Source organism: Mustela lutreola, chromosome 1, assembly GCF_030435805.1.
Source record: "Mustela lutreola isolate mMusLut2 chromosome 1, mMusLut2.pri, whole genome shotgun sequence".
NCBI lineage: Eukaryota > Metazoa > Chordata > Mammalia > Carnivora > Mustelidae > Mustela > Mustela lutreola.
The window spans coordinates 274,018,849-274,090,937 of NC_081290.1; the positions used below are offsets into that span (position 1 = coordinate 274,018,849).

General features: G+C 37.2%; 4 protein-coding genes and 2 pseudogenes across 4 annotated transcripts; all 6 read left to right on the forward strand.

Annotated features, from left to right (window-relative positions):
- Positions 1-9,330: 9,330 nt before the first annotated feature.
- On the forward strand, positions 9,331-10,338 carry LOC131807570 (olfactory receptor 4A15-like). The gene has a single exon (XM_059133080.1). The coding sequence runs from the start codon at positions 9,340-9,342 to the stop codon at positions 10,336-10,338; it is 999 nt and encodes a 332-aa protein (XP_058989063.1). The 5' UTR covers positions 9,331-9,339.
- Positions 10,339-18,984: 8,646 nt separating this feature from the next.
- Positions 18,985-19,916, forward strand: LOC131822322 (olfactory receptor 4C46-like; annotated as a pseudogene).
- Positions 19,917-26,189: 6,273 nt separating this feature from the next.
- Positions 26,190-27,116, forward strand: LOC131822338 (olfactory receptor 4C3D-like). The gene has a single exon (XM_059158771.1). The coding sequence runs from the start codon at positions 26,190-26,192 to the stop codon at positions 27,114-27,116; it is 927 nt and encodes a 308-aa protein (XP_059014754.1).
- Positions 27,117-37,688: 10,572 nt separating this feature from the next.
- Positions 37,689-38,561, forward strand: LOC131822354 (olfactory receptor 4C6-like). Its single transcript, XM_059158772.1, has one exon. The coding sequence runs from the start codon at positions 37,689-37,691 to the stop codon at positions 38,559-38,561; it is 873 nt and encodes a 290-aa protein (XP_059014755.1).
- An 8,514-nt stretch (positions 38,562-47,075) lies between these two features.
- LOC131822370 (olfactory receptor 4C15-like) lies at positions 47,076-47,961 on the forward strand (annotated as a pseudogene).
- A 9,427-nt stretch (positions 47,962-57,388) lies between these two features.
- Positions 57,389-58,303, forward strand: LOC131822386 (olfactory receptor 4C11-like). Its single transcript, XM_059158774.1, has one exon. The coding sequence runs from the start codon at positions 57,389-57,391 to the stop codon at positions 58,301-58,303; it is 915 nt and encodes a 304-aa protein (XP_059014757.1).
- The last annotated feature ends 13,786 nt before the right edge of the window (positions 58,304-72,089 follow it).

Here is a 72,089-nt window from a genome sequence, read left to right on the forward strand (position 1 = left end):
TTTTACACATATTTGTAATTTCTATTCAATAAGCCAAATTATGTCTCACTGTAAGCCAACGATTTATGTTCATTTTGTTAGCAGTGCTGTAATTTGACCATTGGCATTTCTTTTATGAAGTGGCTCTTCACGTACTTTAACATTATGACATGTTCCCAGTGTTTTAATGACCTAAAAGAGATTTTTTTTTATAGTGCAAAACTTGAATGTTTTTTCTAGATAGTGTTTTTGCAGTGTGAAAGGTTGCAGTTTTTCTTTCAAAGTTGTCAATCACATTAATCAGAGTTGCTGCATTTTTACTTCCAGCTTATATAACAATCCATAAGTAATTCTATTTGTTTATATTTAAAGCTTTGAGTATAAATAAACATGTATGTATGTGGGAGTTTTTAGAGAAAAAGAGAAAGTGTGTGTGTGCATGTATGCTCATGTGTTAAGAATTTAAATCTACTGTTTTTTAAAGATTTTTATTTATTTGACACAGAGAGAGATCACAAATGGGCAGAGAGGCAGGCAGAGAGAGAGGGGGAACCAAGTTCCCCGCTGAGCAGAGAGCCCCCTGTGGCGCTCTATCCCAGGACCCTGAGATCATGACCTGAGCTGAAGGCAGAGGCTTAACCCACTGAGCCACCCAGGTGCCCCTAAATGTACTTTTCAAATGGATTTTTGTTGCTTTAAATCTAATATTGTCATCAAACTAAAAAAATCAACCTACTTCCCTAATTTGATATTATATATTTATTATATATCCAAATACCTGTGTATCTATTTCCTTTGATTGGTTGCTTTTTCCTAAACAATACCCCATTATTTTAGGTCACAAAAGTAGATTTTGATGTCTGAGAAGAAGCCTCCCACCCAATACTCTTATTAAAAACAACATTTTCCGTTTCAAATAATTACTACCCATATGAGTATTAGACAAGGTCAGAGGTCCTAGAAATGTATGAAAGTTTTGTCTGACAATATATTTAACATCTAATTAATTTGGAAAAGAGCAGATATCTCGATCACATTGAATCATCTATCTGGGAACATGAAAATCTCTGTTTTTATTTAGGTCTTCAGTAAATCTTCTATGTTTCACCTTTTTTAGTTGATTTCCATATTTTTTGTAATTTGGGTTATATTAATGAAAGATACATTTTCTACATTTTATTTTCTAAATATGGCTACTATTTAAGAAAGTTAACTAAGAATATTTATCTGTTAAATGTTAATTTCAGTCATTTTACTGACCTTTCTCATTTAAACTGAGATTTCAGTTAATTCTTCTGGTTTTGCTAGATAGATGATGCTAATATTTTGATGATTTTTCCAATATTTTCTTTCTAATATTTTGTATTACATTTTCCCTTATTATACTATTGTAATACTTAACGTAGGGAACATGGGATAATAAATGAATAAAGGACACCTTGACTTATTCTTAGCTTCAGTGGGAATGCCTGTGGTATTTCCTGGTTAAAAATACCTTTCTTAAAGAGAGGTGGTGATTCCCTGCCCCCTTCATTTCTCTCTCTCTCTCTGTTTTTAGGAGCCAGATTTTGAAGAAGAGGACATTCAAAAAGAACAACATATGCTAGAAAAGTTGGAGAATTCGGCATGCATGCCCAGGGGAGGCAACAGGTTTAGAAAAGACCTAAAAGCACATTGAGCTTATACCTTAGGCCAATCCTTAACAGAGAGATAACCTACAACAATAAAAAATAATAATAATAACAAAACAAAACAAAAAATACCCTGTCAGCAAACCCAAAAGAAAACCCAAATCTGCAAACCTGGGGAAGAGAAAAGAATCTAATTTACAGAGTTATCACATTATTAGATTCAAGTGTCTAGTTTTCAGCATAAAACCTGGAAACATACAAAAAACCAGGAAAGTGTGGTCCATTCAAAGGAAAAAAAAAAATAAGCCAGCAAAAATTGCCCCTAAAAAGCTCTGATGCCTGGACAAGGACTTGAACATGCTGACTTAGATATGCTCAAAGAAGTAAAGAAAAAAGTGGCAATGGTCAAGAAAAGGAAGATAAAGGAAAGGTCAAGGTCATGAATAAAATGGAAATATCAATAAAGAGACAGAAACTTCCATATCAACAAACCTCAATAAGGAAATAGTATGGGGGCACCTGGATGGCTCAGTTGGTTAGGCATCTGCCTTCGGCTCAAGTCATGATCCCAGAATCCTGGGATCCATCCTCTGGAATAAGGCTCCCTCCTCACAGGGGAGTCTGCTTCTCCCTCTCCCTCTACTGCTTCCCCTGTTTATGGTCTCTTGCTCTCTCTTTGTCAACAAAAAAACAAAACAAAACAAAACAAAACACACCAAAGCCAAAACCAAACAAACAAACAAAATAAAAACAAAAACCAAACCAAAGAAATCCTGAAGAGGGGAACTCAGAGGGGGAGACAAACCATGAGAAACTATGGACTCAGGGAAACAATCTGAGGCTTTCAGAGGGGAAGGGGGTGGAGGGATGGGTGAGTCTGTGGTGGGTATTAAGTAGGGCACATATTGTAGGGAGCACTGGATATAAAATGTAAACAATGAATCTTGGAACATTACATCAAAACCTTATAATGTATTGTATGGTTACCAACATAAAATAATAAAAATATAAATTAATAGTATGTTTTTTAGAGCATTTGTAGAGAGATTCAGGTTTAAGGACCTGACATTATTTTATAAAAGACATCTGAATAGCAAGTGTCAAATATTTCTGGATTTTTAGATTCTATTTTTTTTCTTATATTAATTTACAATAGTGACTTACAAATCACACATCCTAATCACCAGTTTTGTATTTCTTTGTGAGAAAAATTCTCTTATTTTGGGCAAAACTTCTGAGCTGGAATTTTGCGTGTGGGTGTTACACCATCAGAGTTAAATGGAAACTTTTAGTGTATTGATTACCAATAATATTGTGCCATTCTTATTAAGTATGTCTTTTATACACAAAGACTCAAGTTTTTACTTCACTCCAGTGGCCTCTTCAGCTTGAGAATTTCATATATGTGCTGAATAATTGAAAATAAAGAATTCTTATTTATGCAACCTTATATGTTTGCTATTAATAAGTGGCATGGTCCTTGCTGTTAGATTGATGTTTTTCTCCCCTTAATTCTCCTGAAGTGACTGGCCAGGAGAAGCCTCTGAAAATATGGATTATGTGGAAAGTCTCAGTTCTCAAGAGCATGAATCCCCGGTGCATTTAATTTTGAACAAACAGCCTTGGGGACAAACTGTTTTAACAATTCAGCCAAGTAAAGTTTTGTTAATTGTTGATTTAGTGCCCAATCATGTCTTTCCTTACCTGGGAGAAGGTTTCTCCTTGGAGATTGATGTTGCTGTCAAGAAGAGAAAAGAAACCATTAGTTTAGTGGTCATAGACCCTATTAAAACAGTCATAGGAATGCTTCAGAAATATCCCAAACAATCCAAAATATCCATTTCTTTGATTACCCAGATGTCTGCATTATGGACAAAAAAATACTATTAAAGGCTTATTCAATTAACGTGGTCAGTTACACATAACAATGAAGTTTTGAATTTTATTTTTGGTACATAATGTCAATGATGACTTTCAAATTCAATGATTCATCAGTCATCTCAACTGTATATTCTTGAAGTCAACTCTGGATAATTCCATAATCCAACTTAAATGTTTTTGTAAGTTGAAGATGGTCATGCTTTGTGCAGGCAGAGAGAGAGAAATCCTTACGTGACAAAGCATTTCTGGCTGCAGTGACAAAGCTTGTCCTGATATTTTTTTTCTGCAGCACACCAGGGTTGATGTGGTGGCAATCCTGATTTACCTTCATCTAAAGAAGCCGTTATTTCCTAGGATCAAAGATAGAATTGTAGAAGTGTGGATTTGGAACAAGTGACCAAAAAAGAAAGAGAAAATCCAGGTGACATACTCAGAAAAACTCTTCACTGCTATGGGAACAGGACAAAATAGACTTACTTGTCGTAAATTATGTGTCTTTCTTAAGCAACAGGTTTACCATTTGATCTAAAATATTTTCAGCCAGATGCTCCAAGAAAAAGATAGTAAGTACATGCATTTTCTCTGTTTTATAAAATATTATTGTAATAAGTACAGTGTCAGTAATTTTCTCCAACATTTTATATTAGAATTAAATATATATTAAGAGAAATAAATCACATCAAAACAGTACAGCTTGTCATATATATGGTCTTCAAAATAACTTTTTAAGATTGCTTTTATAATTTAAAGAATCCAAGGTTTATTTATTTTGTGTCTTAATATATTGGATAATAGTAAGGATTATTATAGTCCTTTATAAATTGTTACCTTGTGTCTAGTATCTTTAAGTGTTCTGGCCCATCTAGACATATTGGCATTTTTTATATTGAAGTTAAATACACGTAATAAATTGTTGTGTATTCCTCACCACCATCCATCTCCAGAACTTTTATCATCATCCCAAACTGAAACTCTGTACCCATTAAACAATAACACATCATTTTCTCCTTCCCCTGGCCCTTGGTATACATTGCTGTACTGTGAATATGACTGTTTATTTATGACTATATTGACCTTATTGCACCTAGCATAGTGTCTTCAAGCTTTATCCATGTTATAGCATGTATCAGACTTTCTTTCCTTTTCAAGGCTGAATAATACTCCACCATGTATATATACCACACTGCATGCATTCATTAGCTTTTGGACATTTGGATTGTTTCTACCTTTTGGCTATTGTGAATAATGCTGCTATGAACATTGGTGTACAAATGACAGTTTGAATCTCTGCTTTCTATTCTTGTGTGTATATGTAAGATTACAGTTTAATATTTAAGTTAGCAACCTTTATTACAAAGGGAAACTTAAAACTTACAATGTGGAAAGTTGAGGTCAGAGAAATTTAGTTACTTGTTAGACTCATTGACCTATAATACGTACACCTTATTAGAAAATGTATTTTAGTGTCTGTGAAAATGGAATTCATGAATTTTACTAAATATGAAATCTACAGAAAATGCCAGTATCAGTTTTTTGCCTATGGGTTAATTATATGGATATTTCCTTATTTTTAGGGTCTTAAAATATTCTGAGCAAAATGGACATACTGAATTTTGTACTCAGTTGACCTCTTATTTATAAAATGAAGACCCCCTTTGGCTGAATTTAGATTTAATGATTCAGTGCAAAGAGGTGAATGAGATGTGGAGAAAGAGGACATTTGCACACAGTGATGTGAATTGTGAAGAAAGAACATCTTCTGTAATTGTATATGATAATGACCCAGTCAATCCATTCATCCCTCAGGGAGTGCTCCTTTGTGTTATGAAATAAGATAGTGGACTTTGGGGAAACTCTTGTAAAGTGGCACTAAAGTTACATGGGGAATCAAATAAGGGTCAATAATATCTTGAATGTATTTAGTGACTATTACCTGTTAGGTAGTTTCTGGAGAGCTTTATTTGCATTATTTAAAAGTTTTTTTAAAGATTTGATTTTTATTTGACAGACAGATCACAAGTAGGCAGAGAGGCAGACAGAGAGAGGAAGCAAAGCAGGCTCCTGGCTGAGCAGAGAGCCAGATGCGGGGCTCGATCCCAGGACCCTGGGATCATGACCTGAGCCGAAGGCAGAGGCTTTAACCCACTGAGTCACCCAGGTGCCCCTTTTATTTGCATTATTATATTTAATCTTTAAAACCGTTCTATGTGTTAGATGCCATTATGTTTCATTATGCAGATGATGTGAGTAATTTACCCAAGGTCACACTGTTGGTAAGGTATGGATTCGGAGGCTTAGATTCCAGGACAGAATATAGAACCTGAGTTCTCATAAAGTACACTATTGGCATCCAGAGCCACTCCTGCAAAATTATAAAACAAAACAAAACAAAACAAAACTCACAAAGACTATGTTTGGGCTAGGCAATCTACGCTCTCTGATTGTTGTTATCTGTGCTTGTCCCCAGAATCTGTTCAATCCCATTCAGGTTTTAGAGGTAGCATTTTTCCTTCACTATAAAGTAACTCATTTGGAAAATGTGATAGCTTTTTAAGATGTATCTTTTTAAAATTTAAAAAATTTTTAAAAGATTTTATTTGTTTATTTGAGAGAGTACATAAGCCCACAAGCACCCATGGATGAACAAAAGAGGGCAAGCCTGAGGGTAGGGAAGGAGGGGTGAGGGACTTGGGGGAACGGTTGAGGGAAAGGAAGTAGGTTACCCACTGAGCAGGGAGGCCCTCCTGGGATGATCACCTGAGCTGAAGGCAGATGCTTAACTGATCCATCCAAGCACCCCATACAATATATCTTCATTTTTTATCTGGTTAGGTGTTTATTAGGACCTCAAAATTTTTGGTGCTTCATTTTTTTTTTTTTTTAAAGATTTTATTTATTTATTTGTCAGAGACAGAGGGAGAGAGAGCGAGCGAGCACAGGCAGACAGAGAGGCAGGCAGAGGAAAGCAGGCTCCCTACCGAGCAAGGAGCCCGATGTGGGACTCGATCCCAGGACCCTGGGATCATGATCTGAGCCGAAGGCAGCTGCTCAACCAACTGAGCCACCCAGGCGTCCCTGGTGCTTCATTTTTATGGTCACTGCTCAATCATTAAAAAAAAAGCACTTGTTTATGTGGGGAACGGATTTTACTATACAGACTATTAAATAGAGACATTCAGATAAGTATTGTGATCATCGTTTCAAAAAGTTCTGGACTGAAATTTACAATTTCAAAGGGCACAATTTCTATTATCCTGCTGATCTGAAAGTCTTTCCCCGTGTTTTACACCTTGCATACACACACCTGGGTTGTTTTTCTGTCTCATGTTGTTGAATTTGGTGTAGTATAGCTCTTAATTTATCTTATTTTAATTCTCTGCTATAGATTAAAGTTTTTGGAACATTCCTCAGTGATTTATTTGTTCTCACTGAATGTGTTAAAAGAAATTTGAAGTATCTCACGAATGTTGGAAGCAGATATATTTATTTTTAATAAAATACTATAATGGTTAAATATAGAATTTTGTATCATTCTGAAGCAAATCACTAGTTTTCAATAGTCTAGCGTAATCATTATGTTCATAAGCACATTTTTAATAGTCAACTTTTTATTGACTAAAATGCATTTTATATTATATCATATTATATGGCACACATATAGATTCTGGTGATACCATTGTTAAAAAGATGTGTTTACTCTTCTGGCAGATCTAACAGAGGATTGGGGAAAACACAGCTATAAACAATTGAGTGCTACAGGGCAAGGTGTTGGACCCTCATACTGGAAATTATCTCATGAATGCTCAGATGCATTGTGAGTATTTGCCATTATAAATGCAGACATAGCTTCATAACTGTGAGTGGGGATATTTAATTATGTATGTATGTGAATAACCTGCTGGAAGTCCCAAAGATGGAAGTCCTTTAAGCAGTTGGTCTCTTCTGATATATCTTAAGGTTCAGAATTTGGTTTTCTGGAAATGTAAAAAGTCTGAGCAGTGAGTCCTGGTACTGATGCTAGGTTACCCTCTGGTCTAACTCTGGATTGAAAGTTCTGGAAATTTGAAATTCTTCTACTTCCAATTCAGTTTTCCCAAACCAAACTCAATCAATTCAAAGCCTATTTCATTCAGTTTATGGTCTTTGCTAGTTCTTATCTGCCTTTTCTGTTTTCTTTTATTATCTCTTTGCTACATTTTTATTCTCACTCTGGATTGTCTAGAAGCAGAAAGAATAGAATAAGCTTTCCTTCACAAATGAAGGTTTAAAATGTAGATATTATAATGGAGCACATCTAAAATAATTTTGCTAAAACAAAGTTGCACATATTACATGTACAATTGGTCCTGGGTTGTATCTGGTAGGACTCATGAATAATTTTATTTTTCTCAAGTGAGAAGGAATGTCTTGTATTCCATACAGACTCGGAAAATCAAGAGCTAACAATATGAATGAAATATCTGGTGTAATCTATTCATCACTTTAATAATCAAGTAACCTTTAACACATGCCAATTCACCCTGGTTAGTATAAAAATGGTCCAGCAGTAAGTACTAGCATGTCATTTAAGATAAGGTTTTCCATGACTAGAGTTCAGAAACTCATATCTCTGGAAAGGCTATAACCTTTCCAATAAGAACATGAGTTGGGACATGATTTTCCCAGGATGACTGAACAAAATTAACTTTTTGAGATTTTTAGTGTGGGATTCTTGCTACTATACCATGATTCTGCCTAAAATCCTTATGTTGGCATTCTGAATTGAATTACAGTTAGCAATAACCAATTCTAAACCATTTTGGAAAGTAGGGAAAATGTCTAGGTAGTACCCATTTACTTAAAATTGTACTATCCATTTTTCTCCTCTATAACCTCTGTTGTAATAAATGCTTATTCCATTTGTGTGTGTATGTGTGTGTGTCTGTATTTTCAAACAAAGTATACTTTCATGAGTGGAAAGAATTTCTTTTTCTTTTTCTTTTTTTAAGATTCTATTTATTTTTTGGAAAGAGAGAGAGAGAGAGAGAGAGAGAGAGAGAAAAGAAGGGGGAGAGCACAAGCAGGAGGAGTGAGAGAGAGAGAAGCAGTTTCCCTGCTAAGCTAGGAGCTAGCTGTGGGGCTCAATCCTAGGACTCTGGGATCATGACCTGGGCTGAAGGCAGATCCTTAAACGGCTGAACCACCCAGGCATCTCAGGGAAGAATTTAATGTACTGGTCTCTTCTTAGATGGTTTCTTACATGTTCAAAATTCAACTGGATTAAATAAAGTTTAATAAATATTTTAGGGGTACTGATAGTATGTCTGGGTCTCTCACTGCAGCAGGTGACATATTTTTTGATATTTGGAGCTCATAGTGAAGTCACTCAGAAAGCAGTTATCTAAATGTCAGGTAATCACTTTATGCTCCATGGACTAGATATTATTATGTAAACAAGGTTATTAAAGATGAGCATGTTTTCACAGTCAATGTCAGAAACCCAGAAAGCATTCAACAAAAAAAGAAATGACATACAAAATAAAAAATGAAGTATTTGTAGGCAGGATTCTGGAGAAAGCTGCTTCCTTGTTTTTCGGTAGGTCATGTCTACCTGCCATGTACCTCCCAGGTAGAGAACTGGTCTCCTTGTAGTTGATGCAAGAAAATTTGTGTAAATGAAAACAGAAACTGTGGGTGGTGATTCTAAACTTTCATTCTCTAGAAAGTCACCCTGTGTGAGGCCCTGTGAGGCAAACGTGGTTGAGTGTGGCAACGGTTTTTGACACAAAGCACACGATCCTCTCAAATTCATTATGGCCTTTTCATTTACAGCCTCTGATGCCTGAGTTCAATGCCTTCCAAAGAATATATGGGAAATAGAAACAATGTGACAGAGTTTGTCCTTCTAGGGCTCACACAGGATCCTGAGGGGCAGAAAGTGCTCTTTGTCCCATTCTTACTCATCTACGTTGTGACAATAGTGGGCAACCTGCTTATCATAGTAACCATTATGGCCAGCCGGTCACTGCATTCTCCCATGTACTTTTTTCTTGCTTATTTATCATTTATGGATGCCATCTATTCTACTGTCATTGCTCCCAAGATGATTGTAGATTTGCTCTATGAGAAGAAAACTATTTCCTTCCAGGCTTGTATGACTCAAGTCTTTCTAGATCACTTATTGGCTGGTGCTGAAGTCATTCTTCTGGTGGTGATGGCCTATGACCGATATGTAGCCATCTGTAAACCACTTCATTATCTAATTATCATGAATCAGAGGACATGTGTTCTTATGCTGCTGGTGGCCTGGACTGGAGGCTTTCTGCACTCAATGGTTCAGTTTCTCTTTATTTATCAGCTCCCTTTCTGTGGCCCCAATGTCATTGACAACTTCGTATGTGATATGTATCCCTTACTGAAACTTGCTTGTACCAATACCTACCTCATTGGAGTTTCTATGATAGCTAATGGAGGAGCCATTTGCACTGGCATCTTCTTCATTCTCCTAGTTTCCTATGGGATCATATTACACTCCCTTAAGACTCATGGTTTGGATGGGAAACACAAAGCCTTCCACACCTGTGCATCCCATATAACTGTGGTCATTTTATTCTTTGTTCCCTGTATCTTCCTGTATGCAAGGCCTAATTCTACTTTTCCCATTGACAAATTCATGACTGTAGTTTTGACCTTCATAACGCCTATGCTGAACCCCGTAATCTACACCCTGAGAAATGCAGAAATAAAAAATGCCATGAGGAAACTTTGGAGTAAAAATGTGACCTCAGTTGACAGAGGGCTGTACTGCACATGCATAACAGGATATTCATTCTTTCACAGAATCGAGGACTGCTTCCATTATCAGTGATTACATCTTAAAAATGATATTCTTTGGGTTAGTTAGACTCTTTATTCTGAAATAGCTATATAAATTAATCTTTATCTAAATGGAGTATGTTAACAACCCTTAGAGAGCAAGAGCATTGTGTAAGTTTAATCTCTGATCTATATAATCATACTGTGCTAAGGTTCTTCAGTGAGCAACAAATTTGGGTTTTACTTCAAGTTTTTGTTGGTGGAGTATGATACCTCCATGGTACATAAAAATATGACCTAATAGAAATTATTCTCCTTAGTCCAAGAGAGTGTGATTTTAAAATTAAAAATTCACATTGTTAAAAAAAAAAAAACCTAATCTAACAGTAGAAATAAATTTCCTGTCAAATTAAATAATTAGAAATTTCACAGCACATATTCATAGCTGAGGATAGATCTATGAGAATTGAACTTTATTAGCTTTATACTGTGATGGTAGCATATGGCTGATTTTCTATATCCTAATGAAGTTTTGGGCAGAAAACTTAAATTGTTCAATTTTTGTGTGCATCTAGATCAAATGACTCTTCTGATAGTTGAAATACACATTTAGTCTTTCATATCACAGTAGACTGTCAGAGTCTACCTACATTTAATTAAATTCTCTGTGTATACTTTTTAAAAATTGTAATAAATGTTAAGCATTTTGGGAATATGTTTTGTTTTACATAAGAACGCCTTTCTCCTCTGTACACTTTATGATCTGGACTTAAGTAATAAGTCAAAAGTGACTTCTCTCTTTATAGTTTCTCTATAGAAATTTTGGAGGTTGATTACTGTATTACAAAGGTCATTTTTGAAGGCCCTGACATTACACATTACCTTGCTGAGAGGTCAACTCACAACACAGATTGGATATGAAATTGGTATTTTTTGCCCTCATCTTCCTTTGAATTTGTAATTGGATCCAGTGAGTGTATTTAGCAATATCAATGCTTCCATTTATTTAAAATGTATTGAATAAATGCCAGCCATGACGTTTTATTTATTCTTCAATGAAGGAAATAACAACTAACCTAGATATTTTAATCAGAAAGAAATCTAGTACAGTGGATTAAATACTTCAAAATGACCAGAATTGGAGGACCTACTACCTGGATACTGGTGTGAATGCAGTTGGAATCAAGAATTTACCACCAAAGTTATTATGCGGAAATGAGAAAGCTGAACTCAGAATGAAAAATGTGTGCATATACTTCTCAAAGTCCTTCCCTGTCCTGATTTTAAAAATAATATTAAAAATTTTTTTTTCAAGTTTTGCTTCTTACATTTACATCTTTAACCCATATAGAACATAAATGTTCAGGTATGGCGTGAGGTAGAAATATACATTCCTTTTAATCATAAGAATAAATTTCCCAGGACACTTATTGAAAACCACTGAATTTCCCATTACCCTGAAACACCTCTACTTTTATATATAAAATATCTGTATATCTATTCTTCTATTTCTTAGCTTTCTATGTAGTTCAATTAGTTGATCCATGAATAATAATATGGTATCTAAAGTTGCTGCAATGTTTCAGATACCATTGTGATATTAAAAAAAAAAATCCCCCCAATGTTTAGTAGCTGAAAATACCAGCAATCACTTCATTATTTCAGATGGTTTCAGTGGGCCAGGAATTTGGGAGCATTTCTGAGGGGGTAATTCTTGTTCAGGGTCTGTTGTGAGGTTACAGACAGAAACTGGGTGAGCCTGATTTTATCTGAAAAGTTTCGTTACTCATGTGACTTGTACCTAGACTTTCAAGTCTTGAACAGTGGGAAATAGAACAAGTGGTACTCCTTGAGATCATAAGGATGGGGTACTATAGAACTGATGTCCTTGTAAGGAGAGGAAGGGACGAGAGAGTTCTCTTTCTGAAATGTGTGCACAGAGGAGAGGCCATGTGAGGACAGTGTGAGAAGAGATGGACAGTCTACAAGCTGGGAAAAGAGGCCTCATCAGAAACTAGCCCTGTTGCTACCTTGATCTTGGACTTCCAGCCTCCAAGACTGTGGGAAAAATCAATGTCTGTTTAATCCTCCTTCTCTGTAGTATTTTGTTATGACAGCCCAAGCAGACTTTGATGATGATGATAAATAATTTAGATTTGGTGAATAAAGGCCTGAGTTGAATCACCACAATTCAGTTATAAAGGTCATGACTCCTCATCAAATCACCATATGTGAATAATACCTAAAGCTTGAATTTTTTGAATGAAGGAATCAATAGGTATCCTCGAATAGTCTGTGATAGCACCACAAATAGGGATGTATATCTTCCTCTTTACCTTTTTCTAAGGCATCTGAGATCATTTTGCCAGGGTAACTGTGCTCTGGAAAGAGAAATAGTCAAACATTTCTGGCGATGACTGGAAATATGTTGCAAACTAGTGCTCATTCCTGTGGTCCAGTAGTCTGAAAGCAGACCAAAGGTGAAAGAAGGAGCAAAAGTTATTATAATGGGGCAGTTCCACATACATTGTTAGACTTCCATGTGTTCTACAGGAATACATTTCTGTTTTGGGTCCCTGGTCACTGGAGTTTCATGGAATGAAGGAAGAACTCAATAGAAGTATTTAAAACTAATCTTTCATTCTGAAATATTAAGCAAAAAGTAGTACCGTATTTTTGGCTGCCAAAGAGATTTGATAGATGCAGAGAGTGAGTCTTATCACTTTCCCACTTAATTTACTTGCTTAGTTTGGGAACAAAATGGAGAGACAGGTTCAATCTGTATGGAAAATGGAAGCTTAAAATAAAATCTGATATCATTAATATTTACATTTTGTGATTTGCCTTTGTATGAGAAAATCCTGTAGAGTCAAAAGGATGTATTTGGTTATGATCTCTCAACATCCTCATTTCCTTAGACAGGTCTCCCTTGGAAAACAAGGAGGCTCACTGAAGTAATTATATAGACCAATTAGGCAAGCAAAACAATGTCTTTTGTTTGGATTACTCTGCAAAAAGTGAGAATATCAGCTATTCCATGCAAGAAAAATAAGTTAGGATTTAAGAAACCTAAATTTGTATCCTTAATTTGTCTCAGATTCCTCATATGAAAAAATTTTTAAAAGGTGAATTAGGTACTCTTCAATAACTCATTCAATTTCCATTGCCTTAAATTATTGATTGATTCATCAAGTTCTGGCTTCCATGTACTTGAATTTTCAGAAAACTCTCATAATATGATATGAAATCCAAGATTAGTATTTTTCTTCTTCTTCTTCTTCTTTTTTTAAAAGATTTTATTTATTCATTTGACAGACAGAGATCATAAGCAGGCAGAGAGGCAGGTTCCCCGCTGAGCAGAGAGCCTGATTTGGGGCTCGATTCCAGGACCCTGGGACCATGATCTGAGCCGAAGGCAGAGGCTTTAACCCACTAAGCCATCCAGGGCCCCTATTATTCTTTTTATAGTCAAATATGGTACAACATTTTTCAGGGATTTTTTATTTTGGAGATTTCTTAAATTAGGTAGATAACATTGTGGAACTGAAACAATAGAAATTGGCTTTTGGTTCTACCGCTTACTAGTTACACTATCCCGGAAAAGTGAAATAAATCATTCTAAGCCTCAGTTTTTCTAACTATGAATTGGAAATAACGTATTCATCTTCTAGGGTTATACTGAATTAACTATGAAAGGGCTGTAAAATAGTAACTGCTTGATATATGATACTACCTCTTGCTGGTGAATTTAGGGCAAATTAGAAGTGGACAGGGACAGTAATATGTTATTAACTGACTTGACAAAGTAAATAATTAATAGTGATTCTAAATTCTCCAGAGGGAAAAAAGTAAATTCTCCAGAGAGAAAATATGGGAAGTTCTGAGAGGAAGAAGTTGATGCATTTCAAATTCCCAAGTGTTTCTTGAGTTTAGTGGTTAATATCTCCACAACTTAGAATGAGAATCAGTCTTCTTAAAGCCTTTGTTGAAAGATGGATGTTAACTAAGGATCCTGCTATGTGCCTTGGTGAGTGTTCGTATAGGAAGTAATGTGGGGCCAAGGTCAAGATCAGGACTTGAGGCCAGACAGACTTGAATTATACCTTTAGGTCTGTTTCTCACTAACTATATGTCCTGGGATACAAGGCTTTCCTTCTTCATGTTTCAGTTTTCCTATCTGTATAATAGAAGGAGAAACCTTTCAACCACATATAACTCTTTCTAAACAATATTAAAGGAGATAATTTACATTTTGCATGATGTCTAGCATATATAAACAGTCAATACTAATTTTTGATTATTACTTATAATAAAATGGCTAACCTTCACACAGAACTTTATAATTACCAAATAATTCCCATCTCTTAAGTGGAGAGTAAACTTACTTTCCTTAGTCCTTAATCATCTCAGAACTTTAATATTCCTGACACCAAAAGAAATAAGAAGAGAGAGGAGAAAGAGCTATTGGGACATTTGAAATGGTAATAAAATTTCTTTAAAAGGTATATTCTCTAAAATTATAATATTATAGAAAAATATAAATTACAGATAGGTTAAAAAAGTAAAAATGTTATAGTTTCAGCATTACAATAAACCTATAAAAATAATACTGGTTTGCTCTATTTACTTTCTGCATTTTTTCACACATAATTTTAAATACTTGTACCTATACTTTCCCAAGAAATTCTAACATTTAACAATAAGGTAACAGCATATTTCTTTGAGTTGAAAGATTTGGAGATGAATTTCTTCCATTCCTGAAGGCAAAAAGGAGTGCTTTATTTAGATGCACTGAAATGATTTTTAGCTTTTATTCCTTGATGGTGTAGTAGACCTTTCCTTCCTCGACTCCTATGCCCTTTGATTCTTAATGAGGGAGAAAACTGCTGGGAGAGGTACTCTTGGTTGTTCCATATGTGTTACTCTATGAGAGAGGTTGGTGAAAACATCATGGCTATTGGTTGAAGATGTGGCTTCTGATAATTGAAAGCAATCGAAGCAAAGGATTTCTTTCCAAGAGTTAAGATGCTCCTCTTTGATAAAATATAGGAAATGACCGGACCATTGCTTCCAAATTTTTAATCTTTTTACACAACAAATAGTACTCCCTTGCTTCCTGAAGTGATAAGACACTGAAGCAGTTCTTTCAAGATTAGGGGTTTCGAATTCTATTTCCTACTTTAAGCATTCACTTAATCTTCAGTACAAAATGTTGAAATGTCTAACTCAGTGTTCTAGTCTCAAAGACATGATCCATGCTTCATCTTCCATTCATTCACATTTGGTATTTGGCCTCTGCATATTTTGAAGTGCATGCCTCTGACACACTTAACATTTTCTCTCTTTTTTATTAGAATGTTGATTGTACCTCTGGTAGAGGAGGAGCTTTTTCAAATCAGGCTCCTGTCTTTGCATTCCCCTCTGGAGACAGCCTTCCTGCCACTTACACATATTGAAGGTGTAATAAATGGTTACTGAATTAACATGTGAATCAGTGAAACTCTGGGCACTAGGCAATGAATCAAAGGATGAATGAATGAGTAATGGATTTTGAGAAATAAAGGAATGATTTTTATATGATTTTATCTTGTGACATTACCACAGCTATATCTTATTTGATAGCTTCTCTATTAATTCGCCATAATGTTTAGATTTTATAATTGCGGGGGTAAGCCAGAGACCCAAACAACCATGTTTGCAAGAGATAAAGCATTGGGTTTTTTAAGGATTGGATTCTCTCTGGCTTACACAGACTTACACAGAAAAAAAAAAATCCTTCTTTAACTTATCTCATCTATAGTGATAATACCTGTTAATAGATCTTTATGTTTCACCCTGGAGGCTAAAAAAGGGGGCTGGTTAGAGTCTCCCAGAATAGCCTTCCTAGCTTCCACATTATCACCTGCAGTGTTGATAGACACAGATTAGTTGTCTTCCCATTCTCCAGTCTTCTTGGTAGCTATTCTTCTGCTAGATTACTCTCACTAGTCCTTTTTCAGAAGGGACTGAAGCAGTACTCTCTTGGACTCTAAGGGGGGGAATATTATTTATTAACTGAATATTCATCATTATAGGTTAAAAGATGACTCTAGGGAAACAAAATCTGGAGACATGAAAACAGCATGGAGAGCAGTGAACAAGTAGAGATCATTTTTGTGGGGGAGGGAGGGTGCTGAGCAAAAAAAGGGAAAAAAATGACTTTGAAGGGGAGAGTATCAGAGAATGACAACACTTGAAGGAAATTTATTTCTTTGTGTTGGAATATTATATTTGGCACTCATTTTCAAACTTTAATCTTATAACAAAAACTGTCTTTGTCTATTTAATGTCAAGACTAATTAATAAATCCAATGTGTATGGAGTCAGTGTATCTATGTGTAAAGTCGTTTACAAGCAGCCACTTTGGTAAAGCAGAGGAGAAGATTCATGCTACATAGTTAAGAACCATGAAGATAAATGATAGATACATATTCTCATTTTTTTAAGAAATTCACTGCACAGTGAATTTCATAGAAAGAATACTGTATAATAGTCATGGTCAAATGTCAACCTTTGTACCTACTTTGTGCAATTACAGAACTAGTCACCCTTCTGTTCTGACAGATATCCTTTGAGCCAAGTATCTTCATTTTACAGTAAATCGTGAAGAGTTCCAGAAGTTAAATGCAAATTATAGAATTATCTTTGCTGTTTATTCCAGTGTAAGGCCAGGGTCACAACCTACTGAATTACACTGAACAGCTTCCTTTCCTTTTGTAAGTCTTCATTATTTCATCTGTTACATAAGGATGATAGCAGGGTTTGACTTCAGTGTTGATGTAAAGAGTAAATATGTCTGGCACTTGTAAACACTTAGGCAAATGTTGGCTGTGTTAGTGGTCACATCTAGACACGAAATGGTCTCCGTACATGACAGCACTGTCTTTAGATGAAGTTGTCCAAAAAACTTAAGAGTAATTTTGACTCTTTTCTCTCTTTATGTCTCTTCTCTAGAAGTCTTTTTATCTCTCCTAAATATAATGGTTGCTCTTCTCTTATCCAAAAGCAAGATAATTTTTAAAAACGTGAAACCATGACTCTCAAAGAAATATAAAATGAACACATACCAAAGGTTTTATTTAGTTCATTCATTAATGAGGAAACTGGTATGATTATACTCAGCCTAAAGAAAATTCCAAAATAGCACCCTTACATTATTCAGTCAGGGATGTGTAAATAATTTACAAATAAATGCAAAACTGGCTTGATCTGTTATGACCAGTGAAATCAATCAACGTTCCACCCAGTAGCCTTTGCATTTCTTTGGACCAAAGTTGTTAGCGTTATTATCAGTTTTATAAATTTAAGGAGTTGTTGAATAGCTCGAGATATCAAAAGGCATAAATCCGATAGAATCATATAATCCCAAAGAGAGTGTCATAGATAACACGTAGACTTCAACTGAAAATGTCCAGTAATCTTTAGGTTACATTTCTTTCTTACACAATATTTTTTTCTGACAAAAGTAAACCTTACTTAGTTTCTGTACATCAAAAGAAGTACAGATGTTTTATAAATAAAATAAATTTATATAAAAGGAAAACTCTTTCTTTCTTTACAAAGGAAACAACACAAATTTTCTGCATCCATTGGCGCCCTGAAACAGCATACTTAAAATGAGAGATTTAGAAGAGCTTAATTATGTTTACTTACCAGGGTGTAGGTGGGACTATGGGAAACCAGCAAGGGATGATAAAGCCATTATCAAAGTTAGACCTGAGAGAGCAAGGGGAGAGAGTGATTACAGGAAACCAGAAGTTCCATTCCAAGTGTTCTGTCTCATTTATCACTCACTGGTTGACAGTAAGTGATAAAGGAGGGAACCAGGACAGTAAATACCCCGAAATCCTTTTCTTCCCATCTGCCTTACATTCAGCTGGTACCACCTGTTGGTAAGAAGTAAGAGAAATCTGGTAAAAGGGGACCAGGAAAAGCAGCCTCCCAGGGTGTATACATTGAGAACAGATCTGAAGCGGTAGAAAGAATACATCTAGTACCTGTTCCAACTGTGTATTCCACTTTTTCTCCCATGTAAGAGAGTAAACACTTTGATTTGGGGAGTTAGGAGGAAAAAAGAAAACACAGGAAAAATAAATAAGGAGTCTTCCAACTGATTTATTTACATAACACTTGTTGAATACCACTATGGGTCAGACACTGACTGAACCAAGTGCTGGGGATAAAGAGGTGAACAAGACAGGTACAGATCTACTCTGCCACTTACTTGAAGGGTTTTTAAATGAGAGAAAAAAAAAGGTGAATTGCACTTAACCTGTATATTAAATCAACAATTGTACAAATAGTTTTTAAAAAAATATTTAATGAACAGTTCTTAACATTTCTTATTAGCTGAGAAACAATCAGGCTAATTATATGGTGAGTTAGTTCCCTGTATCTGGATGTCCTCTAGCACAGCCTCAGTGATGGTTCATCAGCTGATGAACCTTGTAAGAAGCTGAGTTAGTTCAAAAATTCACTCTTTTTATAAAATAGAAAAAGGATTTTCTTTTCTTGGTACACCATGAAAAAATAGCTTATACTACTAAAAATGTTTTGGTCTTGTCTAAAAATCCAAAATATAAAGTTCTCATCATTTGAAATTGGAGATCTTGTCTTTTCAGGTTAATTCTGCACTCCAGAATCTATCATCAGGATTGAAATGAAAGAAGACAGGATGAACGTGACCGAATTCATTCTAATGGGACTTACCCAGGATCGTCCAATGCAGAGAATTCTATTTCTGGTGTTACTTATCACCTACACTGTCACTGTAACAGGCAACCTACTCATTGTGGTTACTATCATTGGCAGTCAGGCTTTGGACTCCCCAATGTATTTCTTCCTGGCCTTCTTGTCTTAGATAGATGCATGCTATTCCTCTGCCATCATCCCTAAAATGCTAGCGATCTGCTCTTTGATTCAAAATCTGTTTCCTTCAGTGGCTGCATGACACAGCTCTTTATAGAGCATTTCTTAGGAACTTCAGAGATTGTCCTCCTTGTGGTCATGGCATATGACCACTATGTGGCCATCTGTAGACCTCTGCACTATGTGTCCATCATGAACCACCACACATGCTGCCTCCTCGTAGGTCTGTGTTAGGCAGTAGGTTTTCTCCACTCCATCGGACAGATTCTGATTACTTTCTGGCTCCCATTCTGTGGTCCCAATATCATGGATCACTTCATGTGTGACATTTTCCCCCTGATACAACTTGCCTGCACTGACACTTTCCTTGTTGGTCTCTTGGTTGCTGTCGATGGTGGGGTAATCTCTGTGATCACCTTTGTGATGTTACTGGTATCCTATGTGGTCATCCTGTGCTCCTTGAAGACTTACAGCTCTGCAGGGAGGAAAAAGGCCCTCTCCACCTGTGGCTCCCACATCACAGTAGTTATCCTGTTCTTCGTGCCCTGTATTTTTATGTATCTGCGACCAGTAGCTACTTTTCCCATGGATAAAGCCATAGCCGTATTCTATACTCTTGTTACTCCCATGTTAAACCCTGTCATCTACACAGTCAGGAATACAGAGGTAAAAAATGCCATTAGAATTTTATTAAACAAGAATGCAATTACAGATGATAAGTGACCCAATACAAAGATTTTATTTCTATCCTGATCTTTACATTTTTTATATTACTTTAAAACACTTTCCATACCTCCCATGTGAGACAACTCCTCTGCAAGGTAGGTATTATTATGATTATTGCTGTTTTACAGATGAAGGAAAAGGAAATTAAAAAACATTGAATAAGTAGCCCAATGTCAGAGCTAGTGTGTGGATCTGCTTTTTTCTAAATCCAAATCTGATGATCTTTCAACCATTTCAAAGACTATTAGGAAGAAGACAAGCAGTAATTCATCAGAACCGTTCTTGTCTTTTTATTTTTTTTATTTTTTTATTTTTATTTTTTTTTTATTTTTTATAAACATATATTTTTATCCCCAGGGGTACAGGTCTGTGAATCACCAGGTTTACACACTTCACAGCACTCACCAAATCACATACCCTCCCCAATGTCCATAATCCCACCCCCTTCTCCCAAACCCCCTCCCCCCGGCAACCCTCAGTTTGTTTCGTGAGATTAAGAACCGTTCTTGTTTTATAACAAACTTAAAACATGCCTTTCTAGCTACAGAGTTGTATAATAGCTTGTGTATATAAGCAGTTGGTACTCAGAAAGCTGTTCTGCCTACTGGCATATGGGACAGTGTGGAGTATAATTTAGAAAGAGGATACTTGCCAAGACACTTTTGGCCCACAGTTGATATACCTAATGTTTAAAGTTGTTTTGGGGTTTCCTGTTCTGTTGAGTAAAAGTTGTCAGGAATCATAAAAATTAATGGTATTTAAAATGACATGAAAATGTTTAAGTGTTTTCACATGGTCACCCCTTATAAAATTGAATTTCTATTTTTTTTACTTTACAAAAAAAAGTGGAAAATCAGAAGGTTTAAATAAGTAGATTCTAGAACATATCAGTCAGCCTTGAGCCCAAATATTCTTACTCCCCATCCTTTGATCTTTTCACTATATAGGGGGCTTGGACCAGTATTAGATTATGATTTGTACTATAAAAATAATTTTTATTATATGCTATAGGTTATGACACTTTATCAGAGTAATAATTATTAGTAAAATCAAATGCAAGTGTTTCTCAAAACATACAATAGAATATATTTTAAAAACTTTTACTACTAAAAAGCTGGCTTTACTTTTAGTTCCTTGAGACTGGAATCGTCTCTGGAAACTGCTTTAGGAGGTCATTTATAAGGGATACGGAAAAAAAAGGAAGGAAAAAACTATTTTTTAGCAAAACAACTTATATGACTTTGTTGGCTCTTTTTAAAAATAAAGTCTGTTAAAAAAAAAGTCTGTACCTAAATTCAAATGTATATGCATGTCATAAATGTGCTAATAGCTTCTTCTTTTCTTAAAGAAGATTTTATTTATTTATTTTAGAACTGAGATAGAAAGTGTGAGCACGGGGAGGGGCAGAGGCAGAAAGAGAATCTCAAGGACACTCCACACAGAGCATGGAGCCCAATGCTGGACTCAGTCTAATGATGCTAAGATCATGACCTGAGCACAAATCAAGAGTTGGAACTTCAAAAAACTGAGCCACCCTGGTGCCCCAGTAATTTTTTCATTTGACAGAAAGTTCCAGGCTCCTACCTCACATGGATACCACATGTTTTATTAAGAACATCAGTTGATTGCATGATGTGAAAATATTTAACAAGCGTATTATGGTTAAGAAAATGTAGAGCAAAAACCTTATCTTCAGGATGAGGAGACATGATCTTATTTCTCACTATGCCATCATCCCTTTCTGTGACACAAAACAGCTCTCCCTATTTCTACCAGTAGTTTACTTAGGTAATTCAGAAGCTATTTCCAAGTTCTGTGATTCTGCTTATGCCAATATTTTTATTATTATAAATGCTGTTAATTTGCTTCTACTTCAGTTAGAAGAAGTAAAATTGGAAAGGTTATGAGAACACATCTCATCTCATGTAATTTTTCCATTACTCATAAACAACTTAGATGTCCTTCTGGGCTGAAAGGGTCTGTGGATTGGTCTAAGACAGTATGAGTCCTGCTCTTTGAGAACATGTCCTTCTCCCTACTGAAATGTATGAAGCTGCCCACAAAAAGAACACTTTGGCAGGTATCTGATTTTTATGAAACTAGTCCCCGAACCCATCAAACATCACATCATACCTCATCTAGTTTCTGACCAGCTATGATGTGATCTATATTTAATTTATTTTTCATTCTGGTTTACCCTTCTAGGTTGAAGCTCTGTGATGCTATTTCTCAAGGGTTACCAACCAGTCTGTCTCTGGATTTATATTCTGGAAATAGACTTTCTTGGGATAGCTCCAAATAACTTATCTTTTGAATAATTATCTTCATTGCCAAGTCTCAGTGATTTAGATTGACCTTCATTTTATGCTACTTTCATCATTGAGGGGGGTAGACTAGACAGATGTAGAGGTTCTAATGCAATTAACGACCACTGTAGCTAAGTTGAGGCTGGATGACCACTTAATGGACAATATGAATGGATTGCAATCTTTCCTGATGTTGAGTATGATGTCTGCTTAAATACATGCTAATTCTCTGATCTGGCTCTGGCTTTCATTCAAGAGCTGAAAGACAAGTTCAAAACATTTTCACAGATGATACTTCAGTAAAATGTGTATTCTGTACAGCTTTCAATTTTCCATCCTCATTCAAGCTTTCTTTGGCGTCTGCCATCACAAATATTATTATAGCATTGTAATACTCAAGTGTCTAATGAACCTGGGTTTAGTTGGTCTCAGTTATCGTAAACTGTTCTCCTCATGACATGTGTTGCTCACAGTGACCACCTTCTCTTGAGCCAATCCAGATTTATGTACAATTTCTTTTTCTTTTAATAAAGGAAACATATTTGAACAAGGGTGAATGTGGTTCTATATAGGAATATTTCTGAATTGAATTGAATTAAATTTGTTTAAAAATCATTCTAAAAATTAATATTTATTTCTCTTAGTATATAATTGTATTCTAAATCACAGTTGATGACAGCATAAACGTGTAATGACACTTTAGTTGTAAAACAATAATTTGGGAATTAGGATCCTGAGCGAAGATTGAGAGGCCTGGCTTTTTCTTTTGCCTTGGTGAATAGCATTTTCAGTTCCTGTCTTATAATTCCTTGTTATGAACTGTGAATTCAGATGCATATTTCTCTTCCCTTTCATAGGTATATCAGAGATTAAGTTTAAGTGGCTGAAATAAATGCATTTTATCATCTGTGACTTGATTCATAGAATGGAATTATTTTCATTATTATGTTTATCTAATTTCAGAATTGGCCCAAGTAACAACTGCTTTGAAGAAGTAAGCTTTAGCTGGTTTGAAGTGTCAGTATTATAATGGGGTTCATAAATATCACTTAATTTATATCTTTAAATAATATTTAAAAATTATTACCAGGAATGATAGATCAGTCAAAAACACAAAATATTATAATGAAAATTTAAAAGGTCAGATTCTTATCCTCCTAAGTGTTTAATTTATACAATACCAAATATAAAGTCTCTTTATTAAACTCATCTTTATCAAGCATATAAATTCATAAGTGGTTGAGTTTGTTTTTTGCTCTTGTTATGGAGTATTGTTTTCATACAGACTAAAGGAAAAGAATTAAAAATTAAAGATGAATACTATAAAACTTCTCTCATGTTCAGTTAAGTTTCATGAAATAATTGGGTTGTTGGTAAGATCGAGTAGTAACGGTGACATATCCCTGAGGTCCAATTAGCCACAGCTAATAAACTTCGCAGAATGCACCTACAAACAGGGTATGTAGTCGTGCCTGTGAGGCTCAAGAGAAAAGTGCTGTTTATAAATCAACAAAGACACTTACCGAGCTGGGTGAGTTAGTAATTTCAATCTTACAACCTAACTTATTTCTTGGTGAACTAACAGCTGCCGGGGATCCTGGCCATGAAGCTGTGCTAAACAAGTCTGTAGGTGAGATAATTTTTTCCCCAGAAATTTATATAATTATAGAATCTCAGGTTTAAATGCATCTAACATATCATATAATCACGTCTCACATTCCATGGAACTGAGTGTTAAATCTCTTCAGGAGGTCAGGCATCACAATACAAACAACTACATCCCACCAATTTAGAAGTGAAAACATTTTTTGGGTCTTTTTTCTTACTAATATATACATTTTTATATATTTCAATTAATTAGAATCCGGTTATATTTTCAAATTTGTTCCAAACTTTTGCCCACCTATTTTTACACTTAATACTTTTCCTTAGGCATTGTACAATTTTTAAATACATCTTTCTTATAAACAACACATTATTCAAAGAGGTGCACTATATTTTAATTATCTGCTTCTCTAATGTTGGACATCATATGCAGTTTCTAGTTTTCCACAGCACATAATAATTTTGTTGAACAGATTTCTACATAATGATTTTTCTCTTTTAAAAGTATTTTTCTTTGGGTTTCATTCCTAGAAAGAATATGTTGAAACAAAAAGGACCATATAATTTCTATTTCTTCACAGCTATTTCTAAATCTCTCATTAACTGTATTTTTCTGAGTTTATGTCCACTATACTATTTTATGATCTGTTGAGGGAGTGCACCTCAGAATAAGGGAATGCAATGAAGCTTCTGCACTTGGTTTTCACACATGAGTAAAATTTTCATTTTGGATAATTAAAAAATAATCTTCTTTGTCCACTTATCTTTGCAAGGAAAGGAAATATTTTCTTAAAAAATACATTTCATTATATTTACATTTTCTCCTCTGTTTTCTTTGGGAACTATACATCTTTAAATTTCCTCATTGTATTAGTATTGCAATATCCTGCAACCAAGAATGATGGTTGATGGACGTTATGGGAGGATGGGAAAAGAAGCCATGAGAAGGCACATAGGAGATATGTGAAGGAGTGGAGGGATCTCATTAATGATAGCTCTGCTGCCGTTTGGTGATAACGTGTTGGGGAGGGATTACCAAAGGCATTTAAACTGGGACACTTTTTATGACCTTCTCTGGACAAACATACATTTATATACATGGAAGTGCCAATAAATGTTTGTTGAATGAGTGAACATTTAATGGGCACTTACAGTAAATAGTAGATATTACGTATTTGTGTGTGCGTTTGTATATATGTATGTATATAGATAGTATGTGATCTATCTTACCTAACAGAACATTTCTTTCTGTTCTCTGATTAAATTTCTATTTTCAAAACTTTTAAATAAGGGTTTCCTTTGCTTGATAGAGCATCATGTAATGAACACCCATCTAGGAGTTTTTATCCTGTTCTACTGAAGCTGCCCATTTACTGAATGTGGTTATGTTAAATTGTATGTGGAACAGCATATTGAAGAATAAAAAATATTAACTAACAAACACTGTAATAATCTTGAAAGTAAAATGACCTGGGAACATATTCTTTCCTAGAAGCCAGTTATATTTTCATACTCACTTTATAAATTTTGTCAGAAACTATTAAGCTAGAATACAACTTTTTTCTTCAGAAGTCTATTGATGTGTCATAAAGTAAAGAGTAAAAACAGAGTGGGAGGACAAGAGAGCTTGGGTATCTATGTTTATGGGATGGGGAAGTGAGTGCATTCTTACCCATGGAGATACAGGAATGTGGTAATTCACCAAGCATTTATTCATTACCTAACAGGGACCAGACACTGTAGACATTGTGCCTGACACTGTGGTAGGCACAGTGAAGAAACACAGGAACACTATATATGTTATGGTAGTTCCAGGGAAAACATGTCACCAATGGCTTGTGCATCTTCCATTTTAAATCACCTGCTTATGATTGGTACTTATGACCATGTCTTTCTTTCCACATGTGAGGTTCGAATGTAAATTCCCTTGAAGAGGGAATAGCTCATACTTTACAAAATACACGTGAGAGTTAACAATTTGTAAGCTCACAGACACAGAGGACGGCTCAGAAGCATGGGACACTGACATGACTTAGCAAAGTCATGGAGAGTGGGAACCAGGAAAATCCCAATGTCATGTTTATAGCCCAGTGTTTTTTCAGTAAATTTACTCATCCCAGGTTGTGCTATGGGTGTTTACAGGTCACAAGTATGAGGTATCTGAGGAGACGGAATGCATTGTAGAGAAAATAAGAAAGAATTGAAACAAATGTTGATGCAAAGAGTGCCCAGAGAATGCTCTACAGTTAGTCACTGTTTTTGTACTATGAAATCTGACTACAATACTTTCAGGGATAATAGGTGTCTCTCTTTATCCCTTTGTAGGGAATTCAGGCCCTAGGAAGGTGTTTCTTCCTTAATGGATCACCTCACACCTCCCAACAATGTGACTGGATTTATTCTCTTGGGACTCACGCAGAATCCATACTTTCAGAAAATACTCTTTGTGCTCTTTTTGTTCATTTTTCTATTTACTGTGCTGGCCAATCTGCTCATTGTTATTACCATCTCCCTCAGCCCCACACTTTCGGCTCCCATGTATTTCTTTCTCACATACTTATCCTTTATAGATGCATCCTACACCTCTGTGACTACCCCCAAAATGATCATCGACATGCTGTACCAGAGGAGAACCATCTCCTTGGGCGGCTGCCTGACTCAGCTCTTCGTGGAACACTTTCTGGGAGGATCAGAGATCATCCTCCTCATTGTCATGGCCTATGATCGCTATGTAGCTATCTGCAAGCCCCTGCACTACACGACCATCATGCGACCAGGGCTCTGCCACCTCCTGGTGGTGGTGGTGTGGATAGGGGGGATCCTGCATGCCACTGTGCAGATCCTTTTCATGGTCAAATTGCCCTTCTGTGGTCCCAATGTGATTGACCACTTCATGTGTGATCTCTTCCCTCTGCTGAAACTTGCCTGCAGTGACACCTACATGCTGGGAATGGTGGTGGCAGCCAATAGTGGGGCCATGTGCTTGCTCATTTTTTCCATGCTACTCCTCTCCTACATAGTCATCCTGAGCTCCTTGAAATCCCATGGCTCCGAAGGTCGGCACAAAGCCCTCTCAACGTGTGGCTCCCACTTTACTGTAGTTGTGCTCTTTTTTGTGCCTTGCATATTCACCTACATGCGTCCTGTAGTCACCTACCCTGTGGACAAGTTGGTGACTGTGTTCTTTGCAATCCTCACTCCCATGTTGAATCCTATCATTTACACAGTGAGAAACACAGAAGTGAAAAATGCCATGAGGAGTCTGTTGAAGAGGAGGATAACTTAGTCTGTTCCTAATGCCAAGGAAGGGATGGTTTATTTAATAGGGAGGATTCTATCTGTTGTACAGTGTGAAAAGAGAATGAAAGATTTTGCAGATCAATAGTGTAAAAAAAACTTCCCATATTCTAACACTGATGAAGCACTTAACAGTGGCTAGGCCTTTTGATAGGTGCTTTTGATAGCTTTTAATGTACTTTATCAAAGCCACAGTGTTCACAGATTCAAAAAAAGAATAGAAAGAACAACTATAAATCCCTAGTTTGTTTATTCTAGAGTATTTTTTTTCTCCAAGGTCTTATGTTACTTTACTAAATTTTTCACGTTTGTTACTTGACTGAAATTTTTTATTCCATGCGACTTCTTTTTTTCTTGACCTATGGTTAATCAACAAGAGAATAGAAATTCTTAGGTAGATATATCAGAGGGAGCAGTTGGGGAATAAAAGAATGACTCCTGATTTTTTTTTAGCCTGATGAATGTACCAAAGCAAAGAGGACACCAATGAAAGGAATAGACTAATTCACAACCTCTTTCTGTTTGTTTTGTTTTAATTTTTGGCACAAAAAATAAACTAGAAATCTTGAAATTATTCTCAATTTGGTCTTTTTATTTTTAAATGTTCTCATAAGTCACAGTTTTTATCGTTTTTGTTTTGTTTGTTTGTTTTTTTACTGTAAAGGAAACCTTTTCTTTTTCCTTACCAAGACTTGAACCATTTGAAGCAACAACAGTAAACATTGTTTTATTTAACCTCAACAAAAGGGCATATGGTTAAGTTTTAAAAGTTTTGCTCTGGAGGTTTGATACCTACATATATGTTACATGAACATGTTCTTATTTGTCAGGCATATACACCTCAGGTGATTTATTCATGTGGAAAGCTGATAATTCCAATATTACTGTCCTCATTTTACAGAGAAACAAATAGGTAACAAGAGAGGCTTACTAAGTCACTTGCCTCAGGTCAAAAGTATATACGATTTACAGGTATAAAATTCAAGTCCAGCATTGGGGAAGGTATGTGCTTTGGTGAGTGCTGTGAAGTGTGTAAACCTGGTGATTCACAGACCTGTACCCCTGTGGATAAAAATATATTATATGTTTATTAAAAATAAAAAATTAAAATAAAATAAATAAAATATCCTACTGGAAAAAAAAATCAAGTCCAGGTCTTCCAGATCTCAGTCCTACTTTCTTTCAAATAAAACACAGTTGCCTGGAATATTTACATATATATATATATATATGTATATACATATATAGGTCTATATTATATATTTATGTCTATAGATAATTAATTCTTCTTCAGTCTTTTATTTTTTTAAGATTTTATTTATTTATTTGAGAGAGAGAGAGAACATGAGCGGGGAGAAGGTCAGAGGGAGAAGCAGACTCCCCACAGAGCTGGGAGCCCCATGTGGTACTCGATCCCGTGACTCCAGGATCATGACCTGAGCTGAAGGCAATCGCTTAACCAGCTGAGCCACCCAGGTGCCCCTTCTTCTTCAGTCTTAATGATTCCCTCTGTTTTTTAAGAAATATGGTGTCAAATTTGCTAAAACCTTGTCTCACATGTAGAGACATATTTAAGCAGCAATGCTCCTCTCTGCACATGGGAACGATCAGGTCATTCTCCATGACTATACAACACTTTATGAGACTCTGACTATAACATTCCAGCCCGTGTTACTTCTCACAAATACCCCTTTCTCAAACTCACTTGTCATCTGGAGCTATTTCTTAACTGACCATACAGTAATGCCAGAGCATGGTATACCTGTTCTTGGGGGTAACTCTGTGTCCTAGCTTATGCATGGCTATCTCAAATCCTAAGACAGAGAAACTTGTCCCACAATGTCCAGGCCTGGAAGATGATTTAACAACACTTAGTTTACCAAAGATGATCAAGTTGGCATGTGCTGGTGAGAATTAAACATTTCGACAGAATCCAGACGAAATAATGTGTGGTTTATTTTGACAGTTGGATAGGAGCTAAGGCTAAGCCAGGGATAAGGATAGGAAAAGTATTGAGTAAATATTATTTCTAGTTTAAGACCAAAGAGGGGATTTGAAGAGGGAAGCTAGGGCCAACAATTGTGCCTTAGGGGTAACTGATGTGAGAAGATGAAAAGGACACAGATTATAAACTGTCAACAGCAAACTTGGAAGGCATAAGAACTGAAAGAAGAAATGTAAGGCAGTCTGATGTTCTCAGTAGATGGAGTCTTGCTGATTTGTGAATAATTTTAAGAAATGTTAAGATATTCTTTTGTAAAAGATCTCATCATCAAGATCCTCTCATGAAGGTTAAATGCCATCTGATTATTTCTCAGATTTAAAACAAAATGGAATTATACTTACCCTGGGAAATTAATGAGATAAATAATATTAGGATCTGTTGTACAAAGATACTTTACCTTATAAGGACTTTAATTTTTTTATTAATTTTTTTTTAGAGAGAGAGAGTACACATGTATGTGCATACATGATTTGGGGAAGGGGCAACGGACAGGGAGAGAATCTTAAGCAGGCTGCACAACAAGCATGGAATAGCTTATATGGGCTTCCAGTTCTGTGAAAATTTCAGGCATTAAGTGAAGGAATGGTCTAACCCTTATTGAAGGCTATGATGCATACATTTTGATAGGGCTTCATATGCTAAGTCTCTTAATGTAATAAGTTTTAATAGATAGATCTCTATGCCTTTGATACAAAAAAAATAAGACTGAATAAGGGTTAAGCAACAATAGCAAGTCTTTTAGACTCTGCCTTCTTTCCTCATCCCACTTCACAATAATCTTTGCTAGCATAATGTAGAAACACCCAAACATAGAACTGTTCATTGGCTGCAATGTGAAGATTGTCCTTGAGGCATTCTGTCCTTATTTTGGAGTTCACTTTCTTCTGTTCAGCTCTCCCCTGAGCTCTGCTTCCCAGGCTGCTTGTACCTTCCTGATTCTTCTTGGGTCAGAGGAAAGCCACTTGATGATCTGATGTCTACCGATGTAATTCCCTTCATGGATGTCATGTAAGGTGGGATGTAATGGGCTCAGGAAATGCAACTCAAAAGGTCACATTTGAAAGATAGTGACATATGGATGAGAGATATTTGCAGGAAAAATAAACAACTCAATTGTTGAGGAGACTGACAGTCTGGGTATGAGGGTAGCACTACGAAGAGCTAACTGTCATTTCTATAGGGCTTTTTCTATTGCTAGTCCATAGTCTTAATATTTATTACTTGAAAATGGTGGCTCCAAGGTCAATTAAGTGTAGGAAATTCATATTTCATTCATTCAAATAATTCTGTTGAGTGCCTGCAGTGTGCCAGAGAGCTTCTGGGGGCTTGGTATAAGGTGTTCAATAATACGAACAGAGGCTGTGTTTATATGGAACTTAAATTCCCATGAGGAACAGATGGTTAATAAGCAAGTTAGAGAAAGGAAGGGAGTTGGGGGAAATTGGAAGGGGAGGTGAACCATGAGAGACTATGGACTCTGAAAAACAATCTGAGGGGTTTGAAGTGGCAGGGGGTGGGAGGTTGGGGTACCAGGTGGTGGGTATTATAGAGGGCATGGATTGCATGGAGCAGTGGGTGTGGTGCAAAAATAATGAATACTGTTATGCTGAAAATAAAAAATAAATTAAAAAAAATAAGCAAGTTAACTCATGAGTGAAAAATGTAATTGTGTTAGTAGTAAGTATGATGAAAAACATTTTATTCAGGGGGCGTTGCAGAAGAGAAAAATTGGAAATGGATGTGTGTGGTTGTTTGAAGCCCAGGTACAATTTTGCTTAAGCTCAAGTTTAATCACATTATTTCCCCCAACCCTTTTCTTCTTATAAATAGGTTATCTAACACACGAATTTGCAGTGGGCACTGGGAACCATGCTGTAAATGTTGCATATCAATATTTTTCACTATTGAAGGTGAAAAAAGAATGAAGTCTATAACGCCAAATATTCTAAATGGAAAACATGTTATTTTGGAATAATAATTGTTATGGAGCAAGAAAGAATGGAGGCCTTATTTTTTCTAGCTGAGGTACATTATTTAATCCTTAATAACGGCAGGTCTCCTGCAGTACGATATGACACAATTTTAATAATACTCTTAAAAGATGAAGGCGACACTAGGCTAAGTGAGAACAATTTGGTCCCAGGACTTGCCTGGTATATTGACTTTTCTTTATTTGTGTCATTAGGCAGATGGATTGCTGTATGGCCATTCTGTTACTGAAGAAGAGAGTTTACTTGTGGAGCAGATAATTGAATGGTTAATGGTAATGCCAGGATCTGGTGGTGTGTTTGTGGAGCATCAGCCTGGCCTGGATCCAGTCAAGCTCTGCCCCTGGGAAAAACGTATCACTGCAGGGATGGGATAGGAATTCACTGGTATGGTGATTAGCTCCTGTCAGTAGAGACACAGCCTCCAGGGCATGCACTTGGAATGATGCAAGTCTGCACATTTTGAAATTCTGTGCCATTTGAAAATGTCAGTCTGCCCTCTTTTAGCTCAAATTTATTATGTGAAGGAAAATATCTTACTAAATAGTGTTTCTTCTAAGATGTGAGTTGGAAATGGTTTACAAATTCAGCTCAAAATACAGCCAAATGGTGGGCACAGTTCCATAAATTGTTTGTAAATAGATTATCTGCCCCCACCCACCCCACTACCTTTCCCATTTCGGTGAAATTTGAATTCTTCTGCCATCTACAAGGTTTGTTACCTATTTAAGCCCTTGGACACTTAGAGCAACTATTTTAAATCTTTCTTTAAAAATCATTAGACACTCTGAACCTATCAAAACAAATTCCCATTAAGTGCTTAGATGATTTGTTTTCAGAACAGGTCCTGATTTACTTGTATCTGCTAAGTTGAAACTCTAATAAGTAAAAACATATATCTCTTTTGTTGATGAAGGTTCATGTAAGCAGATCCTGGATGGGGCCAGAACTTTGGTTACCTTGACATTATCCTGGAATATTTATTGTATTCTGTCTGCCTTCTACTTCTTGAGACTGTCAGTTAACTGCCTTTTGGAGGTCGCAAGGATGACATCAGGTTGACTTCTGGAGGTAACCTGAACAAGTTACTTGAGTATTAAACCATCTTCTTATTAATTTGAATTACTATTTTTAAAATTATTAAAACAACCGAATCACTTTACATATATACACAATTACATATGTACATATATTAAGTATAATTATACTTAAAATGTATCAGTAGGTCATCTGTTTTGACTATACTCACAAACTGTGCCTTTGGATAGAAAGCCTTAAGCTATCAACACTTTTGGGCTGGATTTACTTTAATCACTCTTTGAAATTATCAAAATTTAAATGTCTGCCTAATGCAGGTCATGAGCTTAACAACTATAAGAGTGTGTTTGAAAGCAGTGATTCTATTGAACTAGGAGTCTAAGGTATGGCTCTGCCATATGGCTCTTGGGTTTGGTTAAAGCCTGTCTAGGAGTAGAAAAGAGAGAGCTGAAAGACAATAACTATGTGGATATGTGAGCCTGGATGTTGGAGGAATAGCAGTCAGGCTCTGGCAATGGCAATCTCTCATTTCTGGATGCAGGATTGGTACCACCATTGCCTGGGCCCAAGGATCAATACTGCTTTCTTTGTATGAATTCAATTTCATGGTTTAATTAAATTTAATTAAATGACCTGTGTGTGCACAGTGCAGCATTAGAAATTTGTGAAAATAGATAAATTAGCTATCTTTAAGCATCCACATAAGGAGATAGAACCAACCTGAAATTTTAAAAATGGCTAGGAAGCCAATTGAATTTTGCTGATATGCACCCTATGTTTATTGTTACAAATATCTAGGATAGTGATGGTGAAAGGGACACTGGAAAGGAAGTAAGGCTGGAGGAAGTAGAATGGATTTCTTGACAACAGATGGCATACACAGAGGCAGGAGGAAGTCAGGTGTTTAGAAGAATAGAAAATAATCATGAAAATGTTGTTAGTCTTCCCAAATATTCTCATGCTGGTACTCCTTTTGATGCTCATGAAAGTATTGTGAGGGAGGGTATATAACTCTTAGAGAGGCTGTAGAAGATGATGGTTAGTAGCTTGTGCTATGGATTTGCTCAAAGACTCACCCAAAGTCCCAAGCTCTCAAGCATTATCCACTGCATCAGATAATCAAGATAATACCATTCCACTTCTCATAGTTTTTTGTGGGACATAAAAGAGGAAATCATGAAGCTCTTAGCACAGTATCCTGAAAATAACTCCACAACACATACTAACTTTAACCATTATAACACTGTTTAATTTTTGCAGGATTAAAGATTATATTAAGTCCGTAAGTATCATAAGTGGGACAGAGAGTGAAGTTTATTTGCTCTGAACCCATGGCTTATCACTGTACTAGAGAGAACAAGGTGTGTGTTCTGGTAGTAAAAAAAGGACTTGATTTCTGTGAAGGAGACATACAAAAAAAAGTGAGGTGATTTCTTTTTTTTTTTTTTAATTTTTAATATTTCTTTTTAGAGTAACAGTATTCATTGTTTTTGCACCACACCCAGTGCTCCATGCAAACCGTGCCCTCTCTAATACCCTCCACATGCTTCCTCCAACATCCCACCCCCCCCTCCTTCAAAACTCTCAGATTGTTCTCTAGAGTCCATAGTCTCTCATGGTTCACCTCCTCTTCCAATTTCCCTCAACTCCCTTATCCTATCCATCTCCCCCTGTCCTCCATGCTATTTGTTATGCTTCACAAATAAGTGAAACCATATGATAATTGACTCTCTCTGCTTGACTTATTTCACTCAACATAATCTCTCCCAGTTCCGTCCATGTTGCCACAAAGTTGGGTATTCATCCTTTCTGATGGAGGCATAATACTCCATTGTGTATATGGACCACATCTTCCTTATCCATTTGTCTGTTGAGGGGCATCTTGGTCCCTTCCATAGTTTGGAGACCGTGGCCATTATTGCTATAAACATTGGGGTACAGATGGTCCTTCTTTTCACTACATCTGTATATTTGGGGTAAATAACCAGTAGTGCAATGGCAGGGTCATAGGGAAGCTCTATTTGTAATTTCTTTATTTTTAAATTTTTTTTATTTTCAGCATAACAGTATTCATTATTTTTCACCAAACCCAGTGCTCAATGCAATCCGTGCCATCTATAATACCAACCACCTGGTACCCCAACCTCCCAACCCCCCACCACATCAAACCCCTCAGATTGCTTTTAAGAGTCCATAGTCTCTCATGGTTCACCTCCCCTTCCAATTTCCCACAACTCCCTTCTCTTCTCCAACTCCCCAATTACTCCATGCTATTTGTTATGCTCCACAAATAAGTGAAACCAGATGATAATTGACTCTCTCTGCTTGACTGATTTCACTCAGCATAATCTCTTCCAGTCCCGTCCATGTTGCTACAAAAGTTGGGTATTCATCCTTTCTGATGGAGGCATAGTACTCCATAGTGTATATGGACCACATCTTCCTTATCCATTCATCCCTTGAAGGGCATCTTGGTTCTTTCCACAGTTTGGCGACCGTAGCCATTGGTGCTATAAACATTGTGGTACAGATTGCCCTTCTTTTCACTACATCTGTATCTTTGGGGTAAATACCCAGTAGTGCAATTGCAGGGTCATAGGGAAGCTCTATTTTTAGTTTCTTGAGGAATCTCCACACTGGTCTCCAAAGAGGCTGCACCAACTTGCATTCCCACCAACAGTGGAAGAAGGTTCCCCTTTCTCCACATGCCCTCCAACACATGTTGTTTCTTGTCTTGCTAATTTTGGCCATTCTAACTGGTGTAAGGTGATATCTCAATGTGGTTTTAATTTGAATTTCCCTGATGTCTAGTGATGATGAACATTTTTTCATGTGTCTGATAGCCATTTGTATGTCTTCATTGGAGAAGTGTCTGTTCATATCTTCTGCCCATTTTTTGATATGATTGTCTGTTTTGTGTGTGTTGAGTTTGAGGAGTTCATTATAGATCTTGGATATCAACCTTTTGTCTGTGCTGTCATTTGCAAATATCTTCTCCCATTCCATGGGTTGCCTCTTTGTTTTTTTGACTGTTTCTTTTGCTGTTCAGAAGCTTTTGATTTTGATGAAGTCTCAAAAGTTTATTTTCGTTTTTGTTTCCTTTGTCTTTGGAGACATATCTTGAAAGAAGTTGCTGTGGCTGATATCAAAGAGGTTACTGCCTATGTTCTCCTCTAGGATTTTGATTGATTCCTGTCTCACATTCAGGTCTATTATCCATTTTGTTTATCTTTGTGTACGGTGTAAGAGAATGGTCAAGTTTCGTTCTTCTACATATAACTGTCTAGTTTTCCCAGCACCACTTATTGAAGAGACTGTCTTTTTTCCACTGTATATTTTGTCCTGCTTTGTCGAAGATTATTTGCCCAGAGAGTTGAGGTCCATATCTGGGCTCTCTACTCTGTTCCACTGGTCTATGTGTCTGTTTTTATGCCAGTACCATGCTGTCTTGGTGATCACAGCTTTGTAATAAAGCTTGAAATCAGGGAACGTGATACCTCCAGTTGTATTTTTGTTTTTCAACATTTCCTTAGAGATTTGGGGTCTTTTCTGATTCCATACAAAGTTTAGTATTATTTGCTCCAGCTCTTTGTAAAATACTGGTGGAATTTTGATCGAAATGGCAATAAAAGTATAAATTGCTCTAGGCAGTATAGATATTTTGACAATGTTTATTCCTGCAATCCTAGAGCATGGAATGGTCTTCCATCTTTTTGTGTCTTCTTCAATGTCTTTCATGAGTGTTCTGTAGTTCTTCGAGTACAGATCCTTTACCTCTTTGGTTAGGTTTATTCCCAGGTATCTTATGGTTCTTGGTCCTATGGTAAATGGAATTGATTCTCTAATTTCCCTTTTTGTATTTTCATTGGTAGTGTATAAGAAAGCCACTGATTTCTGTGTATTGACCTTGTATCCTGCCACGTTGCTGAATTGCTGTATGAGTTCTAGTAGTTTGGGGGTGGAGTCTTTTGGGTTTTCCATATAAAGAATCATGTCATCTGTGAAGAGAGAGAGTTTGACTTCTTCATTGCCAATTCGGATACCATTTATTTCTCTTTGTTGTATGATTGCTGTTGCTAGGACTTCTAATACTATGTTAAACAAGAGTGGTGAGAGTGGGCATCCTTGTCATGTTCCTGATCTCAACAGGAAGGCTGCAAGCTTTTTCCCATTGCAGATGATATTTGCTGTGGGTCTTTCATAGATAAATTTTATGAAGTTCTGGAATGTTCTCTCTATCCCTATACTTTGAAGTGTTTTAATCAGGAATGGATACTGGATTTTGATCTTTTTCTGTATCAATTGAGCTTTTTCTGCATCAATTGAGAGGACCATGTGGTTCTTCTCTCTTCTCTTATAGATTTGTTCTATTACATTGATTGCTTTGTGAATATTGAACCATCCTTGTAGCCCAGGGATGAAACCCACCTGGTCATGGTGGATATTCTTTTTAATGTGCTGTTGGATCCTGTTTGCTAGGATCTAGTTGAGAATCTTAGTATCCATATTCATCAGGGATATTGGTCTGAAATTCTCCTTTTTGGTAGGGTCTTTGCCTGGTTTGGGGCTCAGGGTAATCCTGGCTTCTTAGAAAGAGTCTGGAAGTTTTCCTTCTGCCTCAATAAAAAGTGAGGTGATTTCTATGCGTAAAGTCTTGAATGTCTGATTGAGGTATGTATTAGTGGTCGATAAGAACTGTGATGAATTTATAGACTTTAGACAGAACAGGCATTATTATCTATAATAATGTATTATGCTTTTTAATACCTTAAGTCCTAAGATGGCTCACCAAACATCTGTTTGGAAGTGTGAAGATTTCATGCAGGTATTTCTGAACTGCTGTCTTTGAGAGGGACAGAGTCCCTTAGTTGGCTTCTTCGAACCCCCAACTTACCAGTCATCTACCATATATGCCTCTTCTCTAATAGAGGAAATGGAGCCCCAGAATGCTGAACAGTGTCACAACACACTCTAGGATTTAGAGGAATAATTTGAAATAAAAACCAGCTCTCCTGATTCTGAGACTATGCTCCTTCTACTTTATTAGAGATACTAAATTTGTATCAAAGTTCTTGGGCTATAGATTGGGGTTAGCCTATATTGTAGACTGCAAACAGTGTCCTGGAAGCTGTGTACCTAGTTTAGTAAAAGAGATAATATGAAGAACGTGTCTTTGGGTTTTAGAGGAGCCTAAGAGAGCCTTATTTTATATGCCTATTTAAAGTAGTGGTCTCTAATGTGTTCCCACCCAAGGGCAGACAGCCTCTGCTAAGGATCCAGAGCCAGGAGAACTTTACTACTGGAGCAGTAATTTCCCTGTATCATTTGGGATCAATTAAGATGGAGCTGTTATGAGATTATACTGTTAGCAGGTGGTGGCCATATTAGTGGCTGGAGAAAAAAGCAGGTCAAGAGGGTCTGAGACACAGTGTAAAACTTGTCCAACACACTTAGTGATTACTAATTAAAAACAATATTCTTTTGTAGATTTTCTATCTCAGAGTGGTGTGCTTATATCAGCCCATAGTAAATGAAGAATCCAAACAATGTGACTGAATTCATTCTTTTGGGCATTACAGAGAACCCGGAGCTGCAGAAAATACTCTCTGCTGTGTTTCTAACCATGTATATGTCCACAGTGTTGGAAAACCTACTCATTGTGGTAACTGTGATCACAAGTCAGAGTCTGAGATCACCTATGTATTTCTTCCTTACTTGCTTGTCCCTCATGGATGCCACCTACTCTTCTGTCATTGCCCCGAAGATGATTGTGGACTCTCTCTCCAAGACCACTACCATCTCATTAGAAAGCTGCCTGACTCAGCTCTTTGCAGAGCATTTCTCTGGTGGTGTGGGGATCATCCTTCTCATCGTGATGGCCTATGACCGCTATGTGGCCATCTGTAAGCCCCTGCACTACATGACCATCATGAGCTCTCGAGTGTGCTGTCTGCTGCTGGGAGGGACCGGGCTGGGGGGAGTTTTCCACGCAGCAATACAGCTTCTCTTCATGTATCAGATACCCTTCTGTGGCCCCAATGTTATTGATCACTTTATGTGTGATTTGTTTCCCTTGTTGAAACTGGCCCTCATGGACACGTACACCATGGGTCTCTTAGTCATCCTCAATAGTGGGGTGATGTGTGTGACCATCTTCCTTATCCTCATCACTTCCTATGTGGTCATCCTCTGCTCCCTGAGGTCTTGCAGCTCTGAAGGGCGGCGCAAAGCCCTCTCCACCTGTGGCTCCCACCTCACTGTGGTCATCTTGTTCTTTGTGCCATGCATTTTCCTATATGTACAGCCTGTGGCCACTTACCCCATAGACAAGGCAATAGCTGTATCCTTTACCACTGTTGTGCCCATATTAAATCCATTGATCTACACCCTGAGGAATGCTTAGGTAAAAAATGCCATGAGGAAACTGGTGAAATGAGTGACCCTGGATGTCATTGGCTTACATGCTAAGGAAAGATTTTTCCTACAAGGACAATGAGTTCCTTCAAGTCTCATTCATTCCAAATCATTGGGTACCCTAGAGCCAATGGCATCTTTTATGTGTGCCATTCAGATTAAGATACTATAATCAAGTTATTTCTTAATTCTCTAGTACATTTACTCCAACCTTGTTTTTAGAAGACTCTGGGAACCCTTTTTCCTCTTCCTTTTTTTTTTTTTTTAAATTAATTCAAGTCTGGTTTTCAATAATTCCAGTCCTGGTTCAGGGCTTTTGTTTGTTCTTGGTCTGCTTGCTGCTGAACTTCTCTCTCCCAGAGTTATTGCTTGCCTGCTTCATCTCATTTTTTTTTTTTTTTAACCTTCTTACGGTAAAGTTTCCACATCTCTTTAAACAAGTCTCTCCTGATGCTTTTCCCTGGGCATTCCCCTTTGTTATTCTCTGCCTCTTCATTCCTGGATTCATTTTACTTGTTTTCATTTTGCCTCATGTCAAAAGAGAAGAAAAAGCCCATGGCAGCATAAATAACTGGTTGTGAGTAAAAAATTTAGGAATATAATGTTTCTGTTTTAATTTTAGAATTACAGAACTGGAAGGATCTTAATGATATTCCTAGCCTCAAATGTTTGTACTCTGTTTGTGAATTTTTCTAGTGTCAAAAGTAGATCAAAAAGCTCCATCTTCTATTACATAGGTAAGAGCTGTTTTTAACATTTGTGTTGAAATTTTACCTGTCAGTTTGAATGCAAATTTCTTCTCTTAACTCTTACAAGTTCATTCACATTAAATAGCTTTCTTTTTTTTTTTTTTAATTTTTTTTATTTTTTATAAACATATATTTTTTATATACATATATTTTTATCCCCAGGTCTGTGAATCACCAGGTTTACACACTTCACAGCACTCACCAAATCACATACCCTCCCCAATGTCCATAATCCCACCCCCTTCTCCCCAACCCCCTCCCCCCGGCAACCCTCAGTTTGTTTTGTGAGATTAAGAGTCACTTATGGTTTGTCTCCCTCCCAATCCCATCTTGTTTCATTTATTCTTCTACCCACTTAAGCCTCCATGTTGCATCACCACTTCCTCATATCAGGGAGATCATATGATAGTTGTCTTTCTCTGCTTGACTTATTTCGCTAAGCATGATATAGCTTTCTTGTTAATCATATTACTTCAGAGTTCAGTGTCTGTATTCTTTTTTTTTATTTTTTTAACAATTTTTTAAAGATTTTTAATTATTTATTTGACAGAGAGATAGATAGATAGATAGATATCACAATTAGACAGAGAGGCAGGCAGAGACAGAGAGAGAGAGAGAGGAGGAATCAGGTTCCCTGGGGAGCAGAGAGCCCAATGTGGGGCTTAATCTCTGGACCCTGGAGTCATGACCTGAGCCGAAGGCGGAGGCTTTAACCCACTGAGCCACCCAGGAACCCCCCAGTGCCTGACTTCTTCTTCATCTTCTTCTTCTTTTTTAAAAAAATTTATCTATTTATTTATTTATTTTCAGCATAACAGTATTCATTGTTTTTGCACCACACCCAGTGCTCCATGCAAACTGTGCCCTCTCTAATACTCACCACCTGGTTCCCCCAAACTCCCACCCCTCGCCTCTTCAAACCCCTCAGATTGACTTTTTAACAGTAACATCTGAAACAAGTTTTGATCTTACTCCCCTTTATAGGAACTTGCTGTTAATAATGTTAGCTTATAAATCATATGATTCTCTCTCTATTAGAACTGAACATTTCAGTACCATTCATGATAAAATTGCATAGCAAAATAGAGTAAAAGGGTGTCATAGTTTGGAGAAGATATCTTCTTAAAAAGATATTGCCAGCATGAAGTTAATGGAGAAACATTAAATGAACTTGCTTCCTATTTCACTGAGAAAAATTAAGTCATCAGAAGAACATTTCCACAGATCCATGACTATCAATCTATCAGCATCTGTTCAAATATATAACACCTTCTTACCATCTCCAGTAAACACATAACCTTGCTCCTATCCAAAGGCAACCAATCTCTTTACAATCTGTGTTCTGAGCCTCACCTCCATTTCACTTACATAAAGGCATCTCTTATTTCACCTATATTTCCCTTACTGATGGATCATTTGCTTCAGCAAAGAAGCAGTCTGTCATTTCTTTTATTTTTAAAATGAAATCTTCCCTTGGTCTTATTTCCTTTGTCACATACTACTCCATTTCATTTCCTCCTCTTTGTAGCAAAACCTAAGAGGTTCTTTGATGCCTGTTACCCAATTCTTTCTATTCTCTTTAAACATTTTCCAGGGATACTTCAGTACCTAACACTGAAAATGCTCATTTCAAGGTCACCAGTGACATCTGTGTCCCAAGTTTGAGTAGTCTTTCCTCATTTCTTATCTTATGGACTCCATCATTAATCCCAGTCGGAAGACTGAAGTATCTTTCTGTGTTCTAATCAGACAATAAGCAAATACAAAAGTACCTCCTCTTTCCCTGCAATTCTAGAACTCCAGCAGTAATTCACTCTATCTCACCCTGGATATTCACCGAGGCAGTAGTCCTTTGGGAAATTTGCTGGCTCTGCCCAGTAAGGCCTGATTTTGAGACACCATTTTCTATAATGAATTAATAACACCCCTTCACCAGAATGACAAAGTATATTTTCATTATAATTGATAAACTTGGGGCGTGTGGGTGGCTCAGAAGGTTAAAGTCTCTGCCTTCGGCTCGGGTCATGATCCCAGAGTCCTGGGATCGAGCCCCGCGTCAGGCTCTCTCCTTGGTGGGGAGCCTGCCTCCTCCTCTCTCTCTCCCTTTGCCTTCCTCTCTGCCTACTTGTGATCTCTCTCTTTGTTGAATAAATAAATAAAATCTTAAAAAAATAAAATAAAATTGATAAACTTGATTCTTAAATTTGTATGTATGTGTAGCTATGTTTGAACATCCTTGGCAATAAAACCAGTGTGAGGGACGTAGAGATAGGGGACAGGATCTTCTATGAACCAGAACATACCATAAAGCTCTGCTTTGTAAACATTTTTCTGTAGGCCTGTTAATAAAGAACTTTAACGAATGGAAGAAATGGCCCAGAGATAAGCCATCTATCTTTGGAAACTTGGTATAGATTTTGTATATTAATAAATGATGAAGGCAAGATTTTAAATCTGAGGATAGAATGGTTTATTGGATCAATTCCCCTCATTTCATACATTTGGACCAATTGGACCAATTCCCCTCATTTCATACATTTCTTTGTGCGTGTATCTGTCTCTGTTCTCTCTCATTTTTGACTTGTAAAGCTGTTTTTTGAAACTTCACCTAATATTTGCACAAATAACATGTTTGTTATATTATCTGTCTCCCCCATCTTCACACTATTATTTCAGTGTTACAGCTCTCATTTCCGCTAACAGAATCAAGTAATTAGTGATGGAGAAAACAGGGCATGGAATAAAGTAGAAGATGTCAAGTGTGGTTTGAAGTAGGGTCCAGAGTTCCAGAAATAATTGCTGGAGTCCTGCTGTTGAGTCATGTGTTTAGAGGATCAGCTTCTCTAGGAATGTGGTCCTGGTCAGATGGTTCTTCTGCTCAGGGAATCTCTCTAAACTGTTAGTGAAAAGATAATAATACTTTTTCCTTAACACCACAGGGGAATAACACCTGTCCCTCAATACCACGGGTTAAAGTGCTTCTGCAAGTTCATTTTTCTGATGAATCAATTCAATATTGCTTCTTTATGTCAGATGTGAATAGATATAAAAATAGGTAGGATACAGGAGTGTGTAGGACAACAGACTCCTGGGTATGCACCCTCTCCCCAGGGACATTATGAACTAAGTCTAAGTTTCCCTCAAGCTTCAATCCCAGGGCTACCTAGATTCAGAGTATACAGACCTGCCATTCCTTCTCTTTTAACAAAAAAATGGAAAAGAGAAAAAGTCCTTTAATCTTTAAAAATTGTGTCCTTTAGTTTTAAAATGATGACATATATAGCTTAAGTACTGAGGAATAAAAAGTAGATTTCAGATTAGACATACATCTTTTCACATTATTCATTATTCTTAACAAGCACCTGTTGCTACTCTACTTCCAACACATTACAGGTCTGTCTTTCTTTCTTTCTTTCTTTCGTTTTAAAGATTTTTATTTACTTATTTGACAGAGATCACAAGTAGGCAGAGAGGCAGGCAGAGAGAGAGAGGAGGAGGAAGCAGGCTCCCTGCAGAGCACAGAGCCAAATGTGGGGCTGGATCCCAGGACCCTTGGATCATGACCCAAGCAAAAGGCAGAGGCTTTAACCCATTGAGCTACCCAGGTGCCCCAAGAAGGAAACTTTTGCTTCTTTACTTTTTTCCTGGAGACCATGCTGAAGATTGATAAGTAGTGGGGAACATTCTCTACCTTGTCAGCCAGAGTTACTCTTCCTCTCCCTCTTACATGTACAAGTAAGACTTGGGACTCATTTCACATGTTGGGTAGCCATTGAAGGGGCTTTTCTCTGTGCGGTATAAGAGATTACCATCACCAGAATTTTCAAGAGACTGACAAATGGTGAGATTTATAATGCACATTTTTGCATTTTCAGAGTATTTTAAAGTGTGAGATAGTAGTTAAAAGAATGGTGCTGTTGTCCAGCTACCAAGTTTAATGCAAGCATTAGTCTATCACTTAGCCGTGGACCACTGGGCCAGCTATATAACTTTTTTTCACCCTAAATCTTCATTTTTAATGTAAATCATATATAAAAAGTCTCAAAGGATTTAGAAACAAAATAATCCACGTGGTGTTCACAGGACGGCACTTGACACAATAATATGTTATCAATAAATAGTAGCTGTTAGAATGCAAACATTTTTTAGAGGGTTAGGAGTACCTAATACATCAAGGCTAATGAAATTAGAACTTATTTAGTTTTTCATCTTCAGGTTAAATCCAAATGCTGATGTAATGCCACATATACCTATTTAGGTCCTAGTCATGTTATCCTATTTTTTATTTGTTTGGGCCTCCTGGGGGGCTCAGTGGGTTAGGCTTCTCCCTTCAGCTAGGTATCATGATCCCAGGTTCCTGGGATTGACCCCCACATTGGGCTCTCTGTTCTGCGGGGAGCCTGCTTCCTCCTCCTCTCTCTCTTTGCCTGCCTCTCTGCCTGCTTGTGATCTCTGTCTGTCAAATAAATAAATAATTTTTTAAAAGACATTCATATGTGGCTAATATGTACTAATAAGTGCATAAAATCTTAAATTCAGCCTGAAATAGGATTATAGAATATTACATACAATGGTGACTATACTATTAATTCCTCATATAGTTTTGCTTGTTTCTTTTTTCTTTAATGTCCTCTACCACAGAACTATTAGATATGGGTATAAGCAAGATGTCAGAGAAATAATTCAGGAGAGCAATCAAAGTCAAGAGCTAGGCTTGAATAAAGTATTAGTCACAATAGAATCTCTAAGGGCAGAAATGAGATCCAATTAGGTCAGATTAAAAAATGCTATGAATGAGTTGCAGTCTAGGGGCACGGGGGTGGCTTAGTGGTTTAAGCCTCTGCCTTTGGCTCAGGTCATGATATCAGGGTCCTGGGAGGAACTCTGCTCAGCAGGGTGCCTGCTTCCCCCTCTCTCTCTGCCTGCCTCTCCTTCTACTTGTGATCTCCCTCTGTCAAATAAATAAACAAAATCTTTTACAAAAGAAATGCGTTGCATTCTAAACTGGATACTCTAACAGTCTGGGTAAATGAAACAGAAAGGGAATCAGTGATCTAGAAGATAAGCTGAGGGAAAGAAGGAAGCTGAGTAAAACAAAGATAGGCATCTAGAAGCACACGAAGAAAGGGTTGGAGAGATTAATGAAGACATTAAACGTTCCAATGTCAGAATTCTTGGGATTCTCATATAGTTTTAAAAATTTACTTGAGTGTTCAAATGGGAATTTCTATTATTTTCAGAATGATTGATGCTAGAATTAGTTTTGTGCCAAAATGAGTGGGAAGGAAATAGTGGGCAAAGGGGAGAGTAGGGAGGCAAAATTTCCCAGGTCACAGCCCTGGAGATGGTTCACAGTTCCATTTACAGCCACGAAGGTCCTTGAGCAATCTCTGGTGCACCTCCAGTGTATTGAAGAGTATGGCTATTGAGGAAGAATAGACCTTTGAATCTTCAGGAAAATTTGGGCCATGATACATCTATTTGTGAAAAGCTTATAACAGTTTAACACTTTTAGTTTAAGAAGCTATGTTATGTTATCATGAGAGTTCCACCTACACAAATTAATTATACTGGACACTTGATAAAATGATTTTCAAGCTCCCTCTCCTTTTTTTCTGAACTGCTAAGTTGATGGAAAATGATGGTGTTGTGGATTTGAAGATTTTTAGGGGTGTCTGGGTGATCCATTGGCTTACGCATCTGAATGTTGCTTTCAACTCAGGTGGTTGATCTAGTGTCTTGAGATAGTGCTCTGCCTCTGCATTCTGCAGAGTCTGCTTCCGACTGCTCTGCAAACCTGTTGCAGTTGCTCTGCAACTCTGCATTCAGCATGGAGTTTGCTTCAGATTCTCTCTCCCTCTCCTTCTGCCCCTCCTGCTCATAATCTCTCTCGAGAATAAATAAATCATCTTAAATAAAGTAAACTTGATTTTTAATTTTAAACTTCATACAGTTCTCTCTAGATACTTACTGAAAATAAAAGTCTATTATTTTTGTATGTTCACATCTTGATTTTGATTATATAACATGTCAGTATAAATGGGCAGAGTTATTATGCATTTGTTGTTTTTCTCTTTTCACATTATAAAAATGCTTCACCGTTCATGTCCTCACACTATTAATTAGTGTTTCACTGTCAGTATCAGGTGCTATCAATCTGTCATAGCCTGAATTGCAGAAGCATCCTCCTATTGTTGACCACGTTAGATATATCTAAATTTTCACTATCATAAATTACATGACATCATCCTCCATTATAAAAGTTATACCACCCTGGGGCACCTGGGTGGCTCAGTGGGTTAAGCCACTGCCTTCGACTCAGGTCATGATCTCAGGGTCCTGGGATCAAGTCCCACATCGGGCTCTCTGCTCAGCAGGGAGCCTGCTTCCCTCTCTCTCTCTCTCTCTGCTTGCCTCTCTGCCTACTTGTGATCTATCTCTGTCAAATAAATAAATAAAATCTTAAAAAAAATTTATACCACCCTATTTCACTTTAGAATAACCTTTAGTGCGGGAGTTACTACTATAAGGAACACAAACATGTTTGTCAGTCTGGAAATAATGCAAAGGAATTTTGCAAATGAGTGCATGAGTAAAGCAGTTTTACTACAACTTTAGAATTAGTATATTTTTAAAACCCGTGATTTAAAATAAAACCACATATTTTACCTTATGATAATCTAAAATTTCAAGCTTACTGTGTGTGTAGACAGTGCTTAAAAATAATGCCATTGATAGATTGTATCTTTAAGTAATTGGGCATTATCTTCTGATTCTACATTCATTTATTCTGTGTTCTTCATCAAAAGGCCTCATCCAAACATGAACAAGGGAATCAGAAGGCTTAAACCTCTACAGCTGGGTGGAGAATTGAAAGGCCAATCTGCTCTTCATTCTTGCAAGGAGAGGAAAAGGCTTGTTCCTTTCTGTTGACATAGTGGGAAAGACTTAGGTATTAGAACTAAATTTTCTCTATTAATATCCCAGATCTAACTTCTATTCTCAAATTTATCTTTGTATGCATGAGTTTCATATCAGTACAATAAGGATAAGACCTAACATGGACTGTATCCTAGGCACTAGGCCTACAACTATTTTTCGTTTGTTTGTTTTGTTTTGGTATTATTTAATTTAGTAAACATGCCAACACTCTGGTATAGGTTTTTTTTTTTCCCTTCTAAATTCCAGTTCTTATTTTAAAATGATGAAGAAAACAAAAACAAAAACAACAACCAAGCAACTCAACACATGGATACTTGCTCTGTGTTTGTATGGAGCTTTCCCATGTATCTTCTCTTTTATAAGGAATGAATGAACTCACCTTAAAGGCCATGTTCATTTCAGATGTTTAAAGAAATATTTGAGAGTAACCATGATTTGCAAGTGCTTCTTAACCTGAACGTTATTCTTCTGTTTGCAGATCAGGCAAACTTCTGGCAGGGATAGCATGTAAATGTACTCTGCTCCTATTCTGTGCTCAGGGGTGGACATGATAACTCCAGTGTCATGCTCCTTTCCTTAGAATCCTCCTCCTCCTCCTCAGTTCTTCCTGAGCTTCCACTACCACCTTCAACAAATTTGAATTTTGTGTTCACAGTGATGCTAGAAACACAGAAGATAATTTTTTATGTAGATGCACCAACTTCTTAATGACGACCGTATCACTTTACACTGGTCTGAAACACATTTTTCTTTCTCATAATTGTAGCCTCTACATGGTCCTTCTGGCAGCTTTGAGCTTTCCCTTGGAAATCATGCAAAACCAAAATTTTGTAACTTGAGTTTGTTCTCCTGGGGCTTTCACAAAATCCTAAGTTCAGAAAACAGTACTTGTATTTTTGTTTGGATACATTGCAACTGTCAGGGGCAACTGGCTAATTGTCGTAACCATCAGCAACAGCCCAGTACTCCTCAGCTCCCCCACGTACTTCTTGGCTTTCCTGTCCTTCCTGGATGCCTGCTTCTCCACTGTCATTGCCCCGCAAGATGATTGTGGACTCTCTCTATGAGACGAAAGCCATCTCCATTGAGATTGCTTGACCCAGCTCTTTGCTGAACACTTCTTTGCTGGGCTGGAGGTGATTGTCCTCAGAGCCATTGCTTATGATCACTATGTGGCCATCTGTAAGCCCCTACACTACACAACCATCATGAGCTATAGGCTCTGTGGCATTCTGATGGTATAGACTGGATGGCGAGTTTTCTGCATTCCCTGACAAAATTTTTCTTTACTCTCCACCTGCCCTTCTATGGCCCCAATACCATTGATCACTTCATGTGTGATTTGTACCCATTACTGGAGCTTGCCTGCACTGACACATCTTTGGCCTTTTGGTGGTTGCTAACAGTGGGTCTATCTGCATCATAATACTCTCTTTGTTGCTTGTCTCCTATGTTGTCATCTTGCTCTCTCTGAGCACCCATGAAGGGTAGTGGAAAGCTCTCTCCCCCTGTGGATCTCATGTCGCTATTGTGGTTTTCTTCTTTGTCCTCTGCATATTTGTGTATGCACGGTCTGCACCTGTTTTCTCCTTTGACCAAATGGTGACTGTCTTTTACACGATCCTAACTCCTTTGCTCAATCCTTTGATTTATACTTTCAGGAATAGGGAAATGAAAAATGCCATAAAGAAAATATGAAACAGACTAATGGTGGTTTGTAGAGACAAATGAAACACTGAAGTTCAAAAAAATTGTGAAGAATAAAAGTCAGATATTCGAGACAAAATCTTTGTGTGCCAGTACCATGCTGTCTTGATGATGGGATTTCATCAAGATCAAAAGCTTTTGCACAGCAAAGGAAACAGTTAACAAAATCAAAAGACAACTGACAGAATGGGAGAAGATATTTGCAAACGACATATCAGATAAAGGACTAGTGTCCAGAATCTATAAAGAACTTAGCAAACTCAACACCCAAAGAACAAATAATCCAATCAAGAAATGGGCAGAAGACATGAACAGACATTTCTGCAAAGAAGACATCCAGATGGCCAACAGACACATGAAAAAGTGCTCCATATCACTTGGCATCAGGGAAATACAAATCAAAACCACAATGAGATATCACCTCACACCAGTCAGAATGGCTAAAATCAACAAGTCAGGAAATGACAGATGCTGGCGAGGATGCGGAGAAAGGGGAACCCTCCTACACTGTTGGTGGGAATGCAAGCTGGTGCAGCCACTCTGGAAAACAGCATGGAGGTTCCTCAAAATGTTGAAAATAGAACTGCCCTATGACCCAGCAATTGCACTATTGGGTATTTACCCTAAAGATACAAATGTAGTGATCCAAAGGGACACATGCACCCGAATGTTTATAGCAGCAATGTCCACAATAGCCAAACTATGGAAAGAACCTAGATGTCCATCAACAGATGAATGGATCAAGAAGATGTGGTATATATACACAATGGAATACTATGCAGCCATCAAAAGAAATGAAATCTTGCCATTTGCAACAACATGGATGGAACTAGAGCGTATCATGCTTAGCGAAATAAGTCAAGCAGAGAAAGACAACTATCATATGATCTCCCTGATATGAGGAAGTGGTGATGCAACATGGAGGCTTAAGTGGGTAGAAGAATAAATGAAACAAGATGGGATTGGGAGGGAGACAAACCATAAGTGACTCTTAATCTCACAAAACAAACTGAGGGTTGCCGGGGGGAGGGGGTTGGGGAGAAGGGGGTGGGATTATGGACATTGGGGAGGGTATGTGATTTGGTGAGTGCTGTGAAGTGTGTAAACCTGGTGATTCACAGACCTGGGGATAAAAATATATGTATATAAAAAATATATGTTTATAAAAAATAAAAAATAAAAAAAAAAAAAAAAAAAAAAAAAAAAAAAAAAATCTTTGTGTGTTTTTTTCCTCTTTAATAGGAGCTTATATATTGGAAAAAAAAAGAAAAGAAAAGAAAGAGAAAAAGAAAAATGAAAAGACAAAAAGCCAGTAATATGGTGCCAGGAAAAATATTTTCACAGTTAGTTCACTTACCAATTCGGATTTGGTAATTCAGTATTCATAGTAAATTAAAAAGTGTTGGAGATTATGTTTAATTAATATGTAAGATCCAGTGAAAAGATTAGGAAGAGAAATTACCCATCAAAACTCTTGCCACTCATCCCATGTTTTGATAAATCTTTGTGGAGGAATGACAAAAAAAATCTGAGAGATTAGAAACAGAAACTTAAACTATTTCAAGTTAAAAGAAACTTATGTGTAGGATATTGATCTCTCTGATCAATGAAGACAGCAGTCAGGACTCAAGGGTGGAAAAGATCAAGAATTCTCATAAACTGAGCAGTATAGGAGATCGTACATCATATGACTATGTTCTGAAAGAGGAACTCATACCTTGGATTTCATGACCTCACTTCCCCATCTACTCTTATTTATTTTATTTTATTTTTTTTATGTTTCAAGAAAAGTTATTGCTTTCTGATATGCTGATATAATTTAATTTTCTTATTTTTTGTTTTGTCAGTTTCCTCTCATGGACTGTATGCTCTAGTTGAGGCAGGGAATTTTTTTTTCATTATGTATCATAATAGTCTAGAACATCCTTATGTAGGAGTTCAGTGAATAACTATTGAATAAGTGCATAAATGAGGTATCTTCCCATATGCCCCTTTAAGTATATCTGTAACATTAACACACCAAAGTAAAGTTTGGCAAAGGAATGTAGTTATTGCTGATATTAGATTTTGGTAATGGTATCTCTATCTCTATATATAAAATTTTATATAATATGTATAAAATTATATTTTATATACTTTTATATAAAATACAATTATATGTATACATGTACATACATGTATATATTTTATATATATTTATATAGATAAAATTTCATATATTATATATAAAATTATATTTTATAATCTTTTATATAAAATATAATTATATTTATAATTATATGTATATACAAAATTCGAGTAGAAAATAAAGCCACTGCTGTCTATGCATTTTCTCATTCTTCACACTCTGTTCCCTCTTCCACTCTCTGAAAATAATAAGTCTTGCTCCCAGTGATCTGAATTTTAATTGTGACTGTTTCTTTATTAAAAAAAAAAGATTTTATTTATTTGAAAGAGGTCACAAGTAGGTAGAGAAGCAGGCAGAAAGACAGGAGGAAGAAGGCTTCCTGCTGAGTAGAGAGCCTGATGTGGGGCTCGATCCAAGGACCCTGGGATCATGACCTGAGCCAAAGGCAGAGGCTTTAACCCACTGAGCCAACCAGGCACCCCTGAACTATTACTGATCCAATTAAAATCATTTCTCTCCTCAAATTTTCATTGTATTAGTTGGGTTTATCTAGCCAGAATTTCTAAATTATTCATTGGAAACCTTCCTTTGTAAGATACAACTTTAAATAAGCAGAGTTTAAATCAGTGCCCTGGTTGATGTTAAGTTGAGGACAGAGGGGGCTTAAACTAAGACAAACCTCAGTTGGGAACCCTGCAACTGCACTACTGGGTATTTACCTCAAAGATACAGATGTATCTTTGTACAGAAGGGACATCTGTACCCCAATGTTTATAGCAACAATGGCCACTGTCGCCAAACTGTGGAAGGAACCAAGATGCCCTTCAATGGACGAATGGATAAGGAAGATGTGGTCCATATACACTATGGAGTATTATGCCTCCATCAGAAAGGATGAATACCCAACTTTTGTAGCAACATGGACAGGACTGGAAGAGATTATGCTGGGTGAAATAAGTCAAGCAGAGAGAGTCCATTATCATCTGGTTCCACTTATTTGTGGAGCATAACAAATAGCATGGAGGACAAGGGGAGTTAGAGAGGAGAAGGGAGTTGAGGGAAATTGGAAGGGGAGGTGAACCATGAGAGACTATGGACTCTGAAAACAATCATAGGGTTTTGAAGGGGTGGGGGGTGGGAGGTTTGGGGAACCAGGTGGTGGGTATTCGAGAGGGCACGGATTGCATGGAGCACTGGGAGTGGTGCAAAAATAATGAATACTGTTATGCTGAAAAAAAAAAAAGACAAACCTCAGTTGGTATTTGTTCTATTTCCACAGGTTTCATGATGGGATGAGTATAGTCAAGTGATTTCAGGAAATCCTGGCATTGTTTTGACAGAATTTGGAACCTCAATGTCATCCGGTCTTATGGTGTACAAGAAATTTAATGAGCACTAAAGGTCTTTTGACTCAGAGATTGAAGAATCTTCATGAGATTGTTGACTCAGCTTCTTGCCTTTGGCCACTTCAGGATCTCCTTGCAAACAACCCTCCAAAATTTTCCCACCAGAACTGGAGACCTTAATAATTCTTTAAAATGTAAGGAGTTTGTTTAGGACTTTTGAACAGGGAGGTTTAATGCAGGAGCTCGTTCATTGGCTGTTCTTGTTCTCCAGGCAAAGAAATCTTATGACCTTACTGTGCACATAATATGAACATAAAAGAGATTTGGACTTATACTTAAGAGATATGGATTCTAGGCTCAGTTCTGTTACCAATTAGCTGTGGGAACTTTGTGTGGTATTTCACTTCACTGGTTCTCAGTTCCTCATGTTTAAGTAAGATTAATAATAACACATGACTATTTCTTCTGTGCTTTCTCTGAGCCAGAGATTCATTCTTTCCCTATGTTAGATATTTTAAGATTTACAGAAGCCTTTTAAAGGTAGGTATTCATATTCCCATTTAATTAATGGGGAAGCTGAGGTTCTAAGATCTTTTTTTTTTTTTAATTTTTTATTTTTGATAAACATATATTTTTATCACCAGGGGTACAGGTCTGTGAATCACCAGGTTTACACATTTCACAGCACTCACCAAATCACATACCCTCCCCAATGTCCATAATCCCACCCCCTTCTCCCAAACCCCCTGCCCCCGGCAACCCTCAGTTTGTTTTGTGAGATTAAGAGTCACTTATGGTTTGTCTCCCTCCCAATCCCATCTTGTTTCATTTATTCTTCTTCTACCCACTTAAGCCTCCATGTTGTATCACCACTTCCTCATATCAGGGAGATCATATGATAGTTGTCTTTCTCTGCTTGACTTATTTCGCTAAGCATGATACGCTCTAGTTCCATCCACGTTGTTGCAAATGAGATCGTAAGTGACACACCAAACACCATTCTTAGGATTCTTCCAGGCCATTTGTAATAAAAGAGGCCAAGTGTTGGGGTATGATTTCCTCTCAGACATTTATGTGAGATACCAGGGCTTGCGGCTTGCTGGTTACCACTAGACCCTTCAGCAAGAGTGCAAAGCATTGTGCAATCTTTTGTGAAGACCTCTCACCTCCATTCCTGCCTCCACCTTGTGTCCTTCCCCTGTACCCTGCATGGCTCACCTCATCCCCATTGAAGGTGCCTAGCAGACAGTGACACACCTGGCAGGTGATTCTTGAACCAGAGTGCTGGGTAGTAACATGATTTTCCATTGGAAAAGTAATTTATGATGCAATCTATATCATCTTTGATAGCTTATAACTATTCTCAGGCAACTTTCTGTGTGGATATGAAGAATGGCATATATCTTTCTGTGTGGCTATGTGGAATGGCACACATCTTTTTTTAAAGACTTATGTATACATTATGTATGGATGTATGTATATATGTACGAATGTATGTATGTATTTCAGAGGGAGAGAGAGAAAAAAGTAGGGGGAGGAGCAGAGTGAGGGGGACAGTAGGGGGACAAGCAGACTCTGTGCTGAATGCAGAGTCTGACACAGGGCTCGACCTCATGACTCCAAGACCATGACCTGAGCCCAAATTAAGAGTCAGAGACTTAACTGATTGAACCACCCAGTACCCCATGGATGGCACACACATTTAAAAAGAAAAAGAAAACACAGAAGACATGTATTCAAAAATTCCTTCCCTTTCCTTCTTTCCTTTCTTCCTCTCTACATTAACTTAGAAACGTAGTTAAGATTTGGAAAGGGAGTACTGAATATTAATGTTAAAAATTATATATATATATATGTATATATATGTAAAATTATATATATGTGTATATATGTATATATGTGTTTATATATGTATATATATGTGAGTGTGTGTGTGTGTGTGTGTGTGTGTGTGTGTATTTGGGACACCTAGGTGGCTCAGTCAGTTGAATGTCTGACTCTTGATTTCAGGGGTCAGGTCATGATCTCATAGTTAAGAGATTGAGCCCTGTGTGGGGTTCTTCACTGGGTGTAGAGCCTGCTTAAAATTCTTTCTTTCCCTTTGCCTTCCCCCCAACAACTCCTGTGCTCTCTCTCTCTCTAAAAAAAGTATTCAAAAGAAGAAAGAAAGTTGAAAGAAAGAAAAAAAGAAAGAGAAATTTTTATTACTGGTTGACTTTTCCTAAGAGAAAATGGAAATTAAAGAAGGTAAGAAACTTGCTTAACATCACATAGCAAATAATGGTGAGGCTAGGACTCATGTCTGTCTATCTGACATAGTTCATGTATCTAAACCTTTAGGTGGCTTCAACAACTTTCACGCTTCTAGAAGAGATGGGCTGAAGCAAAGTTTACAGAGAAGTAAACAGATTTTCCTCTCCTGCAGTTCACAGTGAGTTGAAGCTAACTAATTGGCCCCAAAGCATGTGTTTGCCCATGGACCGTCTGAACAAGTTGACACATTGGACATCCTTTGGGACGGTTGGGAGTAATGGTTTTCCTGGGGTTCCTGAGGCTGGATGCCTGCCTTAGGCATTTGTTAACTTGTGTGAGAGTTGCCATAAATATGCAGTGCTGTGGAAGAAACCAGTTACTCATATGTTTTCCAAAGGAGCAACTCTGGGAAGAGAGGCAGCCTCAAAGGAATTTCTCTCTCAGAGTGCAGGGATAAGGTTCCTTCACAAAGTTTTGAGGAACTGAATTAAGAAATTTCTCTTTTTTATGAACATCTCCCCTACTCCAATCTAGAGCTTGTTGTTTTTGTCTAAATTCGTGTTTTGGGGGTGGAACTATGTGATGTAGGACCACATGCAGAGTCCCTTTTCTGCATAAACTCTCTATATCCCATCACCTATTGTGATAAAAACATTGATAAATCTCAATGAAGTATAGTTTGCATGTTTTATTCAAGCTTCATATGATTCAGCCTCTAAGTAAATTGAAGTTGAAGATACGAAAAAATTTGCTCTATTGGAAGTCATCTATTTTTTCATAAGCAAAGAGGTAAGCTTTTTAGTTTGTCTGAGATCATTTCCTCACATTCCCTTGTCAAGCCTGATCTGATGGAATCTATATTCAGAGGGTCTTCTAACAAATGGTGAAGTTCCTGGACACTATTTCCACCCATGGGGTACTGAGGTAGTTAAGGCTTCCCAAACCTTTGCTGACCTCAGTGCAAGGATTTCCTACTTTTAGATCATCTCTGTTTAATATAGGGGTGGGGTAGAGCAAGAAACTTCAGCATGGCATTGCGGCCAACTTGGGAGAAATTTCTCTCTTGGGGAGGCCCCTGATTTGAAAAGTTTTGGGTCAGTGGTGATGCTTCTGGGCTGGGTATAACTAAGAGTGCATTTTCTATACACTTGGGTTTTAAGACCTTGTTAATCCTCTGCTTATGATTCACCCCTGCAACTTCTGTCTGGTTTTGGGGTGAGGGATCATGTGGTGGGTCAGGAAGAAAGAAGCTGAACTCTCCAATAAAACCTCAGGTCAAACGACCCTCTCCAATATGTTTGCTCACCTCCCCTCTTTTGTAGGTCTTTTCTATCTTCTCCCCTAACCCTTCTCTTCATGGTGTCTCCTCACTCTCATTCTCCTCTCTCCTGCTCTGACTCTATGCTCTCCTTGCCCTATCTTCCTCTTCACCATTATTCATTTGGGTATCTAGTTTTCCCTATTCCTCACCATGCAGTTTATAGAACCCGATTTTTACAGAACTGGAAGTTAAGGTATCAGATGGCACCCTTCTCTGATCTTTCAGGATTTACCTTCTCTTGCATGCAATGATGATAGGGATTTGATGTTTTATATGCTGTGGAGGGTGAATACTAGGGACAGAAAATGCTATCTAGTAGCATCCCATTCCTGCTTTAGCTTGACTGTGCTGTACCACAGAAACTTTCTGGATCACAGGTGAAACTTTGTATACAGATTTTTCTGTACATAAAGCAAAGGGCCACACTGAACTTGCAAGAAAATGTGAATGTCAATAAAACTAATAAAAGAGGAATATTGTTTCAGTGATGTTTGAAGATTACAGAACAAGAAACATATATAATCTGGGATTGCAAAATCAAATTGTGTGTATAATCTAAATAAGTATATATATTAAACATATGTATGTATTTAATAAAGCACATATTAATAGAAGAGATAGAGGTAGAAATCTATTGACCTGAAAAAACCAAGGGATATCTTTTGGTAGCAATATAATTTGAAATGTAAAATTTAAACAGGCAAAAATTTAAAATTAGGATTAAGGAGAAGAAGAAGCATGCTCTATTACTGTGAAGTCACCCAAAATCTGAAAGATAAGACAGTCTGGGAGTGTGAAGGGATAGTGATTGAATTCAGTGATAGAACTATGAGTGGTGGTGTTGATCTCATATAATGTGCATATCTTATAAATGGTATTTTCTTGTCTTAATGCCCCAAATCTTCTTTTTGCTTATTTAAAATAGAACAAGATAGAGCTACATCACTTGGATTTACTGATTGTCCATTATTTGCCCCTAATCATCTCTATTACAACCTCTTAAAGTCACCCAGATGCCCCAGGAATCTAATGTTTTAAAACAAAACAATCATTATTTTTATTCTTTTCTAATGCTGTCAGGATCTTTGGAACTATTGATCACAGTGTATAGTTATAGCATCTCTAGTTTATCATACAACACTAGTATTATTTTAGCTAGATGGCAAATTAATTTTAAGTTTTATTTAGATAAGGAATTTTATTAGGGTGAATGGGAAGTTTATATTCTATTTAGAGAAATTGAGAGTAAATTATGGCATAATTGAATTTCAGAGAACTGTGCTGGAAAATCCAGTTTACATATTTAAGGCCAATACTTCACTTCTTTATTATTTTTGAAACTTCACTGACCAGCCAATTGATAATTAAGTGACCGTTGTTCTTTTGAAATCAAAATTCACTTGGTATTATCACATATGGTTTTATGTAATTCTTATATCAGTAATGATCTTATCTAAAGGTGTGTTATCCTTCTGACTTGAATGAAAAGAGGCTGAGGAAATATTTATATGCCCCCTTACATAGATTGAAGATATTAGTATGTACTTAGTATATATTGGTAACTACTTTGTTTTGTTATTGAAGAATTTTGATTTATCAGAAAGAGCTTCTCAAAACTCATATTAAAATAAATTCTACATTATTTGAAATCAATATTAAAATGTACAGAAATATTGTAGACAGAATAAAAATAAATTGTGCTAATTTCCTAAATGGAAGCATTAGAAGAAAGTATAACTATGGCTGCCATGAAGCTGAATTAGGAAGTAATTTCTTCTTAAAGCATAATCCAAGCAAGGTACTCAAGAGGTCAGGAATAATAAAGGCAAACTGGTGACCAAATCAAGAAATGTTTATTTTGAGAGAGAGTCTCCAAGTGAATACATTTTAAAATAATAAGGGATAATCTTTTTCAGTAATTCAGCTGCATTTACATTGTAAGTACATCATACACATAGGTATATCCTTAATAAAGTATCTATTAGGGTGTCTAATTGTCAAATGAAGATAAAGCTTCAAGACCTTGAAGTGACCTGATCAAAATCATACAGCAAAGTCATTAGTTCTCAGAACTTGGCAGAACTAACCATTACGTGAGAGCTTTGTTACCCCTGAAAATCTTGGTCCACATAAGAAGACCTTCAATTAATGCTCATTGTTAAAGCATGGGCATAACATTAAAAAACAAAAAACAAGTTTCCCAAGGGATTTCGATATATGAATATATGAAAAACTGAGAGCCATTGGTTTATGTGTTGATGGAATTAGAAATATATAAGTGCAATTTTGAGTCCAATTTCATCACCATAGCCAGGTCACTATTTCCCCAATTTTCTCTGCAGATGATTAGCTTCTACATTCCCTGTAACCATGGAATTGAATAGCAGTGTGAGTGAATTCATTCTGCTTGGGCTAACCCAGAATGTTCTGAAAGAGAAAGTCGTGTTTGTGGTCTTCTTCTTTCTATACCTTGCAACTCTGATGGCAAATTTACTGATTATGATGACCATAAGATTCAGCCGGACACTTGGGAGCCCCATGTACTTCTTCCTTTTCTACTTATCCTTTGCTGATACCTGCTTCTCAACAACCACTGCTCCTAGGTTGATAGTAGACTCTGTATCTGAGAAGAAAGTCATCTCCTACAATGAGTGCATGACCCAGATTTTTGCATTTCACTTCTTTGGGTGCATGGAGATCTTGGTGCTTGTCCTCATGTCCTTAGATCGCTATGTGGCTATTTGTAAGCCCCTGCGGTACACAACTATCATGAGCCACCGTGTCTGTGGTACAATGGTGAATCTGGCCTGGGTGGTATCTTTTATCCATTCTTCTTCACAGATTTTCTTGGCTTTGAAACTACCATTCTGTGGACCCAATGTTATCGATAATTATTTCTGTGATATGCCAACTTTGTTGAAACTTGCTTGCATGGACACTCATTTAATTAATTTACTCATAGTTTTTAATAGTGGGGCTATCTGCATGGTAAGTTTCATTGTCCTGCTTACCTCTTACATTTTTATCTTACATTCTCTGAATAACCAGAGTGCAGAAGGAAGAAAGAAAGCCCTCTCTACCTGCACCTCCCACATTATCGTTGTCATCTTATTCTTTGTCCCATGTATATTCACATATGATCGTCCTGTAACTACATTTCCAATGGACAAGATGGTGGCTGTGTTCTACACTATTGGGACACCCTTGCTCAACCCTCTGATTTACACTCTGAGAAATGCAGAAGTGAAAAATGCAATGAGGAAGTTATGGTGCAACAAACTCTGACTTGAAATGGAAAAACAAACAAACAAAACAAAGCAAAACAGAAGACTCAAATTTCTAATCCTGTAACAGCTTAAATAAGATTGGGTTGATAGAAATCATTTCTATGTTTTCATCCCAGTGTGGACAATTGAATCTTCTCCCAGTAGGTTGTTTGTAGATATAGTAGAATGACCACGGAGCACAGACCCATTTCATTTTGAGTCAGCATCATACACTGCCACACTATCAAATACAGTAGTATTTGTGGGAGATAAGCCCAATTCACCTTTTTGCTGTCTGCACAGCAGATTGTGAGGTAGCCCTTGTTTCATCTATCACCTTAGCTCCCTCCTTTGTACATTATTCTTGGTTGTGTTTCTCTTTTCCATGGTTCTGAGCTGGGTTGAAAGACTGGCCCCTAATTTTGACTGGCCTATTTTGTTGGAAAATCAGTTTTGACACTACTAAATCTTGATCTTTTCTTTTCTGGCTCAATGATGAATATCCTCAAGTCAGTACAAGAAGCTAATGATCCCACAGGACCATAAATATCAACTAATTAAGCTATTTGTCACTTGTCTTCCCTTTGTAACTTCTGTAAAATTAGCCTTTTCGTTTTCTTGTCTCTTGAGCATGTTCAAGGATATAACTCATGACCTTCTATTCAAATAGTATAATTCTAGCTATAATAAATAAATTCATTGTGTTGATCCACAATTTCTATGTACTTTAATATCTTTTTTTCTTTGTTCTTCATGATTACCATTATTTAATCAAATTTTAATGTCGTATACATTTCTTATATAAGTCCACAAGCATTTCCCTAATTGTTGGTTGGTGAATTTGGGACAATTTTATCCAATCCTGAGTGTTATATTATAAAAACAAATGCCTCCTGGATAAGAGCACACATATGAGAAAAGCAACAGCTGACAGAGAAAATAGAGTTAATGTTACAATATTTCATCCAAAAGAAGAATATACAAGGGATTGTTTCATAACTAGTGGATAAGATTGCTTGGTTGCCTGGCATGGCATGCACATTTCTGGGTTGAGAGAGATGTTTCAGGTTATGGTTTATTGAATTCTACCTTTAGTAACCAAACTTTGCATGGTAATTTGACTTTCTATAGAGATTTCCCTCTTTGAAGAGAAAAGTCTTGACTAATGACTAGAATAAGTACATTAGTGTTTTGGTTTATATTTTTCACGTATGTCATTAGACTTACATTCTATTTCAGGTACTGTTAATGAATGAGTAGGGGCACCCATAGTCATTTCCTGTGAGAGTGGGCAATGAGTCTCTGTCTGAGAATAAATATAATCAAGACTATTTTGTTACAGATCTGTAGCAAAGAAGCTACAGTTGGAGCTTGATGTGGGGCAGATGAATCCGTATAAATCCATTCTGAGAGGCTTTGGTTGAGTAAGCCTCCTTGAGGATAAAGGTCAAATTTCCTACTCTGACAATGAAAGTTTGGAAGACTTACTTAAAGTTCATCTCCTGTACTGGAATATCTCTCAATGTACAAATCCTATAGAGGTTCCTGGGTAACTGAGTCAGTTAAGCATCTGACACTTGGTTTCTGCTCAGGTCGTTTTCTCATGGGTTGTGAGACCTAGCCCCTTGTAGGGCTCCATGCTCAGTGGGGAGTCTGCTTGAAGATTTTCTAGCTCTGTCCTTCCCCCTACTTTCATGCTTGCTCTCTCTCTCTCAAATAAATAAATAAATCTTAGAAAAGTACAAATCCTGTAGATGATGAGACAGGAATTTCTTGATTGGTAACATAAGGCATCAATAAGCTACTTGCCTTACCACATTTGCCACAAATTTAGCTTTGCTATAAATTTCTATATTTTGGTATTGCTATAGAAACAGAGAGGAAGAACAGAAAAGAGGAGAAGGAACAAGTAGTGATGAAAGTGAGATTCTGAAGGAGAGAAGGCCTTTCAGCTTCAGTTTTAGGAACTTCATTAGGTGAATGTTTGTGGAAGATCACTGATAATCAGGAAGCTTTTTGTTTTTTCTTTTTTTAATCAGTTCTCTTTATCTGAGATTTCTCTGAAAGTACATGTATTTAGGAAATGAAAGCTCAGAGGAAAAAATTCACTTCCTATGTTTTATTAAAAGTAAAATAAAATCAAGGGTCTTTGTGACTTTACATACTGTCTCTATGCTGATGACTCACAAATTTGCATTTCCACTACAGACCTCCTCCTTGAATGCCAGACTTGTACACTCAACCACTTGCTTGATACTTGCTTTCATATATTTATAGATATCTTTATATTTAATGACTGATTTTTTCCCTTTCAAAAGTCAGTTTAATATGCTAGAAACCTGTGTGTGTATAAATTAACAACTCAATATTAGATATTTTTAAATTCACAGATAGGCACTCTTTGAAAGGACAATTATGTAATCTTGACATACAGTCCCTCTGGGTGGAACTACCTAAACTCTGATTTTTAAAAAATCTAGTAAAGATGATTAGTCTAAAGTATTTCTGTCAGGTTACATTTTTCTTTTTGATTTGTGTTAAATGCTCTATTTGATTCTTTCTAGCAACTTAACTAAACAATTTATTTTCAGGGTAGTCATGTAAAGCAGGTTAAAAAGGCATAGTATTCAGGTGCCTGGGTGGCTTAGTTGGTTGGGTGACTGCCTTCAGCTCAGTTCATGATCCTGGAGTCCCAGGATTGAGTCCCGTATCAGGCTCCCAGCTCCAAGGGAATTTTGCTTCTCCCTCAGACCTTTCTCCCTCACATGCTCTCTCTCATTTTCCCTTTCTCAAATAGATTTTTTTTTTAATGGCATAGTATTTAGTCCACTTAAATTGTACATGACCTCACCTGGAAGATCTTTTTAGCATAATTAAACAGTCATGGTAAAAACTGCCTTCCTGAAACACAAGATTCCTGAAACATCTGAGCCTGGGCTGTTACACTTTCACATAAAGAACCATGGTTCTACTAGAATAATGATAATTTTAAAATGTTAACTGTTTTCCTTTAGTATCTTTAAGGCATAATTTATACTGTGTTGTGTGTACTCAGAAGACAGCAAAGATGATGAATTCCAGAGTGACTGTACTGAGGAGTCTTAGGTCAAATTGAGCAAAAGTAAGCTGATGTGGTTTAGTGCAAGCTGTGACCCTTGGCTGGGCTCATGATGTGGTATCTGCTCAGGCACATCAACTGTTGCTTCGAGGTGTCAGGGCAATTACCTTTCTTTTTCTTTTTTTTTTTTTAAGATTTTATTTATTTATTTGACAGAGGGGGACACAGCAAGAGAAGGAACACAGGCAGAAGGAGTGGGAGAGGGAGAAGTTGGGCTTCCCTTGGAGCAGGGAGCCTGAGGTGTGGCTGGAAATCAGGACTCTGAAATCATGATCTGAGCTAAAGGCAGGTGCTTAATGATTGAGCCACCCTGGTGCTCTGGGTGATTACCTTTCTTTAGTGTTGTGCAATCTGCACATTTACATTCAGAGTGAAAATGCACATTTCATTACTGCTAGGTTTTGCTATCAAATCTGGTGAAATTCTTTCATGAGACAGTCATGTTGGGAAAGCTTCCTGGGGAGCAGGTGTTCATAGGAACATCAGTTTGAGCTCTGAGGTGGTGTATGCCTGAATCTTTACATTTCCAAGAGCAGCAGAAATCAGTATCCTCTCATCACTCCATGTGTGTCCAATATAATGCAAAATCTACCTCAGTACACATCTTTTTGTTCTTTCCTTTCCTTTCTGCTCTATTTCTTTTCTTAAGATTTTATTTATTTATTTGAGGGAGAGAGAACACACAAAATGGGGGAGTGGGATAAGGAGTAGCAGGCTCCCCACTGAGCAGGGAGCTTGAATCAGAACTCTTTTCCAGGATCCTGGGACCATGACCAGAATAGAAGGCAGATGACTAACTGACTAAGCCACCCAGGTGCCCCCTACTTCTTTTCTTTAAATTAAAAAAATCTTTTTATTATTGATATTAATTTATATTAACATACCGATATTAATAATTAATTTTATATTAATATCTTTATCATTTTATATTAATATTAATAAGTAATAATTATTTTTAATAAAATATTTTGAAAAGATTTTATTTATTTATGTAGGGGAGAGAGGGACAGTGAGCAAAGCAGGGGGTAAAGGGTAGAGGAAAGGGAGAAGTAGACCCCTCCCTGAGATGGGCTTGAAGCATAGAGGATCCCCCTGTAAGATAGTTCCAGCACATTCTACACGATTAACCTGGTTTTGATCAGGTCTGTTATGGGTATCACAACGGTGAAAATCATGTCTGCCAGATTCCCAGCCATAGTAGAGTCCACTTGGAAATAAGGCCCAGGTCATCTGTGAATAGTTACTAAACTTTTAGTAGACATGGTGTTGCAGGGGAAGAGGTGCAGTGATGGCCCCCTGTGTCCCTTCCAGGTCCTAAACTCCCTGTGTCTCCAGGACCCCTCCCCAGGAACCACCCCCAGGCTGAGCACATCTACTGGCCCCATCCAAGCCAGGGAGATCAACAGTAACTAATTGTTGTCACAGTCAAACACCTGTGGCCTTCCCCAGACAATTCCATCCTTCTAGTTTCTCAGGCCAAAATCATGGAAGTCCAAACAATTGAGAATATCACAGCTCACACCTAACCTGTTAGAAAAACATTTGTCTGCCTTAAAAATATATGCAGAATATGATCTCTTTTACCACCACATCTCCTTCCATCCTATTGTGAGCTGCCATCATCTCTCACTTCCATCATAGTCATGAACTCAGAATTGTCCTTCCTTCCACCCTGCAGTGATTCCATTTTGCTCATAGAAAAAGACCAAATTTTTACAATGATTTGACCTTCTATTGCCCCTTTGAACCTTCTGGTGTTTCGATACTTGCTCCCTTAGCTACAGACATACTGATTGGCTTTCTTGCAATTTCGTGGACATCAGGCAGACTTTCCTTACTTAAGATATGGGAGATTGCCCAATAGCTTCATCTACTTATGACATTATTCTAATTTCTCCTCAGTGAGGTCTTCCTTATGGTTATTTAATACCAAATTCTTATTAGCATGCATGATCTTTTTATTCTTTTTTAAAATTTTTATTTTTTTATAAACATATAATGTGTTTTTATTCCCAGGAATACAGGTCTATGAATCGCCAGGTTTACACACTTCATAGCACTCACCATAGCACATACCCACCCCAAATGTCCATAACCCCATGTTCTTTTTATTCTTTTTTGCCTTTCCTTTTTTTTTTTTTTTTCCCCTTTTAGAGAGGTAGTGGTTTGGGGCAGAGGGAGATAGAAAATCTTAAGCAGGTTCCATGCCCCTTGTTGTTTCTATTATTATCTCTTTTCCTGTCCAGTTTATGTTACTTTTGGGCTCTCTCTTCACACAAAGGATCCCCCTTAATATTTCTTGAAGGGCTGGTTTAGTGTCACAAATTCTTTTTGTTCCTGTTTGTCTTGAAAGCCCTTTATCTCTCCTATCTTATTCTGCTTCTATGACAGCCTTGCTGGATAAAGTAGTCTTGGTTGCATAGTTTTTTATGTAGCACCCTGAATATATCATGCCAGACCTTTTCTTTATTTTTTTTTAAAGATTTTATTAATTTATTTGACAGACAGAGATCACAAGCAGCAGAGAGGCAGGCAGAGAGAGAGGAGGAAGCAGGCTCCCTGCCAAGCAGAGAGCCCGATGCGGGACTCGATCCCAGGACCCCGGGACCTTGACCTGAGGCTCAACCAGAGGCTCAACCCACTGAGCCACCCAGGCGCCCCATGCCAGACCTTTTCTGTCCTGCCAGGTGTCTGTGGATAGGTCTGTTGCCCGTCTCTGAAGTTTCTATCCATGTAGGTTAAGGAAGTCTTGTTCTGAACTGGTTGCAGGACTTTTGCTTTGTCTCTGAAATTTGCAAACTTCACTATTACATATAGCGAGGTGTTGACCTATTTTATTGATTTTGAAGGAAGTTCTCTCTCTCCTGGACTTGAAAGTCTATTCCTTCCCCAGAGTAGGAATGATATCTCATATACTTTGCTTCTAAATACTTACTGCCCCTCTTTTTCTTTCATTTTCTTCTGGGACCCCAATTATTCTAATATTGTTTTGCTCCATGATATCAATTTTCTCTCAAATTTTTCCTTGTGATTCAGTAGTTCTCTATCCTTCTTTTTCTCAGTTTCTTTATTTTTTATCATTTAGTCTTTTATATCACTGATTCTGTCTTCTGCTTCATTTACCCTGGCAGCTAGAGGCTCCATTTTTTATTTCATCTCATGAATAGCCTTTTTAATTTAAACCTGGTTAGATTTTTGTTCTTTTATTTCACCAGAAAGGGATAATCTTGTAGCTTCTATGCTTTTTTCAAGCCCAGATAGTATCTTTTCTTTTTAAGATTTTATTTACTTTTATTTGACAGAGACAGAGACAGTGAGAGAGAGAATACAAGCAGAGGGAGTGGGAGAGAGAGAAAATGGCTTCCTGCTGAGCAGAGAGCCAATGCAGGAATCAATCTCAGGACCTTGGGATCATGATCTGAGTAGAAGGCAGACACTTAATGGCTAAGCCTCCTGGAATCCCCCAGCTAGTATCTTTATATTCATTGTTCTGAACCCTACTTCCAGCATCCTACTTATGTAGACTCTGATCTGGTTCCTGGCTGTCAGTATGCCTCTTGTTCTCTTTTCTGGGATTAGTTCTTCCATTTTATCAGTCTGTCCAGAGTGGGATAGATGAATGAAAGAACAGCATACTAAAAGAGCAATAACCCCAGAGAAATGTACACTAAACTATTCACCTGTTCAGAAGAGACAGAAACTGGAAAAAGAGAGATAGAGAGAGAAAAAGAGAGAGAGAGAGAAAGAGAATGAAATAGTTGAACAGAACAAATCAATACACTAGATCCTGGGTGTATTTTGGTCTGTTTGTTAGAAGAAACTAGATCCTCATATTTTCAAGAGAGGAAAACTTATATATATACAAAAATAAAATAAAATACAATGAAAAGATAAACTATACATATGGAAATAAAGATTAAAAAATACTTTTAAAAAGTGTGGATAAAACAAGAAATTAGTTGAAAAGGAAAAAAAATAAATCAAAGGTCTAAAGAATCATGGGAAAAAGCACAAATCCTATATACTTTTTTCCTCTTGGACTGGGTTTTTGCAGTTCTGGTTGATCAAGAAACTTGATGTTAGTTGGATAATCCTGCTGGTCTTCCGGGGGAGGTCATGTTATTCTGACTCTCAGATGTCTTTGTTCAGGGTGGAATTGCACCGAGTTTGCCAGGGGTATGGGCTCAGTTTAAGTGGCACCAGATTGCTCTATGTGGGTTTTGTTCCATGAAGGCTTTCCCACTGCTTTAGAAGATGAGAATGAAATGGCAGCAGCCTGATCGCCAGTCGTGGAGAGAAAAGTTCATGCTTTTCATCCTTTAGTGAGCCCTTGGAGAAGAGCACTCAATCACTCCAGTCTGTGTTTTCTCTAGTTTGTGACCAAGAATTTCTATCTCAGGCACACAACCCCATTTCTAGTGTCCAAACATTACGGACAGCGGCAGGAGGCACCAGTGCTGTTCCTACCAGGGAGGGGAGAGGGGAAATCTCTCCATAGTTTTCCAATTCCTGGACCCCTGACAAGAGACTGGTCACCAGAATGTGCTGCAGTTTGCAGTTTATGGCAACACTGAGCAGAAAGCTGGTGCCTGGGCTCGTTGTTTGCTACTACCTGGGAACCCTCGTGCAGTAAGGCATCCCAGTTCTTTTTGTGACCCTGGGGATCCTGAGACCACATTGTCCCACCAGGGATTTTGCCCCACTTCACCCCTTGAGCGCCTTTCAGCAAACTTCTAAAGGTTTTAATTTTGTGCTCTGTTGCTTATACCATTTTCCAGCACCCAGCTTACAGAGGCTTCCTCCTCCCAGGGTTTATCTTCCCAGAGATTACCTTCGATTCATGTCTCTGCAGCTCCTACCCTGCAAAACACTGTCACTTTTCCACTTGTAGAATTGTAACATTTCTTTTCTCAGGTCTCCAGGTGATTTTGAAGGTGTTCAGAATGATTTGATATCTATTTAGCTGATTTCCTGGGACCAGATGAAATTAGGGTCCCCTACTCCTTCACCATCTTAACTCTACCCCCAGTCTGCAGCTTTACATACGTGGTCAGAGTAGTCTTCATGGAAGACATCACATTTGAATAGATAGTTGAAGAAGGGGAGGATGTCACCCATGTGGATATACACAGCAGAAATGTGTTGGAAGGTTTGAATCCAGTGAGATGGGAACACAGAGAGTATTAGATGAGGTCAGAGAAGAATTGGTGAGTCCAGATCATGCAGAGTCTTGTAGGCTACATTTAATGACTTCATTTGTGATGAGAGCAACAATGGAGTAGCGCTGGAGAGCACTGATCAGAGAAGAGATAAGACTTGGTGTAGGACATCAAGGTGGATAATGGGTGAAACATTGAAAGGTTTGAGAATAAACCAGTCATGGCAAGCACTGAGCAATCTATATAATTGTTCAATCCAAAAAAAAAAAAAAAAAAAGGTGCGCTTTATTGGATTTAAATTATAACAATTTCATTTTTTTTAATTTTTAATTTTTTAATAAACATATAATGTATTATTAGCCCCAGGGATACAGGTCTGCGAATCACCAGGTTTACACACTTCACAGCACTCACCATAGCACATATACTCCCTGATGTCCATAACCCCACCACCCTCCCCCTGCACCCCTCCCCTGGCTCCCACATTTTCTCTTGTAACATATATTAGGGCTAAGAGATTTGTGTTTATTTAGAAAAGTCTGGACATAAAGAGCAGGATCTTTGGAAAATTTTAGTACCCTATGCCTCAGAATGACTTTAAAGGTGTCCTTTTTTCTTAGAGCAAGCACATGAGTGGAGCAGTTGGTAAATGAAATGAGCGGGTTCCCTTTGGGGGACTAGGAGGGGAAAGGGCTCTGGGGACAGAATATGCCTGTTGACAGGTTTGTCTAGGATTCCTTGGCACCATGGTTTCAGCATTGCCTGAGCTAAGTAGTTTATAGAGCATATCATTTAGGGTTGGGTGGGAGGGACAGAGTCCTTATCCCTCCAAAGACTGGGTATTTGTCATAGGATCTCCCTGATATGAGGAAGTTGAGAGGCAAGGTGGGAGGGTTGGGGGTTAGGGAAGGAAAAAACAAAACAAGATGGGATCAGGAGGGATACAAACCATAAGAGACTCTTAATTTCACAAAACAAACTGATGGTCATTAGGGGAGGGGTTAGGGAGAGGATGGTTCGGTTATGGACCTTGGAGAAGATATGTGCTATGGTGAGTTCTGTGAAGTGTGTAAACCTGGAGATTCACAGACCTCCAACCCTGGGGCTAATAATACATTATATGTTAATAGAAAAAAAATAAAAAATAAAAAAGACTGTGTATTTGTGAACCTCTCTAAAGTCCCTATAACTATCTGATGGAGGAAGAAATGTTTCATCCATGTGTTCTGCCAGGGAATTGTTCTGGGGTAATACAGCTGGTTTTAGAGATGTTTCTGTCACAGAGTAGTGAGAATATTTACTTTTTATGCTAGAAAGTTCTAAGAGTAGCCATAACAAACTTTCTGCTGGTATTACAGACCCTTTAGAAGAGTTTAACTCAAGCCTTCTAGAAAAGACTGGCTGCTGTGGAGTATCTTCTCTCCCCATAGATCCTGCAGTGGAAAGCTGAGTAGATGTACCTGAGGTACAGTTTACATGTTGCAAACACACTGCACATGATTCATCTTCAAAATAAATCAGAATTGCGAAAGCAAAATATATGAGCTCTCTATTGGACATCATCTCCTTCTGTATAAGAAATAAAGTATGTTTTCAAGCCCAACTAAAGAAATTCCTTTATCTTGCCTCTCATTAGGGACTGGGTATTTCGGGCAGTTGCCATTTTGTAGTTCTGTCTCCTGAGAAGCATGAAGTTCCAGAAACATATTTCTCTCATTCATGAGAGGATTCTGATGTATCAGGATTCCTGGCTTTCACTGGCTTCTGCTTGATGCAGCACTGCCTCAGGAGTATTTCTTATGGAAAGCAGGGTCCATTGACGGGGCAGATATATCTCTGCTGGTGGACTTCTTATTTGCAAAGTTGAAGGTCAGGAGAAGGAAAGGATGTGTACTGACCACATGCAATTGGTATGCACTGATACTGTTGATACCATGATTCTATGACACTATGATCCTGGTTGTTCTGATATTAATGATACTGTTGACTGCCAAAACCCACTGGCACCTATGAATTACATTCTCTTACTGGTTTTGGAGTAAGGAATGATATATGGAGAGGATGAATGAGAAGCAAACTCTCTAAGAAAGTCCTAGGAGGAAGCATTCTTCATCTCTAGTAACGTTCTTTACTCAGCCTTGGACTGGGGTTTATATTTAAGTATAAATGTAAGTGCTGGTCTCTTTTTTGGACACATCTTGAAATTTCCATCCATTTGATAATCAGGACATATACTGAACACACCAATGGTTTTCTTCCTTACCTGTTTATTGTTTCTGACTTTATACTGGCTACACTGTTATAGTTGTAGTCTGATGTTTTGTATGGTGTTGGAGGGTGGAGTATACAAGAAGGAGAAGTTGCCATGGAGCACAAAAGCTACAGATCTGGTACTGGTTTCTTTTTGACTGCTCTCTGCTAAACTGCCTTCCAGCCTATCCTATATTGCACAAAATAGATTAGTGTGAACTTGACTTAGGAGATATAAAATCAAGTGAACAAAGATATGAAAGCAAAAGAAAGAAGGCTACAATTAAGGGTTAAAAGGCATTATATTATTATATTATTAAGGGTTAATTAAGGCATGATTCATTAAACACATATACACACATACATTTTACCAGTTTAAGTTCTTTAGCAAGAAAGTGGTTTGGGAAATCTTGGAAGGCTTTGCTGAGGACACTGTATCTGCAACTGGTACTCTGGGCACAAGTAATGATGGAGACTGGAGATTGTTTCAGAGGCAGGTCATTTATGCGCTAAGAAATATTGAAAATTTGATGAGTTTGAATTCTCATCAAATGAGATGGTATGGGCATATTTATGAGGGATATCAAGTGTCAGGCGTGGCTGGAGCATGCATATCCAGAGGCCATGAGAGGAAAGGTGGTAAGAAAAATTGTGACACAGTGTTTGAGGTCTGCGAAAGTCATGGTGAGTATTTCAGCCATTGCACTTGAAAAATAATAGTAGCTATTTTATCATTTTTATGATTCATCATATTTTTAAAATGATTCCTTTTCCAAGTTATACCAAGGAGCTAAAAACAGGGAGAGGGTAGAAAGGAGAAGGAGAGGGAATATCTGACGTTTTTTCATTCTGTTTAGAAACTTAGAAAGTCCACTTAATGGACTAGAATTGGCCATTTATAAAAGTCACGTCGATGAAATACCAACCTGCTTCTATGGTGTCTATGAACTGATAATTCTCATAATGAAATCTCACATAGATTTCTCACTCAGTGTGTTCTTTTTTTCTTACATAAAATAATGCAAGACATTTTATTTAGAATTTAAGAAATACTAGACATTGTGTGAAAAGAATTTTCATCTTCTGTGTTTTGGGAATCTGAGATGACCCTGCTTTTAGGGCAGCGAAAATACTCTGTATGATATTATAATGATGGATGGAGGTCATTAACATTATTCCAATTCCATAGAATGTACCACACCAAGAGTGAACCCTGGGGTAAACTCTGGCCTCTGGGTGATGGTGATGTGTCATGGTTAAATGATCAGTTGTGACAAATGTGCCATTTTGGTGGGAGATGCTGATAATGGCAGGGAGTGTTATCTGTGTGGAAGCAGGACTATATGGGGACTCTGTACCTTCTTAGGCTTTGCAGTGAATCTAACACTGCTCTAAGAAAAGAGTCTTGACAGCAACAACAAAACAAGACAAAAAAACCAGAATGATTGTTATTAACACTGAAGGCTGCTGTCTATGTTTGGTACCCATCCTGCCCCAGAGACAGCTGAGAGTGAGCACTTCTGGTCCTTCACTATGAGGGGATGTGACAATTCTGAAGCTGCCACAGATTCATTTTGTTGGAGTACAGCAAATGCACTTGTATGGTTTCCCCTGAGTTTCTCAGTTCAGGGGATACAAAGATGGATGTCTTTAGTGTAACTCATCCATCTTGAAGGATGTAAGCACTGCATTACAGATAAGCTCAAAGTCCAATGGGACTACATTTAGAAAAAAAAAAAAAAAGATGACTAAATTTTGTTAAACAACTAAATGATTTTTACGGGGAACTTGAGTGACTCAGTGGGTTAAATGGCTGCCTTTTGGTCAGGTTTTAACCTCAGGTTCCTGGAATCCAGCCCTGTGTTGGGCTTCTACTTCTTTGCCTGCTGTTCCCCCTACTTGAGGTCTTTCTCTCTCTCTTTCTCTGTGTGTCAAATAAATAAATATAATTTTTTTTAAAACTGAGTAATTTTGTTCTTAGGTGCTGAATAAATCATAATAAAATCAGCTCTCATATTCTCTGTGACTCGAAATTGTATACTTGACCACAAGAATATATTAAAACTTCATATCCTGGTTTTCATGGCCTTTGACTGAGGAAAACTTGATTTTCCAAGTTCTTCCACTATGACTTTAGAAAATGGGTAGAATTTTGAGGTTTATATTGACTTCTTTGCCCTATCATCTCTACTAATACTTTGATTTGATTTCTTTCATCTCAAATACTCTCCCCTCTGTTTTTCATATCATATCTTTGCATCACAAACTCTTTACAAGTAAGGGCCTATTTTATTTCTACTTTCTTCTCATCATGGACCCTACATAACAAAGCTGTTATATACTTTTTCTATAGTTTTGTTGTTGTTGTTGTTTGTTTGTTTTTTTTTGCTTTTTATTCTAGACATTTGGAGACATCATTCCGAGGTTCTGACCACCATAAGCCAATTGGCATGATCCACAGTAATAATATGATTTTTCAGCCAGCCAGCAAAGGAAATTTGTGTGTAAAACCATTGTGCAGCTCTATTACAGGTAAATGAGCAAGGTAGATTAACAATTTTGAAAGTAAATATTAATAATCATAGTGGAAAATTGATACTAATAATCATAATACAAGTAACCATTTCAATTGCAGGGAGTATAGACCTGCATCTCCAATGCTTTATGCATACTGATTTAGCCTCCATAAAAACCCTATAGAATAGGTTATTTTACTTTTAGTGTTTACAGGTGAAGAAAATGAAGCACAGAGATATCAAGGGACTTGTTCAACATTGCACCATAGTGGGCAGTTGGATGGGGTATGAATCTAGGCGGTTTGGCGTCAGTCTATGCACTAGGTGCTAACAGAGGAGCCCACCTACTTCTCTGCTCTTCTTTGTAATACCTGTATCTCAGAAAATCTGGTTTAGAAACTTTCTTCAGTTAAAGTTAACGTAATTATGAATTTTTTACTGCCTATATATCCTTTGGGAATTTGTACTCTTCCCAGGCAGATGGTTTGTATTCTTCTAATACCAATTGTATTCTTCTAATACAATCAAATGGTATTCTTCTAATACCATTTCTTACATAATGAATAATTTCATCTACCTTGGTCTTAAAAATCATATTACATAATTTCAAATAGGAGAGCATTTTGTCCACTTTTTATAATAACTCCAGATAATTGTGATTCAATATTTAAATAAAATGTAATTATAAAATTATGAGAGAAGAGCATAGATAGTACAATTTTAAAATGTGTTGAAAAGAAGCCATCTTAGCTCTGGCAGCCA

Coding starts and splice junctions, on each gene's coding strand:
- LOC131807570 (XM_059133080.1), top strand. CDS start 9,340: ATGGGAAATAGAAACAATGTGACAGAGTTTGTCCTTCTAGGGCTCACA.
- LOC131822354 (XM_059158772.1), top strand. CDS start 37,689: ATGAAGAATCCAAACAATGTGACTGAATTCATTCTTTTGGGCATTACA.
- LOC131822338 (XM_059158771.1), top strand. CDS start 26,190: ATGGATCACCTCACACCTCCCAACAATGTGACTGGATTTATTCTCTTG.
- LOC131822386 (XM_059158774.1), top strand. CDS start 57,389: ATGGAATTGAATAGCAGTGTGAGTGAATTCATTCTGCTTGGGCTAACC.